The sequence below is a fragment of the Gossypium arboreum genome, chromosome 3 (genome assembly GCF_025698485.1).
Source record: "Gossypium arboreum isolate Shixiya-1 chromosome 3, ASM2569848v2, whole genome shotgun sequence".
NCBI lineage: Eukaryota > Viridiplantae > Streptophyta > Magnoliopsida > Malvales > Malvaceae > Gossypium > Gossypium arboreum.
The window spans coordinates 101,625,335-101,697,423 of record NC_069072.1 but is presented as its reverse complement, the minus strand read 5'-3'; positions in this window follow the sequence as shown (position 1 = coordinate 101,697,423).

Here is a 72,089-nt window from a genome sequence, read left to right as displayed (position 1 = left end):
AAAAATACAAAGAGCATGAAAATCGGGGCTTGGGAGCACTTACTATTGAGCTTGGAAAGCTTGAAACCCCTAGCTATGGAAACCCTTGAAGCTTTGGCTGGACAAGGAAGAGAATGGGCTGATTTTGGTTCATTTTTCCAATTTTATTTCATTAAAATACCAAATCACCAAAATGCCCTTAAGCCCTTTCCTTAAAATTCCATCCATGCAAGCCCATTTTTGTCCAAAAACTTAGAATTTGGGAAAATTTCTCTCCAAGACCTTCTAATTCATAACCCAAATCAATTTCATAAAAATTGCTTCTATAATTCAAGTTTTGCAATTTATTCAATTTAGTCCCAAATTTCCAATTGAACACCCTACTCAAAGAATTTCTTCATGAAACGTTAACACATGCATATACTCATATTCTAGGCCTCATAATAATCATAAAGTAAATATTTTGATGTTAGATTTGTGGTCCCGAAATCACCATTCTGACTAGGCCCTATTTCAGGATGTTACAACGACATTCGGGTTAATAAGATCCCGTATAAGACCATATCTGGGTATGGCATCAGTATTGATATGTGTTATCATGTAAGACCATATCTGGGATACGGCATTGGCAGCTTATTATATGAACAGGGTTTCCTGGGTATCCGTTAATATTCCAAATGGTTCAACGGGCAATTCGAGGATGTGTCAAAAAAATGACGATGTATGATCATGTTGAAAGAGTACAGGTATGTATGCCAAGCTCGTCGTATTGAGATTACGAAATGATAAAACTTTGGTAAGAGGAGAATAAAGAAATTATGATATTGAGAATGAGATGAGTCAAGTTATGTTATCTATGTGTATGGAAATGAAATTCTTATTACTTATCAATTACATGCAAGCTTACTAAGATTTATGCTTACCCCCTGTCTTTTTCATTTTCTTATAGTATCGCCAAGCTAGCTCGAGGATCAAAGTACATCGGAGGCATCTTCACACTATCAATTGGATTATTTGGGTATAGTTAATCTCATCATTCTAAGTATAGCATGTATAGGGACTTGGTCTTTTTGTTATATGTCATATTGGTCTAGCCAAATGTGTTGGCTTATAATGATAGTTGATTCATTTTATGTATGGCCATGAGATATGGCTTATAATGAATATTGGGTTGTAAATCTATTCATCTATGTATGTATGTGCCAATTCCATTATGATATGGCCTATGGTTATTGATGGTTGAATGTTGAGGAATGTCATGTGTATGTGTATAAGATGGTATGAAAATGCAAGCATGCAAGTCTAAGGAATATTGCTTGTTTGTATATATGTTTTTGAACAAATAAGGGTGGCATTTGGCTTGGGAAATAGCTTTAAAGTTGTCCACACGGGTAGTCACATAAGCGTGTGTCTAGGCCATGTGTGACACAAGGTCTATCTCATGGGCGTGTGGTCCAGCCGTGTGTCCTCTGCACCCTAATTAATGCAAAATAGAATGCCCAGTAGTAAACACACGATCAGAGACACGACCGTGTGTCTCGACTGTGTGAGAGACACGACCGTGTGTCTCGACTGTGTGAGAGACACGACCTCGAAACACAGGCATGTGCCCAATCTGTGTGAAGTCTGCGCCTGAATTTGGAATTTAATTTGCCACACGACCTAAGGACACGGGCGTGTGCCCTGGCCGTGTGACCTTATTTGGCTGATGATGTCATAGTCAGAGAGTTACAAGAGCTAAAGACACGGGAGTGTCCCAAGCCAAAAGGTTGTGTGTGTCCACACGGCCTACCCACACGGGCGTGTGACTCTCCAAAACATGAAAATTTTCTAAGTGTTATAAAAGCTCCGAAAATTCCCAGTTTAGTCCTACATCTTTCCCGATGTATGTTTTGGGCCTTGTAGGCTCGTATAAGGGATGTTAAGTATATGTTTGAATGACCTTAATTGGAATGAAATTTTATGGTCTGATTTTTGGGTGTTTGATTGTGTTCAAGTATAAAAATGCCTCGTACCCTATTTCGATGTAAAGTATGGGTAAAGGGTGTTACATTTAATGGTATCAAAGCTATGGCTTAGTCAATTCTCGACTAACGTTGCCTGTGTACGAGTCTACTGTACATGCCATAAATACATTGTGATAGTGTGACGACTCCTGACCTTTTTAAATTGTGTTTTTATATAGTAATGGATCTCAATTGAGCTAAAGTCGACCACGTAGAAAGTAACGCGCCTGCTCCTGCTAAAGGGACAGTGCCGCAAGAGAGTAGACCTCCCAAAATTAGTCAGGGAGGAGGAGAAGGGGCTCGAGAAGTCTTTCTCTATATGATAGATGCCTACTACACGGAGTTCGTTTGGACGAACCTTAACACTCAACCCCCTACACCCCTGCCTATCCCTCAGCCTATTCTTGTAGCACTGCAAGGTATGGATTTTATGAGATCGAATAGACCCCCAGTGGATAAAATTCAAAAGCAAGGAGCCGAATAATTTTGAGCTAACATCGATGATGATCCGGAACAAGCAGAGTTTTGGCTTGAAAACACTATCTAGGTTTTTGAGGAATTATCATGCACACCAAAAGAATGCATGAAATGTGTTGTACCACTGCTTAAAGATTCAACTTACCACTGGTGGAAGACACTTGTCTCGATTATATCGAGGGAGATGGTAACATGGGAATTTTTCTAAGAGGAGTTTCAGAAAAAGTATATCAGTTAGAGATTTATGGATCAGAAAAGAAAAGAGTTTTTTGAGTTAAAGCAAGGTAGAATGACTGTAACTGAATACAAGCATGAGTTTGTGAATCTCAGCTAATACGCTCGGGAATATGTGTCAACTGAAGACATTATGTGTAAGAGGTTTGTTGGTATGCTTGAGCGAAGGAGTTTGTTATACTCGTTGAAAGAGCTTATAAGGCCGATGAACTGGCCAAAGAGAAGAGAAAAGCCGAGTTTGAGGCTAGGGATTCAAAGAAAAGATCTATGGGCAAGTCATTTCAGTCCACATCGAAGAAGTCGAGGGATTTTCATCCTCGTTCCAATACTTCTGTTGAGTTTTTAAATAGAAATAGATGTAAACAGTATTCAGTTACTAAAGCCTAGACCACCTCGATTGCTAGTGTTGGTAATGCTCAACCAAGTAGACCGGAATGTCCCTAATGTGGTAGACATCACTCCAGTGAGTGTCGAGGGAGCGATAGGACCTATTTCAAGAGTGGTTCCCCAGATCACTTTATTAGAGAGTGCCCCGAGATGGCAGAAGAGGAGAGATACCAAAGTGCAAGATCGGGTAACACTACTAGTTGAGGTAGACCACAGAAAAATCTGGGTAGTGGAGTGAGCAGTAAGAATGCCCCTAAAGAGTCTACTGTGAGCCCCGAGAGCAGAGCTCTTGGAAGGACGTACGCCATTCGTGCTTGCGAAGAGGCTTCATCCTCAGATGTGATTATGGGTACATTTTCTATCTATAATGCTACTACTATTGCCTTGATTGATCCGGGATCTACCCATTCCTATATTTGTATGAAATTGGTGTCTAGTATGAGCATGCTTGTTGAATCCACGGAATTTGTGATAAAATTGTCAAACCCGTTAGGCAAATGCGTGTTAGTTGATAATGTATGTAAGAATTGTCCTTTGATGACTAGAGGTCACTGTTTTTCAGCTAACTTTATGCTTTTTCCGTTTGATGAATTTGACGTAATTATTGGTATGGTTTGGTTAACTGCTCATGATGTAGTAGTAAACTGCGGGAGAAAATTTATTGAACTGAAATGTGAAAATGGTGATAGTCTCTGGGTTGAATTAGATAAGTCAAATAGCTTGCCTGTACTGATTTCTTCTATGGGCGCTTAGAAGTGTGTAAGGAAGGGTTATGAAGCTTATTTTGCTTTTGTGTTGAATACAAAAGAGTCAGAGTTAAAGATCGAGTCAGTGCCAGTAGTTTGTGAGTATCCGGACGTGTTTTCGGAGGAGTTTCCTGGATTGCCTCCATCTAGGGAAGTTGAATTTGGTATTGATCTAGTTTTGGGTACGGCACCCATTTCTATTGCTCCGTATAGGATGGATCCAACTGAGTTAAAGGAGTTGAAATCCCAATTGCAAGAATTAACGGATAAAGGTTTCACAAGACCTAGTTTTTCACCATGGAGTGCATCAGTTTTATTTGTGAAGAAAAAAGATGGTTTGATGAGACTATACATTGACCATCGACAACTCAACATGGTGACGATAAAGAATAAGGACACTTTACCGAGGATAGATGATTAATTTGACCAATTGAAGGGAGCCACAATATTTTCCAAGATAGATTTGAGGTCTGGTTATTATCAGTTGAGAGTTAAGGACTCGGACTTGCCAAAAACCGTATTTCAAACGAGGTATGGTCACTATGAATTTTTGGTAATACCTTTTGGCCTAACAAATGCTCTTGCGATTTTCATGGATTTAATGAACCAAATTTTCTGACCTTGTAAGGATAAATTTGTTGTAGTGTTTATTGATGATATCTGAATTTATTCTTGTGGTGAGTCTGAACATGCTGATCACTTAAGAACTATTTTGCAAACTTTGAAAGGTAAGCAGTTGTATGCTATGTTTAACAAAAATGAGTTTTGGCTTAGAGAAGTCAGGTTTTTGGGGCATATTGTATCCATTGATGGGATCCGAGTTGATCCAAGTAAGATTTCGGCTATTTTTGAGTGGAAACCGCCGAGAAATGTATCCGAGGTTAGAAGCTTTTTGGGCTTAGCCGGTTATTACTGAAGGTTTGTTAAAGGATTTTCCATTATTGCCTCTCCAATGATAAAATTGTTGCAAAAAGACATCAAGTTCAAATGGTCAGAAAAGTGCCAACAGTGTTTTGAGAAATTAAAAGCATTGTTGACTAAGGCTCCAATGTTAGTGCAACCCGAGCTGGGAAAAGAATTTGTGGTTTATAGTGATGCATCCTTAAATGGATTGGGTTGTGTGCTTATGCAAGAAGGCAAAGTGATAGCCTATGCTTCGAGGCAATTGAAACCACATGAGAAAAATTATCTAACACATGATCTAGAGCTAGATGCCATTGTATTTCCATTAAAGATTTGGAGACATCACTTGTATGGTGAGACGTATTGGGTATTCACCGATCACAAAAGTCTAAACTACTTGATGACTCAAAAGGATTTGAATCTAAGGCAATAGAGATAACCAGAGTTGATGAAAGATTATGATCTAGTGATTGACTATCACCCGGGCAAGGTGAACGTGATCGCTGATGCCTTGAGTAGGAAATCCTTATTTTCCTTGAGAGCTATGAATATGCAGTTGACTGTGTTTGATGATGGTTTGATACTAGCAGCGTTGAGAGCTAGACCGACGTTTCTCCAAGAAATCTGTGAAGCTCAAAAAGGTGAGAGTGATTTGCAAACCAAGAGAGCCCAATTTGAGTTGGGTATTAAATCTGATTTTCAGATTGGTTCCGATTGTAACACCCCTAACCCGTGTCTGTCTCCGGATTGGAATTACGAGGTATTACCAAACGAAACACAACTTTCGGAAATTCATGAATACACATAGGACTTAATTATTTTACTCACAACATATAAGCGTCTACTAAACCAAACCAAAATTATTATAGTTGCAAGGAAATCAACAAACATACAACCATAAATCATTATTAACTGACCGAATATAAGTAGGAATTAAACAACTCATTACTTATTATTGAAGACCAAATATACGTGCAACCTTATTATAAATATTTACGAAACTTGTATGCTTTTATTCTAAGTTTACTTATTTGCTATTCCATTAATACACACATAAACATCATATAACATATACTTAATAATTAAAGCACAATTAATGAAGTCATTTCCTAAACTTGTATCAAATTTTCTTTTTAATAAAAGCATAAGTTACTATTCATATGGTCAATTTCTAAAGCTTTAGTCAAATGCGAATACACTTAATATTTATGTTTTAACAATTGTTCACTTTCAACTTTATTCAATCATTTTACACACCCAAACATTTCAAAGAACTAAACCAATATATCAAACATAATTTTCTTTTCACATCAATGCATCATAAATAAATATATATACATAATACATAGCAACTATTTGTCTAACACTTTAAAATACCAAAACGATTTTAAACATAGTAATATTACTTTATGCAATGTAACAAAGGTCATATTCAAGACTAATTCAATGATCACATATTCATTAAGTACATAAATCTACATAAAACCAAAATTTATGTCATGTCAAACATATTACAAATATATCTCAACTCATCGTATAATTATTACACCAATACATCCTATACTTATATACATCCTATACTTATATATATATAATTATTAAACCAAATTCACTAAAATACCAAATCATAAATCCACGCTTTAACCAGCTTATCAAACCAATTTCACCTATAATCACTTATAATATATCACTTTGCGGAAATAGTTTTAACCATATCACTATGTACATATCCAACACCTCACATACATATAATATTCGTATCATTCAACTAACATAAGAAATAACCTAGCTCAACTAGCATACAAATTTACCTTATAATCGAAACACATATCTAGCCTTAATAAAACAAACCAAACATAATACACATATAAATATATATATTCTTTAGACGAATCAACCAAACCACATCCAAAATCACCAACCATTGTCAATGCATACAACACATATAAACTTGACTAAAATTTCATATACCTACATAACATATTAGCCATTTCGCATGGCTTAATATATACACAACTTCAAACTTAATCAAATATAATCTAGCCTATACATGCCATAGGTTGAAGTATGAACTTATAAAGTACCGAAAATAGTCGATAGTGTGGTAGATTCCTCTGACGATCCCCGAGCCCGTTACTAGATCCAAAACCTATAAAACAGAGAGTAAACATACACATAGTAAGCTTTCATAGCTTAGTAAGTCATAAGCAAATATATATATAAGAATGCATATTAACATAATAATAATAAGGTCGAATCAACCTATCTTCAATCAAGGGTACATACTCATGCTCGTAACTCATGAATCATCTCACAAATATTCACATTTTATAGTCATAAGGCTAAATATGTTCAATCATATATACATAAAATTCCATTTGCATCATACATAATTTATATCACATTTCAAATAACTATCTTACCTTATTTTCATATAAGCATTTAACAAGCACTTGCCTGAACTTTTTAGCTTGATTACACATTCGATCATAATTTATCATTGCCCGTTGAATCGTTCGGAATTAATAGGATGCTTGGATAATCACACATATCGTACAATGCCAACGTCCCAGACGTGGTCTTACATGTAATCACATATCGATGTCACTGTCCCAGACAAGGTCTTACACGTAATCACATATCGATGCCAACATCCCAGACGTGGTCTTACACATAATTATATATCGATCCCAACGTCCCAGACGTGGTCTTACATATAATTACATATCGATGCCAACGTCCTAGACATGGTCTTACACATAATTACATATCAATGCCAACGTCCTAGACGTGGTCTTACACATAATTACATATCGATATCACATATACATCCATGTATCAACTTTAACTTGACCAAAATACACATATATTCATTAACAAAGTTGTCATTCTCTTCCAAGGTAACAATATCATCATATAGCCGAATATATATATTCATTTATGTATACTCATCATTCACAATTTAATATCACATACATATATCATTTAGCGAATATAGATTTGCAATCAATATACATATAATCAACATTTTAACATGTAAAATTCATATCATCACTTCAAATACCAAAACTTATTCATTACTTAATCATCAAACATAAATAATTTTTAATAGAATATTAGCCAACTCAAAAATATACTATCTCATTTATCATAATTCAAGCCAAAATATCTCTTTAATACAAATAATTTATAAATAAACATTTGGCTAATTAATAAATCTTCAATATAACCTTTGTAATATACATCATCAAATCCTTATAGACCAACCTAACTAATTTATTACATGACCGAATATACCATTATAAAACCAATTATAAGATCATATAACTCACAAATCATAACACAATCACATTTTTTTTCATTACTCAATGCTGATTCATAATTTATTACTAATTATTACAATTATTTATAGATCACGTAGGACAACGAAATTCGGAACGAGACAATTATTCGTCAACTTTGGTTTTCCCCCGATCCAAATCTGATTTCTTTGGTTCTTGATCTAAACATATTCAAATGAAACTTATTCAAACACAAATTCATTCAATTTCATCCGAAAACACATAAATGGGCAAATTACCATTTTGGCTCTAACGTTTCACACTTTTTACAAATTAGTCCCTATTGCACAAAACACAAAATATGCAAAATTTCAATATACCATGCTTAGGCCGAATATTCATCTTCCTTATACAAGTCCACACATTTCATTTATTTCACATTTTAGTCCCTCAGTTTATTATTTTTATAAATTAGCCCTAACTAGTCAAAATCATCAAAAATTCAAATACAAAACATGTTATGTTTCACATATCTTTTATTTTCCAGCATCAAACAACAAAAATCACAAGCTTTCAACAATGGAAAAATGCAAAATCATCATAAAATTCAAAAATTGAGACATGGGCTTGATAGATAACATATCAACGATCTCAAAAACATAAAAATTATTAAAAATTGAGCTAAAACTCACCTTGAATCAAGCTTGCTAATGGCCAAATGTAGCTTTCATTTTCTTTTTCCTTTCTTTTGGTATTTTAGACTTTTTAAGAATAAAAATGAATGCATGCAACTTTATTTTATGTTTTATTATTATAACATTATTAACATCTTACTAAATTACCCATTTAAAATTAATATAAAACCATGATTTTTAATACCAAAACCGTCAATCCATTTTAACTGTGGTCTAATTTCATTATAAATGCATCATATTATAAAGACAAATTCAATTAAGCACTCTCACATTTAACTATCAACTTTTCACTTTACGCGATTAAGCCCTTTTTACTAAATCGGCATCCAAACAGTAAAATTAAAACACGATAAATTAACACATAAATTCACACATAATAAAACAGAAAAGAATTTTTAAATATTTTTCTAACTTGGATTCGTGGTCCCAAAACCACTATTCTAAATAGGGTCTAAATCGGGCTGTTGCAACTCTCCTCCCTTAGGGATTTTCGTCCCCGAAAATCTTACCGGTGAATAGGTTTGGGTAACGTTCTCTCATTGTATCCTCTGACTCCCATGTAGCCTCTTCAATACCGTGTCGATGTCACAGTACTTACACTAACAAAATTTTCTTATTTCAGAATTCCTTAACCTCGCGATCCAGAATACGAATCGGTTCTTCCTCATATGTTAAATCAAACTGAATCTCAATCTTTGTCGGATTAATCACACGTGAGGGATCAGATTGATATCAACGAAGCATCGAAACATGAAATACATTATAAATCTTTTCTAGCTTAGGTGGCAACAACAGTCTGTAAGTGATCAGCCTGATACAAAATCCATTATTACACTATCCCATTTCTGCTCAAAAATCATAATAGATTATAACAAATCGGATGGCACCTGATGTTCAAGTTTATCTTGCTGATAGATCAACCTTTTCAAAACAAAGTCAGAAATATCTTTTTTCATCCCAGACCACCAATAATGCTGTTTCAGTGAAACACCCCAAACCCGGCCTAGACGTTATGGCAGAATCTGCAATGTCACATTGAAGTGTATTTCGAAAAACGTAATTTCGTTAAAAATCCATTCTATACTAAAACCTCTTTGTGATCTTAACTAAATTTTAGGATATCTCGTTCATTGTAAAGACTCAAGTCATTTTAGCAAAATGTTGATCATATTAGATTGTTATTACACTTTAAAACAATGTTTATTATGGAAGCTTGCAAAATATGTTGTATAAACGTGGTGTTTTGGAAAGCGTTTATTTCTTTTGAAAACTCGTGTCCTACTACTAATAGATATAAATCAAAGTAATAAATCCCAATTTAAACTAAAAACTTAAAGAGGCCTTATTATGAAACGAAAATCCAAATTAAATTATTTAAAAATTAAAAGTTAAAAGGGAAGCAAAAGCGGTTGTATTGCCACCTTCGAGTCCCTCACAGCACTGATCCGCCTAAGGATTACCTGTACAGAAAACAGAAGGGTGAGTTTATGAAAACTCAGTGTGTAATCCCTTAACAACAGTCAATCATATAGTAGGAAATTATAGATTGGGCCTAAACCCATTTCAGTAATAGTTTAATCTCAGTTAGGGCCTTTGCCCATTATAGCATCAGAATCAGTGTGGGCCTTAGCCCAATTCAGTAGCAGTTACAGAACAAATATGAAATCAGAAATCCTACCCCACAAGCCTCTACACACCATTTGGGGATAAAATCAACCCATCTATCCCTACACACTAAAAATATCACCAGTGGCGACACTAGACAGAAATTGCAGTAGAGCTGCTAGTATAGTACACTTCCTCCAATCATAATAACCCATCCCCATGCAACATATCATAATATCATACATGTATGGAACATATATAATATGGCATGCTCAATATAGTCATAAATCTCATAAGGGCATAATAGTCATTTATAAATTTTAGGGTCGAGTATATTTTTCGACCTAATAGTAGGTTCACAGTCGTCTCGGGCTACCCGTTTAACGTTATCAGTTAAACAGAGAAAATGGGCCCAAGACCCATAATGCGGGCCTATGTAGGCCCAAACGCCTGTGTGGCCTACTTAGCCCAAACAATGGCCTTGGCCATGTGAACTACACAACCAAGCCCAATAATCTCCACACGTCTGTGTGGTTTACCTGTGTGGGGCCAATGAGCCCGTGGGGCCCACACAGCCTATTTCGGTCCAACGTGGCCCAAAACGGCCTAAGCCCATGAAATCGCTCATGGTGACCTCTACGATCTAACACCCAAGTTTATGCGTTTAGATTACCACACAAGTGAGCGTACGCCTGTGTAGCGATAATAGTCACATCTGCCGGCTTTTTCTGATTTACAATTGGGCAATGTTTACACACCTGTTTGGAAAAATGCATAACTAGGCCACGAGCACTCCAACCTATTTCAACAAAAGCTTCGATTAGTAACCTAACAATCGAGTTGAAGCGAACCTTAATCAAAGCCCTTAATCATAAGATAACCTATCACTTGTCTAGATCGATCGATTGAAGCTTGCCCACTTACTTTGTTGCAAGAGCCTAATCCTTAGACCTTAGGGGGGGTTACCTGCATTTCAACTGGGCCTTATCAACCATCAATCAAATGAACAGTTGCAAAAGATATATATTACTTACCGAAACACAAAGTCAATATTAGAGGTAAGGGACAATCAGTCTACACCTATACAAGAGCCGAATCTACCTAGAATGATCGAAGCAAAGACGAACCCTCGCACCTCTATCAGAAATGGAAGAAGAGAAAGATGTTAAGTGCAAGACTGACATGGAAAAAAGGGAGAAAGAAAAAGAATCATGAACCCATACCAAAAATCAGACTTACAAAAATGCAAAACCGAATAATAGGAAGGACTACAGAGAAGAAAAATAACAATGAAAGGAAAGTCAGCACAATGGGGCAAGAAAAGTAGTAATATTCGACCAAGCCCCAAAAATGAAGAAGGTAGGAAAAAAAGAGTGAGCAGAGAGAAGACGAGAAGAGAAAAGGAAGAGACTTGTAGAGAGGGAAAAATTCAATTACAAAAAGAAAAAAAATCGATTGGGGTTGCAGAAGAAATAAGAATAATAGGCCAAGGTAGCTAGGCACAAAAGAAGGAATTGTTGCTCAAAAGAGTTAAGAGAAAGAGAAGAGGAGTATTCGACTACAGAGAGAAGTGCAATTTCAGAACAGACCACAAACAAGATGATACCCCAAAATGCTATATTTAGCTTTACAGAGAAAAAGAAACAAAAGTCTAACAGGAAACTAGAGTGATTTGCATAGCAAAATTCTTCCCCTCTCAAAGTCGAATTCTTTGTGTGCCAATAGTCCAATTTCAGTACAACATCTCTCTCCCCTCAACTCCCCACGATTCCCTCCTCAAATCTCTCCATAATCTTTCAAACCTATCACTTTTCTATCCACATCCAGAATTTTCTCCTAAAAACCCTCCAACCGACCACACCTCCCCTCAACCACTTAATTCCAAGTCCATTCAAACACCTCAGTTTCGGTCAACATAGGATACTTCCACGGTACTTGCAATAAAGTAAAAATGCTCCTTTGCTTCGAGCAGGACTTGAACCTCAGACCTCTTGGAACACTCCACGCACCACTTGCCCCTAGACCAGCAGCCTTTTCCTGTCATCAAATGCTCACATTTATTTAAAAGACTACTAATTAAAGGCAAGGGTTAATTCAAGTAAGAACAAAAATTTTGTATAAGCCAAAGCTTGAACTCAGGACTTCTCCAATACTTCTTAGGACACTTAACCACTGAAGCAAGCATGCATTTATGTAACACAACATACAAAATAAATACTCAGATTTTGGGGCGTTACATTCAGATCATTATACATTTTCATACTACCCGAGTGAACAGATAATCGACTACTATGAGCTTCATTCAAAATCATCTGAATCAAGTATGAATTTCTTGGAACACATATTCAATTTTTGAATCTCAGACAACTCTCAGTATCAAATTGGAATTCTAAATCAGCATTCAAATTACATTGAGCCTGCTTTGCTAACAAATTATTATCGACTTTTTAGGTCTCTCAAATCTGTTGAATAAATAAAGGTCTTGCTTTTAACTCAAATATTATCAAACCATCATCAGACATAGCCATATGCGCGTTCATTGCATGCAGAGCAAACAAAGATTTTCGGCTTAAAGCATTCACATTAACATTAACCTTTCCCAGATGATAGTCAATCACAAACTCGTCATCTTTTAGCAACTTTAACCATCATCGCTATCTCCAGTTTAGATCTTTCTGAGTCATTAAATATTTCAAACATTTGTGATTAGAATAAACGTGGCATTTCTCACAGAACAGGTGGTGATGCCATATTTTCAATGCAAACACATTAGTTACCAATTCCAGGTCGTGTGTCAAATAGTTCTTTTCGTGCGGTTTTAAATGTCTTGAGGCATAAGCTATAACTTTGCTTCTTACATCAAAACACAGCCCAAACCATTCAAAGATGAATCACTACAGGTAACAATTTCTTTACCTAATTCTGGCTGAACTAGCACTAGAGCTTTGGTCAATAGAGCTTTCAATTCTTTTAATTCGGTCAGTGCATTCTATACGAAACTATTGATATCGGAATCATCCCAGGCACTAACTCAATACCAAACCCTACCTCTCGGATAGGTGGCAAACCCAGTAATTCTACATGTGACACATCCAGATACTCACACACAATTGGTACTAATTCAATTTTCCTTTCATTCCCTTTAGAATCAAGCACATAAGCAAAGTAAGCTTCACAACTCTTTCTCACATATTTCTGAGCTTATATCGAAGATATCATTTCTGGTAAACCATTTAGATCATTAGACTCAATCCAATTAATCTCATCATTTTGGTATCTCAAATCAATAGTCTTTCATTTGCAGTTTACAATAGAATTGTACAAGTCAATCAATCCATACTCAGAATTATATCAAACTCGTCGAATGGTAAAAATATCAAATCAGCCAGAAAACATAAATCTCGAACCATTAACGGACAATTCTTACACCTTTTGTCAACCAAAACACACCGACCCAAGGGGTTTGATATTTTAATCAAAAACTCAGTAGACTCTACAGGAAAAGTTGTACTGGATACTAAAGTCTCACATACATAAGAATAAGTCAAATCAGGATCAATCAATGCAACAACACTAATATCATAGAGAGTGAATATATCAGTGATAACATATGGGGATGAAGCCTCCTCGCGTGCGCGTACAGTATAAACTCTGACAGGTGTACGAGCCTCAGATTGAACTGCTGTGTTTTTAGTTCCTCTCTAACTGCTACTAACATTACCAATATGTCTAGGTGGTCTGCATCGAGCTAACATGTTACTCAGTCTCGCATTCTGTACTGTGTTTTGTTCAGCTAACTCAGGGCATTCACGAATTAACTGATCCATCGATCCACATTTAAAATAGGCTCGATCAAGCAATCTACAACTACTGGTATGTCATTTACCACAATGCCTCCACTTAGGTCAATTTGACTGGACATTACCAACACTAGTAATCAAAATGGCTCGTGAACTCACATGTGGTCTGTCTCGATCACGTCTAGAAAAACCTATAGTATTCTTTGATCAGCTAAAATCATCCCTGAATTTCTTCGATGCTGACTGAAATGTTATACCTGATGATATCTTACGGAAATCTCTGGCTTCAAAATAAGCTTTTCTTTTCTTTTCTTTTCGTAAAACTTGGGAAGTCACAAGAACTTAAGGGGGTGGAGGTTGTTAAGCAACCGAATTCGTCTGAACGAACTCCATGAACCACTCATTCATTAGCTGGAAGAAGGCTTGCTTAGCCTCTCCCTTTATACTACTTGAAATCAGCCTAGAATCACCAAGACTTTGCCGAAAGGAGAGCGGGCGACATTACTTTATATCATCTGTTACGACTCGATCGGGATCCATTTACTATAAAGAAACACATTTTTAATTGTCAGGAATCATCACACTATCGTAGTTTATAATTATGGCATATATAGCTAGACTCACACACGCTACATTAGTCCTAGAACCGACTAAACTGTAGCTCTGATACCAATCAAATTGTAACACCCCTAACCTGTGTCCGTATCTAGATTGGAATTACGAGGTATTACCAAACGAAATACAACTTCTGGACATTCATGAATACCTATACGACTTAATCATTTTATTCACCACATATAAACGTATACTAAACCAAACCAAAATTGTTACAGGTTGTAAGGAAATCAATAAACATACAACCATAAATTCTATTAACTGGCTGGATATAAACATAGGAATTAAATAACTCATTATTGAAGACCAAATATACATGCAACTTATTATAAATTTTTACTAAACCAAGTTTACTTATTTGCTATTCCATTAATACACACAAAACATCATATAACATATACTTAATAATTAAAGCACAATTAACGAAGGCATTTACTAAAATTGTATCAAATTTTCTTTTTTAATAAAAGCATAAGTTACTATTCATATGGTCAATTTCTAAAGCTTTAGTCAAATTCGAATACACTTAATAATTATGTTTTAACAATTGTTCACTTTAACTTTATTCAATCATTTTACACGTCTAAACATTTCAAAGAACTAAACTAATATATCAAACATAATTTGATTTTCGATCAATGCATCATAACAAAATATATATACATAATACATAGCAACTATTTGTCTAACACTTTAAAATACCAAAACCGATTTTAAACATACTAATATTACTTTTTATGCAATGTAACAGAGGTAATATTCAAGACTAATTCAACGATCACAAATTCGCTAAGTACATAAATCTACATATAACCAAAATTTATGTCATGTAAAACATATTACAAATATATCTCAACTAATGTATAATTATTAAACCAATACATCCTACACTTATATATATATAACTACCAAATCATTTTGAATTACTAATATAATTCATGTAAATTTCTTCTATATACCAATACCAAATTCACTAAAATACCAAATCATAAATCCACGACTTTAACCAGCTTATCAAACCAATTTCACCTATAATCACTTATAATATATCACTTTGCCAAAATAATTTTAACCATATCACTATGTACATATCCAACACCTCACATACATATAATATGCGTATCATTCAACTAACATAAGAAATAACCTAACTCAACTAGCATAAAAATTCACCTTATAATCGACACACATACCTAGCCTTAATAAAACAAGCCAAACATAATACATATATAAATATATATTCTTTAGTCGAATCAACAAAACCACATCCAAAATCACCAACCATTGTCAATGCATACGACACATATAAACTTGACTAAAATTTCATATACCTACATAACATATTAGCCATTTTCGCATGGCTTAATATATACACAACTTCAAACTTAATCAAATATAATCTAGCCTATACATGCCATAGGTTGAAGTTTAAACTTATAAAGTACCAAAAATAGTCCATAGTGTGATAGATTTCTCTGATGATCCCCGAGCCCATTCATAGATCCAAAACCTATAAAATAGAGAGTAAACATACACAGACTAAGCTTTCATAGCTTAATAAGTCATAAGCAAATATATATCTAAGAATTCATATTAACATAATAATAATAAGGTCGAATCAACCTATTTTCAATCAAAGGTACATACTCATGCTCGTAACTCATGTATCAAATCAGAAATATTCACATTTTATAGTCATAAAGCTGAATATGTTCAATCATATATACATAAAATTCCATTTGCATCATACGTAATTTATATCACATTTCATATAAATATCTTACCTTATTTTCATATAAGCATTTAACAAGCACTTACCTGAACTTTTTAGCTTCATTACCCATTCGATCAGAACTTATCATTGCTCGTTGAACCATTCAGAATTAATAGGATACTCGGATAATCACACATATCGTACAATGCCAATGTCCCAGACGTGGTCTTACATGTAATCACATATCGATGCCACTATCCCAGACAGGGTCATACACGTAATCACATATTAATGCCAACGTCCCAAACGTAGTCTTACACATAATTATATATCGGTGCCAACGTCTCAGGTGTAGTCTTACACATAATTACATATCGATTCCAACGTCCCAGACGTGGTCTTACACATAATTACATATCGATGCCAACGTCCCAGACATGGTCTTACACGCAATTACATATCGATATCACATATACATCCATGTGTCAACTTTAACTTGACCAAAATACACATATATTCATTAAGAAAGTTATCATTCACTTCCAAGGTCACAATATCATCATATAACCGAATATATATATACATTCATTTATGTATAGTCAAGATTCACACTTTAATATCACATACATATATCATTTAGCGAATATAGATTTGCAATCAATATACATGTATAATTCATATCATCACTTCAAATACCAAAACTTATTCATTGTTTAATCATCAAACATAAATAATTTTTAATAGAATATTAGCCAACTCAAAAATATACTAGCTCATTTATCATAATTCAAGCCAAAATATCTCCTATTTAATACAAATAATTTATAAATAAACATTTTCTAATTAATCAGTCTTCAATATAACATTTGTAATATACATCATCAAATCTTTATAAACCAACCTAACTAATTTATTACATGACCGAATATACCATTATAAAACTGAATTATAAGATCATATAACTCACAAATCATACCACAATCACATTTTTTTTCATTACTCAATGCTGATTCATAATTTATTATTAATTATTACAATTATTTATAGATCACATATATTGAAGTTTAATAACATCAATTTGCTCAGAAGCTTACCTCAGACAACGAAATTGGGAACGAGACAATTATTCGTCAACTTTGGTTTTCCCCCGATCCCACTTCGATTTCTTTGGTTCTTGATCTAAACATATTCAAATTAAACTTATTCAAACACAAATTCATTCAATTTCATCCGAAAACACATAAATGGTCAAATTACCATTTTGCCCCTGACGCTTCACACTTTTTACAAATTAGTCCCTATTGCACAAAACACAAAATATGCAAAATTTCAATATCCTTTGCTTAGGCCGAATATTCATCTTCCTTATACAAGTTCACACATTTCATTTATTTCACATTTTAGTCCCTCAATTTATTTTTTTTACAAATTACCCCTAACTACTCAAAATCATCAAAAATTCAAATACAAAACATGTTAATCTTTCACATATCTTTTATTTTCCTGCATCAAACAACAAAAATCACAAGCTTTCAACAATGACAAAATACAAAATCATCATCAAATTCAAAAATTGAGACATGGGCTTCATAGATAACATAGCAACGATCTCAAAAACGTAAAAATTATAAAAAAATTGAGCTAAAACTCACCTTGAATCAAGCTTGCTAATGACCGAATGTACCTTTCTTTTTCTTTTTCCCTTCTTTTGGTATTTTCAGCTTTTGAATAATAAATATGAATGCATGCAACTTTATTTTATGTTTTTTTATTATAACATTATTAACATTACTAAATTACCCTTTTAAAATTAATATAAAACATGATTTTTAATAACAAAACCGTCCTTCCGTTTTAACTATGGTTTAATTGCACTATAAATGCATCATATTATAAAGACAAATTTAATTAAGCACTCTCACATTTAACTATCAACTTTTCACTTTACACGATTAAGCCCTTTTTACTAAATCGGCGTCCAAACAGTAAAATTAAAACACGAAAAATTACCACATATAAATTTACACATAATAAACACAGAAAATAACTTTTAAATATTTTTCTAACTTGGATTCGTGGTCTTGAAACTACTGTTCTGAATAGGGTCTAAATCGGGTTGTTACACCAATGGTTGTTTTATGTTCCAAGATAGGGTCTGTGTACCTATAGATGACGAGCTTATTGGGAAAATTTTTCACGAGGCACATAGTAGTTGTATATCGATCCATCCCGGTAGTACCAAGATGTATAATGACTTGAAGATATTGTATTGGTCCGGTTATGAAAAGAGACTTCTTAGAGATTGCGTCGAAATGCTTAATTTGTCAGCAAGTGAGAGCCGAGCACTAAGTACGTTTGGGTTTACTTTAGCCTGTGATGGTTCTTGAGTGGAAATGGGACCGAATTACTATGGATTTTGTGATGGGATTTCCGTTGTCACCGAGAAAGAAAGATGTTGTATGGGTCGTAGTTGATCGATTAATAAAATCGGCTCACTTTATTCCTGTACGTACTGACTACTCACTTGATAAGCTAGTTGAGTTGTATGTTTCTAAAATTGTGAGACTTCATGGAGTTCCTTTCCTTGATTATTTCGGATAGGGATCTGAGATTCACATCGCAGTTTTGGAAAAAGCTACAAGAAGCTTTAGGTACAAAGTTGAATTTTAGTACCGATTTCCATGCACAAACCGATGGTCAATCAGAGAGAGTAATACAGATGGTTGAATACATGCTCCGGTGTTGTGTTCTTGAATTTCAAGGTAGTTGGGAAAAGTACTTGCCATTGGTGGAATTTGCCTATAATAACAGTTTTCAGTCGAGCTTGAAAATGGTGCCTTATGAGGCATTGTATGGGCTTAAGTGTCGAACACCATTATATTGGACTGAGCTTAGAGAGAATCAGATTCATGGGCTCGACTTAGTCAAGGAAATCGAAGATAAGGTAAAGTTGATTCGAGATTGCTTGAAAGTGACTTAGGATAGACAGAAATCCTACGCGGATTTGAAATTGAAAGAGATTGAGTTTCAAGTCGGTGATAAGGCATTCTTGAAAGTATCTCTGTGGAAGAAAGGTCTTAGATTTGGCCAGAAAGGAAAGTTGAGTCACGTTTTACTGGACCATACGAGATTACCAAAAGGATAGGGCCAATAGCATATCAGTTGGCTTTTCCCTCTGAATTAGTAAAGATCCACGACGTGTTCCATGTGTCCATGTTGCACAGTTACTGTTCTGACCCTTCAAATGTGATTTCACCTACAGAGGTGGAGATACGACTGTATACGACTTATGGTGAGGAACCGGTTAGAATTTTAGCTTAAGAGGTCAAACAATTAAGATATAAAAATATTGCCCTTTTAAAAGTGTTATAGCGATGACATGGGGTTGAAGAGGCCACATGGGAACCCGAGGAAACAACGAGAGCACAATATGTAAACCTTGTTACCGGTAAGATTTTCGGGGACGAAAATCCCTATAGGGGGAGAGTTGTAACATCCTGATTTCAGGCTTAGTCGGAACAGTGGTTTCGGGACCAAAAATTTGAGAACATAAAATTTATTTTAATATTGTTTTGAATTCTATGGCATGATAGAATGATTGTGTAAAAGTTTTGTTAAGAAATTTTACCGTTTGAATGCTTAATTTGTGAAAAAGGACCAAATCACATAAAATGTGAAAGTTGTGTTCCATTAGCTAAAGGTGTTAAATAGCTATAGAACTTAAAATTTGAGGTCCTTAATGAGTAATTAGGATATTATATATGTGTATGGCTATACATGAAGTGCACTAAATGAAAAGTCAAAAAGTCAAAAATTGAGTATGGGTTGGTATTTGATGACAAAAACAAAAACTAATAAAATGAAAATCAAATGGTCATCTTCTTCTCCATATTTTTCCACCAACATTTTAAGGAGAAAAACCCCATGGAAGCTTGAAAATTTCAGCACAACAAACCCTCCACATGTAAGTCATTTTGGTGATAGTTTTTGATGTTTTTGATATCCTTGAAGCATAATATAGCTATTTCTACCATTATTCTAAGCTAGGTTTTATGTTAAAAAATTTAACCATGTGTGTCATGCATGTATTTTGATGATTAATGGAGGAATATGGAAGTTTGGTGTTAGATGAACATCTTTTTCTAAGTGATTTTCCATAAAAACACGTAAAAGGGCTTGTTTGTAAAACATGTAAAAAATAGGTGTTAAAAATGTGATTTGATGAAAAATGTAGGTTGTTATAATAGGTATTATGAATTGTCTATACTTGGGTAACAAAGAAATTGGCCACATTTCATTTTACGAGTTTAGGGGCAAAATTGTAATTATGTGAAAGTTTAAGGGCAAAACTATAATTTTACCAAAATATGATTTATGGGTTGTTTTGAATAATGTGGTAATTAAACAAGTGAAATTCACTATTATAGATCAAGAAAAATGGAGTCTAAGCCTTGACCAAGAAAGAGCAAGATCTTAGACTAAATCGAATTAGTTGCCCATATTTTGTACCAAGGTAAGTTCGTGTGTAATTGGCGTAGCATCCTATTATGTATTTAACCTTTAATGTTGCATGAATTGTATTTGTCTTTGTGAATATTATTGATATTGTCCGATAAATAATTGAGGTGATAAAAGCCGGTTGAACCTTGGGAATACTAAAGGTACAAATATCACGACATTTGGGTTAAAGAGATCCCGTATAAGACTATATCAGGGCTATGGCATCGGCATCGATATGTGTTATCATGTAAGACCTTATCTGGGAAATGGCGTTGATATGAGATCCCATATAAGACCATGTCTGGGACATGGCATTGGCTTCGAGTGGTGATCCCATGTAAGACCATATCTGGGATATGGCGTTGGCATCTTATTATGTGAATGGGGTTTCCTAGGTATTCGTTAGTATTCCAAATGGTTTAACGGGCAGTCCGAGGATGTGTCATAGAAATGACGAGGTATGATCATATTGAAAGAGTACAGGTATGTACACCAAGCTCGTAGTATTGAGATTATGAAATGATAAAACTTTAGTAAGAGAAGAATAAAGAAATTATGATATTGAGAATGAGATGAGTCAAGTTATGTTATCTATGTGTATGGAAATGAATATTCTTATTACTTATCAATTACATGCAAGCTTACTAAGCTTTATGCTTACCCCCTCTCTTTTCCATTTTCTTATAGTATCATCAAGCTAGCTCGGGGATCAAAGTACGTCGGAGGCACGTTCACACTATCGATTGGATTATTTGGGTATAGTTAATCTCAACATTTTGAGTATGGCATGTATAGGGACTTGGTCTTTTTGTTATATGTCAAATTGGTCTAGCCAAATGTGTTGGCTTATAATGATAGTTGATTCATTTTGTGTATGGCCATGAGATATGGCTCATAATGAATATTGGGTTGTAAATCTATTCATCTATGTATGTATGTGCCAATTCCATTATGGTATGGCCTATGGTTATTAATGATTGAATGTTTCTGAATGTCATGTGTGTGTGTATAAGATGGTATGAAAATGCATGCATGCAAGTCTAAGGAATATTGCTTATTTGTATATGTGTTTGAACAAATAAGGGTGACATTTGGCTTGGGAAATAGCTTTAAAGTTGTCCACACGGGTAGTCACACGGGCGTGTGCCTAGGCCATGTGTGACACACGGTCTACCCCATGGGCATGTGGTCCAGTCGTGTGTCCCCTACACCCTAATTAATGCAAAACAGAATACCTAGTAGTAAACACACGGGCAAAGATGAACGTGGATGTGTGCTCAGGCCGTGTGAAGTCTGCACCTAAATCTGGAATTTAATTTGCCACACGGCCTAAGGACACAGGCATGTGCCCTGACCGTGTGACCTTATTTGGCTGATGACGTCATAGTCAGAGACTTACACAAGCTGAGGACACATGCATGTCCCAAGCCACATGGGCGTGTGTGACCACACGGCCTACCCACACGGGCGTGTGACTCTGCAAAACATGAAAATTTTCTAAGTGTTGTAAAGCTCTGAAAATTCTCGGTTTAGTCTTACATTTTTATCAATGTATGTTTTGGGCCTTGTAGGCCCGTATAAGGGATGTTAAGTATATGTTTCAATGACCTTAATTGGAACAAAATTTTATGGTTCGGCTTTTGGGTGTTTGATTACGTTCAAGTATAGTAATGCCTCGTACCCTATTTCGACGTTGAGTACGAGTTTGGGGTGTTACAATCCTTCTTCTTCACAAACAAAATTGGTGCACCCCACGATGACACACTTGGTAGAATGAATCCTCTATCAAGCAACTCTTGCAACTAACTCTTTAACTATGACACCCCAAACCTGATCGAAACAGACTGACTCAAATCCAAAGTGACATATTAGCCACCAAAATGACTCTCTAGAACAAAACCACCCAAAAACCACCCCAACCTTGTACACCTCACTTCTAACTAATAACTATCTAATCTAATTTTGGAAGCAATTTGTGAACCATTTTAAAATTATTTTTAAGGATTTAAACCTAAGCGTATTTTAGTCATTTTACCACTTAAAAGTCAACGATCTTGATTTTAATTCTAAATGATAACCAACTTCCTTTTAATCAATTTTGGAAAACCCTTAAAATTCATTTTAATTAACCATTTTCCTTAATCCATTTACTAATTAATGCTATATTAGCTAAGTTTTATTACCTTAATCATATATATACAATTTTAATTAATCTAATTACAACTAATAAACAACATCTAATCATAATTTAAACATTCAAAATCATGCTTAATAAAAAACAATTAAATCATACATTGGATTTACCTTAACCACAAAACTATCCACTCCTTGACAAGCTACAATTAAAATGTATTAGTGAAAAATTCATGCTTCAATCACCATGACATCACTTCGCAACATACCATAATCCACACAACATTTAACCATAAAATCAATCACAAAAAAAAAGTATAACATCTCAAAATTAAAATCCAAATAAAAGTCTAAAATTCCCATTATAAGTATATCAAATTATCCCAATTGAGTGCCACAATGCCTTCTAATGTTTCTAAAGAAGAGTCCTTAATCTATACTACCAAACAGCCTTAAACTTGGACTAGCCTTGCCCTTGCTCCTCAACTCTCCAAAGCTGGAAAAAAAACTCTGCACAAAGCTGTGAGGATGTGAGCTAAAAATGCTCAGTGAGTGGCCATAAATTCAATAAGTAAATCACAACAAAAACATACTTAAACCAAGACAAATCATGTATCAAATTTCTAATATATGAATCATAGTTTGTAACACCCCGAACCCGAGACCATCGCCGGTGTCGGACACGAGGGGTTAACAAGCCAAGTTCACATATTTTGCCCCCCAATTTGACATTTCCAGTCAGGCTGGAAAACTGCGTCACCGTCGCCTTAAAAATCATATCTCGAGTTTCAAATCTCGGAAACTGGTTTCGTAAATTTTCCCTGAATTTAGACTCATATATCCATCCATGGATTTATTTCTAGAATTTTTGGTCGGGCCAATTGGTACAGTTTATTAGTTAAAGTCACCCATGTTACAGGGATCGACTGCTCTGACCTTCGTGCGTTATAACTTGAATATCTCTCTGTACAGGACTTTAATACTGGTGCCGTTTGTTTCTAATGAAACTAGACTCAAAATGGAATCTGTACATATAAAGAATGACTCCTAATTCTTTCTGGATAATTTATAGTAAATTTTTAAAGTTGCGACAGGGGACCCAGAAACTGTTCTGGCCCTGTCTCACAATAGCTTTAATATCTCTTAACATGTAACTCCTATGACCATTTTGTTTCTTCCATATGAAAATAGACTCATCAAGGTTCATTTACATAGCTTATTCACTATTTAATACCATTCCTACAAATTTTGGTGATTTTTCACATTCACGTCACTGCAGCTGGCAGCATCTGTTTTAAGGTAGGTCTTACCTATTTTGTAGTCTCCATGAACCAACTAGTCTTGCCATACATAGGTTCATATATGATCATTTTAACCATACCAATGGCTGATCATGTGACCAACATTCCCATCTCCAATCCATAATCACATCATGACACCATATATATATATACAAACCGCAAATAGTCTAAGTTCGTACTTCACTTTTACGAGCCATTTTCGCATGGCCGTACACATATACATCACAGCATATTTAAACCAACAAGGGTAGTCCTATACATGCCATTTCAAAGTTCAACCAAAATTTATACCAAAATAGAGCGTTGATAGTGTGGATGACTTGACTTTAATGATCCCGAATCCGATTGCTATCGAGCGTAATCTATAAAACAGAGAGCCAAAGCAACGGGGTAAGCATTTTTATGCTTAGTAAGTCTCAAGGAATAAAATCAGCTTTAATTTAAGCAATACATTCACATAACCAAATGCATCATTTCATTAATACACATTCTCATAATCATTCTTACTTCACACTTCATCATTATATACTTTCACAAAGTATCAACCATTCCATCATTCTTACCTCGGATGTTGTCGAACGGCTTTTACGGCTATTCGATCACTTTTTCCTTCCCCTTGTCCAATTGTGGCCCTCTAAGCTCTTGAGCTAATTCAAACAAATTCAATTTATTAAAACCTCATTGTGCTAGCTTATGGCCGAATATGACAAGGAGTTTAAATGGTCAAATGGCCACCCTTTAGCTTGAATACACAATGGTCATGCACATTTCATACTACATCAAGCAATTCAATACAATTCATTCGGGCATCAAGGAAAAGCAAAGGCCTTCAATAGGCTACCTAAGGCCGAATATACATGTCCATGTTGAGGCCAATTATGCACTTAATACCACACAAAAACAGCATGCATTTTACTAGTTAATGCTTTGCATGTTGTAGCTCAAAACTTATAATATAGCATCAAGCACTCATATGTGTGCTAGGCCGAATGTGCTTGCAATTTCACAAGCATTCTTCAACATCTTCTTCTTTAAACAAACATATTCATCACTTACTTCATAGCCAAAACATCATGTGCAAACATATATATACATATATGAGCATGGCGAATTTCAAGGTGTCCATAGCCATCTAAAACACAAATTTTAACTAACATGCAAGAAGCATGAACCATGCTCATGAATGCATCATGGCCGAATACATCATAATCATGCCCTTTTATCTTCAATCATGGTTAAACAAAAGAAAACTCAAAGTCTTACTCAAGATGGCTACAAAGAAATTTCAAGAGTAGACAATCCATCATTGCATGCATCATCATCAAGCTTCACACTTAACATGCAATGGCTTTATCACAATACCAACCTTGACCAAATACCACTTCCATGGCATAACAAGGATTTGAACCATGGCTAACATGAACATCAAGTTGGCAACTAAAACATGCATGAATCTCATGACACAACCTCATACATACCTCAATCTTGATGCAAGTTTAGCCAAATATCCTTCTAGATCTCTTCTAAACAAAGGAAATGAAGCAAAATCTCTTCTTCCTCTTAGTATTTTTGGCCAAAAGGAGAGAACAAGGATGAACAAATTTTTTGTTTTCTCTTCTTGGTTGCACGGCAATGGGGAATGCTACTCTCTCACACACATTTTTTTTCATTCTTTTCTTACCCATGCTTATTTGTTTATTATTTCTCCCTAATGCCCAACAAAACATGTTTCATGACATGTTTAGCCCATATCTCTTTGTCATGGCGGCCATCACTTGTAAAGGGAATTTGACATGCAAGTCCATTATTTTGCATGCATGCTTTAATTAGTCATCACACATTTCCCTATCGTACTTTCAAAGTTCACTACTAAGTCTTTTCTTGTGGAATTCACATTTATAACACTAAATCAATCCTCATAAAATGTCATACATGAGCACACACATATTATAGGCATCAAAATAAATTTTTAATTATTTTTATGCCTCGGTTTTGTGGTCCCGAAACCACATTCCGACTAGGGTCAATTTTGGGCTGTCACAACTCTCCCCCACTTAAGAAATTTTCGTCCCCGAAAATCTTACCGGTAAATAGGTTTGGATATCGCTCTTTCATAGAGTTCTCGGTCTCCCAAGTAGCTTCTTCTATCCCGTGCTTGAGCCATAACACTTTCACTAGCGGAACCCGCTTGTTTCGCAACTCTTTCACTTCTCGTGATAGGATACGAATCGGTTCTTCCTCATAACTCATATTAGCTTGAATTTCAATTTCTGATGGACTAATCACGTGCGATGGATCGGATCTATAGCGTCGAAGCATCGAAACATGAAAGACATCGTGAACCTTTTTGAGTTCAGGGGGCAAAATCAAACGATATGCCACTGGACCGACTCGCTCGGATATCTCATATGGCCCAATGAACCTCGGGCTCAGCTTGCCCTTACGGCCGAATCTGAGTATCTTTTTCCAAGGCGATACCTTGAGAAACACTTTATCACCCACCTGATACTCGATATCCTTACGCTTCAGATCCGCGTACGACTTCTGACGATCGGAGGCTATCTTCAGACTTTCACGGATTACTTTCACTTTTCATTCAGCATCTCTAATCAAATCCACCCGAAAATCTTGCTTTCACCAAGCTCACCAAAACAATGGTGTACGGCATTTACGACCGTACAAAGCCTCGTAGGGTGCCATCTTATCTTTGGATTGAAAGTTGTTGTTGTGGCGAATTCAATCAATGGCAAATACCGTTCCCATGAACCACTAAACTCGAGGACGCAATATCTCAACATATCCTCAAGTATCTGAATTATCCGCTCGGATTGACCATCGGTTTGGGGGTGAAAGGCGGTGCTAAATGCAACTTGGTACCCAAAGCTTCTTGCAACTTTTTCCAAAATCGCGAGGTAAATCTCGGATCTCTATCCGACCACGATGGAAATAGGCACCCGTGTAATCTCACAATCGAGAAACGTACAATTGGCTAATTTGTCCATTGAAAATCCGTGACGTGCGGGGACAAAGTGGGCCGACTTAGTCAATCTATCTACCACGACCCAAACCGCATCCTTCTTACTTGCGACAATGGCGGTCCGGATACAAAGTCCATTGTGACTCGATCCCATTTCCACTCGGGTATCGTGATTGGTGAAGTAATCTCAAGGCACCGATGTTCCGCTTTCACTTGTTGACATATTAAACATCTCAAACAAAGTCGGGATGTCTCGCTTCATACCATGCCACCAAAGCGGCGTTTCAAATCATTGTACGTCTTCGACTCCCGGGTGGATTGCCATTCGGCTACAATGGGCTTCATTCAAATTATCGAAATGAGTTCAATTCTTTGGAACACACGACGACTTCGAACCTCAAACAATCGTCATCATCGATTTGAAATTCCGAGTCCTTGTTGAACACACTCACCGTTTGCACCAACTCGTCGTCGACTTTCGAGCTTCTCGAATTTGATGTATCAATAGTGGTTTGGCTTTCAATTCAGCTACTAACACACTATCGGATCGAATGCACAAGTGCACGTTCATCGCTCATAAAGCGAATAATGATTTACGACTCAAGGCATCCGCAACCACATTCGCCTTTCCCGGTGATAGTCAATGACCAGCTCGTAATCCTTTAACAGCTCGAGCCAACATCTTTGTCGCAGATTTAAGTCTCTTTGGGTCATCAAATATTTGAGACTTTTGTGATCCAGTACACATGGCACCTTTCACCAAATAAGTAATGTCGCCAAATCTTTAAAGGCGAACACGATGGCGGCCAATTCGAGATCATGAGTCGGATAATTTTTCTCATGTGGCTTTAATTGCCTCGACGACAGGCCACAACTCGACCTTCTTGCATTAATACACAACCTAACCCAAGTAGGGAGGCGTCGCTATAGATGACAAACTCTTTGCTTGGACTCGGGTTGCACTAGAATTGGGGCTTCATCAAATAAGTTTTCATTGATCGAAACTTTTTTGGCATTTCTCCGTCCATTCGAACTTAACATCCTTTTGGAGTAGCCGTCATCATCGGCGTGGCTATCATTGAGAAACCTTTACAAATCGTCGGTAATAACCGCAAGCCCCAAAAAGCTCGAACCTCGAAATATTTCTGAGGCTTCCAATTAAGTATGGCTGAAATTTTATTCGAATTGACTCAAATACCCGATCTGAGATACCACATGACCCAAGAAGCTAACCTCTCTTAACCGAACTCACACTTGCTGAACTTAGCATATAATTGCTTATCCCGTAAAATTTGTAGCACTAACGCAGGTGTTCAAGATGTTCGGTCTCATTTCTTGAATAGACCAAGATGTCATCAATGAACACGACTACGAATCGATCCAAATATGGTCGAAGATCCGATTCATTAAATCCATAAATACCGCAGGGCATTAGTGAGCCCAAACGGCATCACTAGGAACTCATAGTGACCATATCTCGCTCAAGGCGGTCTTGGGTACGTCCGAATCTCGGATTCGCAATTGATAATAGCCCGATCTCAAATCTATTTTCGAGAACACCGAGGCTCCCTTGAGTTGATCGAACAAGTCATCGATACATGGTAACGGATATTTGTTCTTTATCGTCGCTTTATTAAGTCGACGATAGTCGATCTACAACCGCATGGTTCCATCCTTCTTTTCACAAACAACACTGGTGCACCCAAAGGCGAACAACTCAAGGCGAGCAAAACCTCTATCCACCAATTCTTGCAACCGAGCTTTCAACTCCTTTAATTCCGTTGGTGCCATACGATCACGGAGCTATCGAAATTGGAGTGGTACCGGTACCAATTCGATGCCAAATTCTATTTCCGAGCAGGTGGTAAACCCGCAATTCTTGAGGAAAACATCCGGTATTCACAAACCACGGGCACAGATTCGGGTTTCTTTTTGATTCCTTGTCATCGAGCACGTCGCAAGGTACGCCGCACCCTTTTCTTACATATTTTCGGGCCAACATTGCGATATTACACCGGCAACCCCTTTAAGTCCAGTAGACTCAACTTTGAATTATCTCATTATTCACAAGACCTCAAATCGATAGTCTTGCTTTTGCAATTTACAACCGCATCGTGCATGGTCAACCAATCCAAACCAAGAATAACGTCGAATTCATCGAACGGCAAAAGCATCAAGTCTGCCGGAAAACAAGAACCTCGGAACACTAGGGGACTTTTCTTGCACACTTTGTTGACAAGCACGTAATGACCCAAGGGGTTTGACACCCGAATTACAAACTCAGTAGACTCAATAGGCAAAGTCTTCTTTGGATGCTAAGGTTTCACATATATAAGAATGAGTAGAACCAGGGTCAATCAAAGCAATCACATTAGTATTGAAAAGAGTGAAAGTGCCGGTAATGACATCTGGAGAGGCAGCATCCTCGCGTGCGTGTATGGCATAAGTCCTAGCAGGGCACGAGCCTCGGATCGATGGTAGCATCTCTAGATCCTCTCGACCGCCAATGACATTGCCCATATTTCTAGGTGGCCTACCTCGAGCGTTGGTAGCACCCGGTTTCCACTCGACTTACATTCTGCTCAAGCATCCTGGGCAATCCTTCATAAAGTGGTCGGCCGATCCACACTTATAGCGAGGAGCGATCACGAAACCAACAGCTCCCGAATGCCATTTGGCACAATGTAGACACTCCGCCCTCTCTCGGCGATCATTTCCACCATCGCGATCGAAGTGACTCGTGTGGTCACAGGGGTCGATCGCGTCCTCGTCTAGAAAAGCCCAAACGCCTCTAGACCGGCTCACATCATCTCGAAATCTCTTGATGCTGTTGAAGAGACTTTCCGAGGACCTCTTCGAATTCTCCGGTTCCCACATCAACTTTTTGTTCCTCCTTTCTAAGCTCTTGACTTTACAAGCTCGCTCAACAAGTACTACGAACTCTCGATTTCGAGAATGCCAACGAACATCCTTATATCATCATTCAGCCCATCCTCGGCGTTTAAACATAATGGCTTCAGACGAAATGCATTCTCGCGTCTGGCTAAGCCTCACAAATTTTCGTTCGTAGTCGATGGCCGACATAGAACCTTGCTTAAGATCAAGGAATTCCCTTCGCTTTTGGTCGATGAATCTCGACTAATATACTTTTTTGAACTCGGTTTGAAAGAATTCCCAAGTCACTTGCTCTCTAGGCACCACAAGTCGAGTACTCCACCAATAGTAGGCGGACTCGCGTAGCAAGGAGATGGTACACTTTAAGCACTCATCGGGTGTATGGGATAGCTCATCGAGCACCGGATAGTGTTATCAACCAAAATTCAGCTCGCTTCGGCATCATCATCATCCGTAGCCTTAAATTCAGTGGCCCCATGTTTTGAATCCTATCGATTGGGGCTTACTTGACCTTATTTGGTCAGTCAACGGGAGGTATTGTAGGTGCGGGGTTGCATTTGTCGGGAATGGAGGTTGTGGAACAGCCGTGTTAGTTCGAATGTATTGATTAAACCATTCGTTCATCACACTATAAAAGGCTTGCCTAGCCTCATCATTCGGATTGCTGGCCATAGGTTGAGAGTCCGCCGGCGCTGTCCCTTGCGCGGGAGCAGGCGCCACACTCTCCACATCATCAGCTATTGCTCGGCTGGGATCGGGATCCATTGCTATAAACAAACACAAAGTCAAATTGTCAGAAATCACCACACTATCGATTCATCATTTAATGGCATGTATAGCTAGACCCCAAACACATCACGGTAGTCCTAGAATCGACTAAACCGTGGCTCTGATACCAATAAAATTGTAACACCCGAACCCAAGACCATCGCCGGTGTCGGACACGAGGGGTTAACAAGCCAAGTTCACATATTTTGCCCCCCAATTTGACATTTCCAGTCAGGCTGGAAAACTGCGTCACCGTCGCCTTAAAAATCATATCTCGAGTTTCAAATCTCGGAAACTGGTTTTGTAAATTTTCCCTGAATTTAGACTCATATATCCATCCATGGATTTATTTCTAGAATTTTTGGTCGGGCCAATTGGTACAGTTTATTAGTTAAAGTCACCCATGTTACAGGGATCGACTGCTCTGACCTTCATGCGTTATAACTTGAATATCTCTCTGTACAGGGCTTTAATACTGGTGCCATTTGTTTCTAATGAAACTAGACTCAAAATGGAATCTGTACATATAAAGAATGACTCCTAATTCTTTCTGGATAATTTATAGTAAATTTTTAAAGTTGCGACAGGGGACCCAGAAACTGTTCTGGCCCTGTCTCACAATAGCTTTAATATCTCTTAACATGTAGCTCCTATGACCATTTTGTTTCTTCCATATGAAAATAGACTCATCAAGGTTCATTTACATAGCTTATTCACTATTTAATACCATTCCTACAAATTTTGGTGATTTTTCACATTCACGTCACTGCAGCTGGCAGCATCTGTTTTTAAGGTAGGTCTTACCTATTTTGTAGTCTCCATGAACCAACTAGTCTTGCCATACATAGGTTCATATATGATCATTTTAACCATACCAATGGCTGATCATGTGACCAACATTCCCATCTCCAATCCATAATCACATCATGACACCATATATATATATACAAACCGCAAATAGTCTAAGTTCAGTACTTCACTTTTACGAGCCATTTCCGCATGGCCGTACACATATACATCACAGCATATTTAAACCAACAAGGGTAGTCCTATACATGCCATTTCAAAGTTCAACCAAAATTTATACCAAAATAGAGGCGTTGATAGTGTGAATGACTTTGACTTTAATGATCCCGAATCCGATTGCTATCGAGCGTAATCTATAAAACAGAGAGCCAAAGCAACGGGGTAAGCATTTTTATGCTTAGTAAGTCTCAAGGAATAAAATCAGCTTTAATTTAAGCAATACATTCACATAACCAAATGCATCATTTCATTAATACACATTCTCATAATCATTCTTTGTAACACCCCGAACCCGAGACCATCGCCGGTGTCGGACACGAGGGGTTAACAAGCCAAGTTCACTTGTTTTGGCCATCCATTTGACATTTCCAGTCAGGCTGGAAAACTGCGTCACTGTCGCCTTAAAAATCATATCTCAAGTTTCAAAACTCGGAAACTGGTTTCGTAAATTTTCCCTGAATTTAGACTCATATATCCATCCATTGATTTATTTCTAGAATTTTTGGTCGGGCCAATTGGTACAGTTTATTAGTTAAATTCACCCATGTTACAGGGATCGACTGCTCTGACCTTCGCGCGGTATAACTTGAATATATCTCTGTACAGGTCTTTAATGCTGGTGACATTTGTTTCTACTGAAACTAGACTCAAAATGGAATCTGTACATATAAGGTATGTCTCCTAATTCTTTTTGGATAATTTATAGTGAATTTTTAAAGTTGCGACAGGGAACCCAGAAACCGTTCTGGCCCTGTCTCACAATAGCTTTAATATCTCTTAACATGTAACTCCTATGACCATTTCGTTTCTTCCATATGAAAATAGACTCATCAAGGTTCATTTACATAGCTTATTCACTATTTAATTCCATTCCTACGAATTTTGGTGATTTTTCACATTCACGTCACTGCAGCTGGCAGCATCTGTTTTTAAGGTAGGTCTTACCTATTTGGTAGTCTCCATGAACCAACTAGTCTTGCCATACATAGGTTCATATATGATCATTTTAACCATGCCAATGGCTGATCATATGACCAACATTCCCATTTCAAGCCATAGCCACATCATGACACCAAATATATACATACAAACCACAATTAGTCTAAGTCGATACTTCAATTTTACGAGCCATTTTCGCATGGCCGTACATATATACATCACAACATATTCAACCAACAAGGGTAGTCCTATACATGCCATTTCAAAGTTCAACCAAAATTTATACCAAAATAGAGGCGTGGATAGTGTGGATGACTTCGACTTTATTGATCCCGAATCCGATTGCTATCGAGCGAAATCTATAAAACAGAGAGCCAAAGTAACGGGGTAAGCATTTTTTTATGCTTAGTAAGTCTCAAGGAATATAATCAGCTCTAATTACAGCAATACATTCACATAGCCAAATGCATCATTTCATTAATACACATTCTTACTTCACACTTCATCATTATATACTTTCACAAAGTATCAATCAATTCAATAACTGAAATTCATTAGTCGATTGAGCGAATGTTGCTCAAACATGTCGACTTTCCAATGCACATATAACGTACCTTATCCTTTGGGCTTTTCGAGTGTACTAATTGAATTCATTACAGCAACCAACACTCACCTCCAGCCCAAGATTCTTCGAATATAACCGGATATAATCACGTGCACAAATGCCTTGGTCTTAGCCCGGATAGAATAACTTCATACGAATGCCTTGGTCTTAGCCCGGATATAGCCACTAGCACAATTGCCTTCGGTCTTAACCGGATATAATTTCAGCATAATTGTCTTGGGCTTAGCCCGGATATCATTCAATTTCTCATGTACACATACATCAATAATCATTGGACATACATATTTCATTTTCGTTACTAGGGCTCAAATGCAAATATAATCACAAGCATATTCGCCTTGGGACTTAGCCCGGTAGAATTCAAATGCTCATACATACATAATCAATAATCAATACACATCCATACTTTATTTCACATAATTCAAGTAGGGTCACTTCTTGAGGACTTACCTCGGATGTTGTCGAACGGCTTTTTCGGCTATTCGATCACCTTTTCCTTCCCTTGTCCAATTGTGGCCCTCTTAGCTCTTGAGCTAATTCAAACAAATTCAATTTATTAAAACCTCATTGTGCTTGCTTATGGCGAATATGACAAGGAGTTTAAATGGTCATATGGCCACTCTTTAGCTTGAATACACAATGGTCATGCACATTTTATACTACATCAAGCAATTCAATACAATTTATTTGAGCATCAAGGAAAAGCTAAGGCCTTCAATAGGCTACCCAAGGCCGAATATTCATGTACATGTTGAGGTCAATTTTGCACTTAATACCTCACAAAACAGCATGCATTTTACTAGTTAATGCTTTGCACATTGTGGCCCAAAACTTATAATATAGCATCAAGCACTTATATGTGTGCTAGGCCGAATTGTGCTTGTAATTTCACAAGCATTCTTCCACATCTTCTTCTTTAAACCAATATATTCATCACTTACTTCATAGCCAAAACATCATGTGCAAACATATATATACAATATGAGCACGGCCAATTTCAAGGTGTCCATAGCCATCCAAAAATACAAATTTTAACTAACATGCAAGAAGCATGAACCATGCTCATGAATGCATCATGGCGAATATGACAATCATGCTCCATTCAACTTCAATCATGGTTAAACACAAAAGAAAACTCAAAATCTTACTCAAGAGTAGACAATCCATCATTGCATGCATCATCATCAAGCTTCACACTTAGCATGCAATGGCTTTATCACCATAACAACTTTGGCCAAATACCATTTCCATGGCATAACAAGGATTTGAGCCATGGCTAACATGCACATCAAATTAGCAACCAAACCATGCATGAAACTCCCAACACAACCTCATACATACCTTAATCTTGATGCAAACTTAGCCAAATCTCCTTCTAGATCTCTTCTAAACAAAGGAAATGAAGCAAAAATCCTTCTTCCTCTTAGTATTTTCGCCAAAAAGGAGAGAGCAAGCATGAACAATTTTTTTGTTTTCTCTTCTTGGTTGCACGGCAATGGGGGATGCTACTCTCTCACACATTTTTTTCTTTTCTCACCCATGCTTTGAGTTGTTTATTATTTCTAACATCATCCATTAGTAAAACATGTTGGGAACATGTTCCTTGCCCATAACCTTGTCATGGCCGGCCACCCTCCTTAGGAAGGGATTATTTGACATGCAACTCCACCTTTTTGTTAACATGTACTAACAAGCCTTTTAAAATTAGCCTATCATATTTCACCATGTTTCACTTTGATCCCTATTTAATACTTTCTCATACAAATGGGTAAAATTAGAGAATGAAATTTCCACATATGCATGCACACACATAGTAAGCATAGAATATAACAATTAATTATTTTTATGACTCGGTTTAGTGGTCCCAAACCACATTCCGGCTAGGGTCTATTTTGGGTGTCACAACTCTCCCCACTTAAGAAATTTTCGTCCCTAAAAATCTTACCGTAAATAGGTTTGGATATCGCTCTTTCATAGAATTCTCGGTCTCCCAAGTAGCTTCTTCTATCCCGTGCTTGAGCCATAACACTTTCACTAGCGGAACCCGCTTGTTTCGCAACTCTTTCACTTCTCGTGATAGGATACGAATCGGTTCTTCCTCATAACTCATATTAGCTTGAATTTCAATTTCGATGGACTAATCACGTGCGATGGATCGGATCTATAGCGTCGAAGCATCGAAACGTGAAAGACATCGTGAACCTTTTGAGTTCGGGGCAAAATCAAACGATATGCCATTTGGACCGACTCGCTCGATATCTCATATGGCCCAATGAACCTCGGGCTCAACTTGCCCTTACGGTAGAACTCGAGTATCTTTTTCCAAGGCGATACCTTGAGAAACACTTTATCACCCACGATACTCGATATCCTTACGCTTCAGATCCGCGTCGACTTCGGCGATCGGAGGCTATCTTGACTTTCACGGATTACTTTCACTTTCTGCTCAGCATCCCTAATCAAATCCACCGAAAATCTTGCTTTCACCGAGCTCGGTCCAAAACAATGGTGTACGGCATTTACGACCGTACAAGGCCTCGTAGGGTGCCATCTTAATACTTGATTGAAAGTTGTTGTTGTAAGCGAATTCAATCAACGGCAAATACCGCTCCCATGAACCACTAAACTCGAGGACGCAACATCTTAACATATCCTCAAGTATCTGAATTATCCGCTCGGATTGACCATCGGTTTGGGGGTGAAAGCGGTCTTGAAATGCAACTTGGTACCCAAAGCTTCTTGCAACTTTTTCCAAAATCGCGAGGTAAATCTCGGATCTCTATCCGACACGATGGAAATAGGCACCCGTGTAATCTCACAACCGAGAAATGTACAATTCCGCTAATTTGTCCATTGAAAAATCCGTGCGTCGGGGACAAAGTGGGCCGACTTAGTCAATCGATCTACCACGACCCAAACCGCATCCTTCTTACTTGTCGACAATGGTAGTCCGGATACAAAGTCCATTGTGACTCGATCCCATTTCCACTCGGGTATCGTGATTGGTGAAGTAATCTCAAGGCACTGATGTTCCGCTTTCACTTGTTGACATATTAAACATCTCAAAACAAAGTCCGAGATGTCTCGCTTCATACCATGCCACCAAAACCGACGTTTCAAATCATTGTACATCTTCGTACTCCCGGGTGGATTGCCATTCGGCTACAATGGGCTTCATTCAATTATCGAAATGAGTTCAATTCTTTGGGACACACTGAGCGACTTTTGAACCTCAAACAATCGTCATCGTCGATTTGAAACTCCGAGTCCTTGTTCGAACACACGCAGCCCGCTTTTGCAACCAACTCGTCGTCGACTTTCTCGAGCTTCTCGAATTTGGTGTGTCAATAATGGTTTGGCTTTCAATTCAGCCACTAACACACTGTCGGATCGGACAGACAAGTGCACATTCATCGCTCGTAAAGTGAATAACGATTTACGACTCAAGGCATCCGCAACCACATTCGCCTTTCCCGGTGATAGTCGATGATCAGCTCATAATCCTTTAACACTCGAGCCAACGTCTTTGTCGCAGATTTAAGTCTCTTTGGGTCATCAAATATTTGAGACTTTTGTGATCCGAGTATACATGGCACCTTTCGCCAAATAAGTAATGTCGCCAAATCTTTAAGGCGAATACGATGGCGGCCAATTCGAGATCATGAGTCGGATAATTTTTCTCATGTGGCTTTAATTGCCTCGACGCATAGGCCACAACTCGACCTTCTTGCATTAATACGCAACCTAACCCAAGTAGAGAGGCGTCGCTATAGATGACAAACTCCTTGCCGGACTCGGGTTGCACTAGAATTGGGGCTTCAGTCAAATAAGTTTTCAGTTGATCGAAACTTTTTTGGCATTTCTCCGTCCATTCGAACTTAACATCCTTTTGGAGTAGCTTCGTCATCGGCGTGGCTATCGTTGAGAAGCCTTTTACAAATCGTCGGTAATAACCGGCAAGCCCCAAAAAGCTCCGAACCTCAGTAATATTTCTCGGAGGCTTCCAATTAAGTATGGCTGAAATTTTATTCGGGTCGACTCGAATACCGATCTGATACCACATGACCCAAGAAGCTAACCTCTCTTAACCGTAACTCACACTTGCTGAACTTAGCATATAATTGCTTATCCCGTAAAATTTGCAAGACTAACCGCAGGTGTTCAAAGATGTTCGGTCTCATTTCTTGAATAGACCAAGATGTCATCAATGAACACGACTACGAATCGATCCAAATATGGTCTAAAGATCCGATTCATTAAATCCATAAATACCGCAGGGGCATTAGTGAGCCCAAACGGCATCACTAGGAACTCATAGTGACCATATCTCGTTCTGAAGGCAGTCTTGGGTACGTCCGAATCTCGGATTCACAATTGATAATAGCCCGATCTCAAATCTATTTTCAAGAACACCGAGGCTCCCTTCAGTTGATCGAACAAGTCATCAATACGTGGCAACGGATATTTGTTCTTTATCGTCACTTTATTAAGCTGACGATAGTCGATGCACACGTACCGCATGGTTCCATCCTTCTTCTTCACGAACAATCTTGGCGCACCCAAGGCGAAAAACTTCGGGCGAGCAAAACCTCTATCCACCAATTCTTGCAACCGAGCTTTCAACTCCTTTAATTCCGTTGGTGCCATACGATACGGCTATCGAAATTGGAGTGGTACCGGTACCAATTCGATGCCAAATTCTATTTCCGAACAGTGGTAAACCCGGCAATTCTTGGGGAAAACATCCGGTATTCACAAACCACGCACAGATTCGGGTTTCTTTTACGATTCCTTGTCATCGAGCACGACGCAAGGTACGCTTCGCACCCTTTTCTTACATATTTCGGGCCAACATCGCCGATATTACGGTACCGGCAACCCTTTAAGTCCGTAGACTCAACCCGAATTATTTCATTATTCGCGCACCTCAAATCGATAGTCTTGCTCTTGCAATTTACAACCGCATCGTGCATGGTCAACCAATCCAAACCAAGAATAACGTCGAACTCATCGAACGGCAAAAGCATCAAGTCCGCCGGAAAACAAGAACCTCGGAACACTAGGGGACTTTTCTTGCACACTTTGTTGATAAGCACGTAATGACCCAAGGGTTTGACACCGAATTACAAACTCGAGAGACTCAATGGGCAAAGTCTTACTAGATGCTAAGGTTTCACATATATATGAATGAGTAGAACCGGGGTCAATCAAAGCAATCACATTTGTATTGAAAAGAGTGAAAGTACCGGTAATAACATCCGGAGAGGCAAGATCCTCGGCGCTTGGCGTATGGCATAAGTCCTAGCAGAGCACGAGCCTCGGATCCGATGGTAGCATCTCTAGATCCTCTCGACCGCCATTGACATTGCCCATATTTCTAGGTGGCCTACCTCGAGCGATGGTAGCACCCGGTTTCCACTCGACTCACATTCTGCTCAAGCATCCTCGGGCAATCCTTCATAAAGTGGTCGGCCGATCCACACTTATAGCGAGGCGATCACGAAACCAACAGCTCCCGAATGCCATTTGCCACAATGTGGACACTCCGCCCTCTCTCGTGATCATTTCCACCATCGGCGATCGAAGTGACTCGTGTGTCACAGGGGTCGATCGCGTCCTCGTCTAGAAAAGCCCGAAACGCCTCTAGACCGGCTCGCATCATCTCGAAATCTCTTGATGCTTGTTGAAGAGACTTTCCCGAGGACCTCTTCGAATTCTCCGGTTCCCACATCGACTTTTTGTTTCTCCTTTCTAAGCTCTTCGACTTTACAAGCTCGCTCAACAAGTACTACGAACTCTCGTATCTCGAGGATGCCAACAAACATCCTTATATCATCATTCAGCCCATCCTCGAGCGTTTACACATAATAGCTTCGGACGAAATGCATTCTCGCTGCATCTGGCTAAGCCTCACAAATTTTCGTTCAGTAGTCGATGAATCGACATCGAACCTTGCTTAAGATCAAGGAATTCCTCCACTTTTGGTCGATGAATCTCTGATGATATACTTTTTTGAACTCGGTTTGAAAGAATTCCCAAGTCACTTGCTCTCTAGGCACCACAAGTCGAGTACTCCACCAATAGTAGGCGGACTCGCGTAGCAAGGAGATGGTACACTTTAAGCACTCATCGGGTGTACAGGATAGCTCATCAAGCACCGGATAGTGTTATCTAACCAAAATTCAGCTCGCTTTCGGCATCATCATCATCCGTAGCCTTAAATTCAGTGGCCCCATGTTTTGAATCCTATCGATTGGGGCTTACTTGACCTTATTTGGTCGGTCACGGAGGTATTGTAGGTGCGGGGTTGCATTTGTCGGGAATGGAGGTTGTGGAACAGTAGTGTTGGTTCGAATGTATTGATTAAACCATTCGTTCATCACACTATAAAAGGCTTGCCTAGCCTCGTCATTAGGATTGCTGGCCATAGGTTGAGAGTCCGCCGGCTGTCCCTTGCTTGAGAGCAGCGCCACACTCTCCACATCATCAGCTATCGCTTTCGGTTGGGATCGGGATCCATTGCTATAAACAAACACAAAGTCAAATTGTCGAAATCACCACATTATCGATTTATCATTTAATGGCATGTATAGCTAGACCCCAAACACATCACGGTAGTCCTAGAATCGACTAAACCTGGCTCTGATACCAATAAAATTGTAACACCCCGAACCCGAGACCATCGCCGGTGTCGGACACGAGGGGTTAACAAGCCAAGTTCACTTGTTTTGCCCATCCATTTGACATTTCCAGTCAGGCTGGAAAACTGCGTCACTGTCGCCTTAAAAATCATATCTCAAGTTTCAAAACTCGGAAACTGGTTTCATAAATTTTCCCTGAATTTAGACTCATATATCCATCCATTGATTTATTTCTAGAATTTTTGGTCGGGCCAATTGCTACAGTTTATTAGTTAAATTCACCCATGTTACAGGGATCGACTGCTCTGACCTTCGCGCGGTATAACTTCAATATCTCTCTGTACAGGTCTTTAATGCTGGTGACGTTTGTTTCTAATGAAACTAGACTCAAAATGGAATCTGTACATATAAGGTATGTCTCCTAATTATTTTTGGATAATTTATAGTAAATTTTTAAAGTTGCGACAGGGAACCCAGAAACCGTTCTGGCCCTGTCTCACAATAGCTTTAGTATCTCTTAACATGTAACTCCTATGACCATTTCGTTTCATCCATATGAAAATAGACTCATCAAGGTTCATTTACATAGCTTATTCACTATTTAATTCCATTCCTACGAATTTTGGTGATTTTTCACATTCACGTCACTGCAGCTGGCAGCATCTGTTTTTAAGGTAGGTCTTACCTATTTGGTAGTCTCCATGAACCAACTAGTCTTGCCATACATAGGTTCATATATGATCATTTTAACCATGCCAATGGCTGATCATATGACCAACATTCCCATTTCAAGCCATAGCCACATCATGACACCAAATATATACATACAAACCACAATTAGTCTAAGTCGATACTTCACTTTTACGAGCCATTTTCGCATGGCCGTACATATATACATCACAACATATTCAACCAACAAGGGGTAGTCCTATACATGCCATTTCAAAGTTCTACCAAAATTTATACCAAAATAGAGGCGTGGATAGTGTGGATGACTTCGACTTTATTGATCCCGAATCCGATTGCTATCGAAATGAAATCTATAAAACAGAGAGCCAAAGTAACAGGGTAAGCATTTTTTTATGCTTAGTAAGTCTCAAGGAATATAATCAGCTCTAATTACAGCAATACATTCACATAGCCAAATGCATCATTTCACTAATACACATTCTTACTTCACACTTCATCATTATATACTTTCACAAAGTATCAATCAATTCAATAACTGAAATTCATTAGTCGATTGAGCGAATGTTGCTCAAACATGTCGACTTTCAATGCACTTATAACGTACCTTATCCTTTGGGCTTTTCGAGTGTACTAATTGAATTCATTACAGCAACCAACACTCACCTCCAGCCCAAGATTCTTGAAATATAACCGGATATAATCACGTGCACAAATGCCTTGGTCTTAGCCCGGATAGAATAACTCGCATACGAATGCCTTGGTCTTAGCCCGGATATAGCCACTAGCACAATTGCCTTGGTCTTAACCGGATATAATTTCAAGCATAATTGTCTTGAGGCTTAGCCCGATATCATTCAATTTCTCATGTACACATACATCAATAATCATTGGACATACATATTTCATTTTCGTTACTAAGGCTCAAACGCAAATATAATCACAAGCATATTCGCCTTGGGACTTAGCCCGGTAGAATTCAAATGCTCATACATACATAATCAATAATCAATACACATCCATACTTTATTTCACATAATTCAAGTAGGGTCACTTCTTGAGGACTTACCTCGGATGTTGTCGAACGGCTTTTTCGGCTATTCGATCACCTTTTCCTTCCCTTGTCCAATTGTGGCCCTCTTAGCTCTTGAGCTAATTCAAACAAATTCAATTTATTAAAACCTCATTGTGCTTGCTTATGGCGAATATGACAAGGAGTTTAAATGGTCATATGGCCACTCTTTAGCTTGAATACACAATGGTCATGCACATTTTATACTACATCAAGCAATTCAATACAATTTATTTGAGCATCAAGGAAAAGCTAAGGCCTTCAATAGGCTACCCAAGGCGAATATTCATGTACATGTTGAGGTCAATTTTGCACTTAATACCTCACAAAAACAGCATGCATTTTACTAGTTAATGCTTTGCACATTGTGGCCCAAAACTTATAATATAGCATCAAGCACTTATATGTGTGCTAGGCGAATTGTGCTTGCAATTTTACAAGCATTCTTCCACATCTTCTTCTTTAAACCAATATATTCATCACTTACTTCATAGCCAAAACATCATGTGCAAACATATATATACAATATGAGCATGGCGAATTTCAAGGTGTCCATAGCCATCCAAAAATACAAATTTTAACTAACATGCAAGAAGCATGAACCATGCTCATGAATGCATCATGGCGAATATGACAATCATGCTCCATTCAACTTCAATCATGGTTAAACACAAAAGAAAACTCAAAATCTTACTCAAGAGTAGACAATCCATCATTGCATGCATCATCATCAAGCTTCACACTTAGCATGCAATGGCTTTATCACCATAACAACTTTGGCCAAATACCATTTCCATGGCATAACAAGGATTTGAGCCATGGCTAACATGCACATCAAATTAGCAACCAAACCATGCATGAAACTCCCAACACAACCTCATACATACCTTAATCTTGATGCAAACTTAGCCAAATCTCCTTCTAGATCTCTTCTAAACAAAGGAAATGAAGCAAAATCCCTTCTTCCTCTTAGTATTTTCGTCCAAAAAGGAGAGAGCAAGCATGAACAAATTTTTTGTTTTCTCTTCTTGGTTGCACGGCAATTGGGGGATGCTACTCTCTCACACATTTTTTTTTCTTTTCTCACCCATGCTTAGTTGTTTATTATTTCTAACATCATCCATTAGTAAAACATGTTGGGAACATGTTCCCTTGCCCATAACCTTGTCATGGCCGCCACTCCTCCTTAGGAAGGGGATTATTTGACATGCAACTCCACCTTTTTGTTAACATGTACTAACAAGCCTTTTAAAATTAGCCTATCATATTTCACCATGTTTCACTTTGATCCCTATTTAATACTTTCTCATACAAATGGGTAAAATTAGAGAATGAAATTTCCACATATGCATGCACACACATAGTAAGCATAGAATTTAACAATTAATTATTTTTATGACTCGGTTTAGTGGTCCCGAAACCACATTCCGGCTAGGGTCTATTTTGGGCTGTCACATTCTTACTTCACACTTCATCATTATATACTTTCACAAAGTATCAACCATTCCAATAGCTGAAATTCGTTAGTCGATTGAGCGAATGTTGCTCAAATATGTCGACTTTCCAATGCACATATAAACGTACCTTATTCTTTGGGCTTTTCGAGCGCATTAATTGAATTTATTACAGCAACCAACGCCACCTCCAGCCCAAGCTTCTTGAATACAACCGGATATAACCACGTGCACGAATGCCTTGGTCTTAGCCCTGGATAGAATGACTTCGCACGAATGCCTTGGTCTTAGCCCGGATGTAGCCACTAGCACAATTGCCTTGGTCTTAACCCGGATATAATTTCAAGATAATTGTCTTCTGGCTTAGCCCGGTATCATTCAATTTCTCATGCACACATACATCAATAATCATTGGACATACATATTTCGTTTTCGTTACTAAGGCTCAAACACAATTATAATCACTAGCATAATCGCCTTGGGACTTAGCCCGTATCATTCAATACTCATACACACATAAATCAATAATCAATACATCCATATTTCATTCCACATAATTCAATTAAGGTCACTTCTTGAGGACTTACCTCGAATGTTGTCGAACGGCTTTACGGCTATTCGATCACTTTTTCCTTCCCTTGTCCAATTGTGGCCCTCTAAGCTCTTGAGCTAATTCAAACAAATTCAATTTATTAAAACCTCATTGTGCTAGCTTATGGCGAATATGACAAGGAGTTTAAATGGTCAAATGGCCACCCTTTAGCTTGAATACACAATGGTCATGCACATTTCATACTACATCAAGCAATTCAATACAATTCATTCGGGCATCAAGGAAAAGCTAAGGCCTTCAATAGGCTACCTAAGGCCGAATATACATGTCCATGTTGAGGCCAATTATGCACTTAATACCACACAAAAACAGCATGCATTTTACTAGTTAATGCTTTGCATGTTGTAGCTCAAAACTTATAATATAGCATCAAGCACTCATATGTGTGCTAGGCAGAATGTGCTTGCAATTTCACAAGCATTCTTCAACATCTTCTTCTTTAAACAAACATATTCATCACTTACTTCATAGCCAAAACATCATGTGCAAACATATATATACATATATGAGCATGGCCAATTTCAAGGTGTCCATAGCCATCTAAAACACAAATTTTAACTAACATGCAAGAAGCATGAACCATGCTCATGAATGCATCATGGCCGAATACATCATAATCATGCCCTTTTATCTTCAATCATGGTTAAACAAAAGAAAACTCAAAGTCTTACTCAAGATGGCTACAAAGAAATTTCAAGAGTAGACAATCCATCATTGCATGCATCATCATCAAGCTTCACACTTAACATGCAATGGCTTTATCACAATACCAACCTTGACCAAATACCACTTCCATGGCATAACAAGGATTTGAACCATGGCTAACATGAACATCAAGTTGGCAACTAAAACATGCATGAATCTCATGACACAACCTCATACATACCTCAATCTTGATGCAAGTTTAGCCAAATATCCTTCTAGATCTCTTCTAAACAAAGGAAATGAAGCAAAAATCTCTTCTTCCTCTTAGTATTTTTGGCCAAAATGAGAGAACAAGGATGAACAAATTTTTTGTTTTCTCTTCTTGGTTGCACGCAATGGGGGAATGCTACTCTCTCACACACATTTTTTTTCATTCTTTTCTTACCCATGCTTATTTGTTTATTATTTCTCCCTAATGCCCAACAAAACATGTTTCATGACATGTTTAGCCCATATCTCTTTGTCATGGCCGCCATCAGGTTGTAAAAGGGAATTTGACATGCAAGTCCATTATTTTGCATGCATGCTTTAATTAGTCATCACACATTTCCCTATCGTACTTTCAAAGTTCACTACTAAGTCCTTTCTTGTGGAATTCACCTTTATAACACTAAATCAATCCTCATAAAATGTCATACATGAGCACACACATATTATACGCATTAAAATAAATTTTTAATTATTTTTATGCCTCGGTTTTGTGGTCCCGAAACCACATTCCGACTAGGGTCAATTTTGGGCTGTCACATAGTTTCAATTCTATTTTCATGCTCAATTATGGCATTCAATTGACTAAAATTTCCAACAAAAATGCAACATCATAACATCATAATTCCATAAGTTATTCCACTAGTAAAAATCATATTTATTATGGCATGTGGAAACATAATTTAATTAACAAAAAAACACTTATATTGACAACGACATCTATGGTAAAATATAAATATGTGATCATGCATTAGGTAAATGAATCTCAGATCCCCTAAATATAGAATACAATACTCCGATTGAGTGGGGCGTAACCAGACACTCCCTTATATCACCTTGAAATCACCAATAATTGAATGGAGAAAAAGTCTCAACACTCCATTATCCACTCCAACATAATCAATACTCCTAGAGCCATATGCTCACAAGTAACACATATAGTGGTGAGTACTCACTAATCCTATGGCATGCCATTTATATCCAATGGATCCACCATGTAGTGCTGCCAATAAAACCAATTATAAAGGGCCTAAAATTGATATTTAAGCATTTAATTCATGATATAAAAATTCAATTTAAATCATGTCACTTAGCAATTTTAGTACCAACATAGATAAACATAATATGTTTCTTTGTCCATGGATCTTAAACCAATCATAAAAACATCATTAAGTGCTCTAATATATAGTAATCCATGCTCCAAGTATTATTCAATACAATCCAAATCAATCATACTAAACACACAATTCACAATTTTCATAAATCATTTAATAATCTAAATAATTTGAGATACAATTAAATCATTAGAAACACAATTCAAAACCTCAATTTAGAGTGTAAATAGGCATGTTTACCAATTGTCTTTAAAAACCACCCACCTTCACACTTTGCTTCTCAAGCCAAAATGTATCAAGTAGCTGTGTCTGGACCTCGATTCTGAATAACATTAGCCTCTTCTCGTTGTGGAGCTTAAACAGAGATAAAATACATGTTACAAGCTATCATTAACAACAATAAAATCGAAAAAATCATGAACTACACAGATCTAAAACGCGTCTCCAATATACCTTACTGAAAACTCATGGTATAGCCGAAACACAAATTTCAGCCCCTAAATGACCTTCTTTTCACTAAAAACCATGTATAAATATCTATGAACACAAAACCTAAGCATCAATTTTATCAAACAAACAGTTTCATAATTTTTTAGAAAATAAACTCATGTTCTTAGTTAAAAAACGGATTTGTCAAAATTGATCAATCAAACGAGTTTAATCTTTAGTTTTATGATAATAAAACCTCTTAATAAACATTATTTGAGCTTAGATATCCATTTAAACTTGGATTCCAACTCAAAACCATGAATTCACCGTTGATGAATTTCATGTTCAAGAGAGAAGAGATCAAGATCTGAAAACCATTTTAATCAATTTAAATAAAAAATAATGATCAAAAACAACTTTAAAATGAATTTAGAGTTGAGAAAATACCTTCAATCGATCTAAAATTATCAATATTGAAGATTGGATCAAGATCTATAACGCCCCAATTTTCGGGAATTCTGTGTATGTTGGAAAATTTAAAATTTCTGTGTTCTGTCTGCGTAGGTGTAGGTTTAATTATGTTAGTGGGCCTCTAGAAGGCCCAAGCGTAAGTTAAAACTCGGTAATTTTAGTTAATTCTAGTTCCATAAGAAAAAGGGGTTCTGGTTAACAGGGCTTTTAAGTATTAACTGGGTGAAGTAAAGCTCAAGGAAGCCTGTGGTAAATTGGCATGTGACACCACTTGGGGGGCTTTAGAGGTGGTGTGTGGATGACCAAGGAGAGCTAAGGTTCGAGTCGCAAGGTAAGAAAATTATTGATATTAATTTTTATGTACAAAAAAGGTAAGCAGTGGAACTGAAGTGAAAGTCTATCAGGAGAGGATTTAGGAGTTGATAAGGGAGAGGATTTAGGAGCTGATAAGGGAGAGGATTTAGGAGCTGATTAGGGAGAATAGTGTTGGCCGAATGGTGGACTTTTGAGGAGCAAGGATTGGCCAGCCAAGGGGTGCTTTAGGGGGGCAATTTCGGCTAGGTTAAGTGCCAGTATAAGTTCGGTATTAGGGGTAAGTTATGCCATTTTTCTGACCATCCTTCCTCCTCTTCTCTTCTTTTCTTTTTCTCTCCATCTACTTTCTCCTCTTCTTTTCTCCATAGCTGAATCCTTTCACCACTCTACCCTACACAACTTTCTTACCATTGTTTTAAGCCTATAGTCGATTGCCTCAAAAAGCCGAAATCCCGAAGGCCTGATTTCTTTTGTGCCATTTTCTTCTAGGCAAAACCCTCTTATTTTATCTCATTTTCTTGACCGATTCTCTTGTCCTCTAAACCCCAAGTTTCTATCGACAAAGCCATTACAAAACCTCAACTTTTCTTCACTGTTACAAAAAGTCGAAAACGCATAGCCATAGGGTCATAGCTGAATTTTAAGATCACTAAAGGCTCGACTTTTGTTATCATTTGAGGGGTAGATTTGCATCAGAATCGAGTAGGAGTTAATTGGAATCATTGACTAAAGGAACCGGTGGTAAGTTTTTTTAACTTAATCCTTATTTCGGGTTTTAGAAAAGCTGAAACCCCTAAAGGTTAGGGGGCTGTTGATTTGGGCATGTAGCTCTAAGAGATGTTATAACTATTTTATTTTGATAACAGTGGGATCAAAAGGCTACTGATCGAAGGCTTGGACAAGCGGAACAACTGGATTTAGACATAATCACTAACTTCGGCAAAGGTAGGATTGCTAGTGCCTAAGGTGCTTTTGGCCGAATGTGGTAAGGGGTTATTACGTAGTTCATTTTTGATAAGTTAGATTAACATGTTAGTAATCCAATTGTAGGTAGTACGTGTGTGGATCTCACAAGATATCATCGCAAATGTGTGTAATCGACACCTCTTATAGATTGGATCGACAAAAGCCGAAAAGCCGAAATGCCGAAAAGCCAGATTTTGAGAACATGCGAAAAGTAATGCTCGTGAGATTAATAGTTTGATGTATATGGTAGATTAAAGTGATAAGATCAGAGAGTGCACGATTACATGCATTTCGATGTTTTTGGGCTTAATGGGCCAAAGTCGGGAAAGTGGGCCAACGGGCCCAATTCGGTAAGAAAACGCGTAAGTGTTTCTGGTCTTACGTAAAATGCATGAAAACCTTAAGAATAGTTAAATTACTTGAATACCCCTATGTATGGAAATTTCTAATATACCCCTAGGTGCAAAATTACCATTATACCCCTAGGGTTACTTTTGACTGAAAAGCATGATGATTCAATTCTGTATGATTTATGCCATGATTGTATATCTGTTGCATGGGGACATGGGTTATATTATGGAGGAAGCGTCCTGGTGGCTATGCCACAATTATCTCGATCCGTGGTTCGCCATGATTATACTGCTCGTGACTTTGTCACATTATTCTGCTCGCGACCATCTTTGCATATTTCTGTGGCGTGTAGCGGTTGGGTGGGTTGAGTAGTCTCTCCACATGGTGAAAGGTTGGTATGGGGGTGCATGTGGTTGGATATGGCTTGGGTACTGCATAAACTTGTGATATCTGTTCTGTTCTGTTATGGGCCTATGGGCTTTATTCTGAATTCTGTTCTGGGCTAAGGCCAACTTATTCTATTTCTGTGGTTTGAGCTGATATAGGCTATGGTTGGGTTAATTTACACACTGAGTTTCCCCAAACTCACCCCTTTATTTTTCATCCACGTAGGTAATCCCTAACCATAGTGGGCTTGGAGCTTTGAGGGATTCAGAGTGGCCACACGTTTTGCAAGTTGATTTTCTTCTGGTGAACTGGACATCCTTTTTATTTACGTTTAAGGTTTTGGTTCTTTAATTGTAATAAGGCTGCTTAATTATTTTTATGGTTTTAATATGTTTTATTAAGATAGGTATTAGTTATATGTAACTGTTGAAATTGAATAGCTTTTAAGGCGCGTTTTCAAAAACAGTAATTGATTTCAAAAATACACGATAACAAGTAAAGCTTCCGCAATGAAAATATTTTCCAAAATTAATCACTTTTCCTAAAAAAAGACTTAATCAAATTGGTTTCCTGGAAATATACATGACATTAAGGTGTGGCAATGGCAGTGTGCATATCTAGGATTTGATCCGAAGGGAGCTTGGTACTTAAGTAGTCCGATGGACTCACCTCCTCCTTTCTGGTTTCCTACCTGGTGCTCAGTTTCCATTCACTTTAACCTGCATTGAAATTATCTTTTAAAACACTAAGTAAGTTTTTCTAGAACAACAACCTGAAATGTTTTGAACGCTTCGATGTGGCATGTCGGATCCGGCCATAACGTCTGGGTCAGAGTTGGGGTGTTACATTTAGTGGTATCACAGCCAGGTTGCAAGAACTCAGCTGTGGAATGGGTTTACAAAAACAAAGATTTTGAAAAAAAATAACAACAACAACTCGGTTTTCAGAATGTGGCATTTCGAATCTCCGACCCAAGCCTGTAAGTATTACTCTGAACTTTTCTGAATATTTTCCTGAATTATCTGTCTGTATTGAAACCCTACTAGGATACTCTAGATAGGATGATACTGAAACCATAGGAAAATTTAATAAGAGACTAAAACTGTAGCTAGACTTCGATACTGCGAAAACAAACTTTGAATTACTGTCTGATTCATAAAACATCTGTAACAAACACTGGAATATTGAATTAATGCATAAAAATTTGTAATCAGATAATATGATAGGAGTACAAGAGCTGTTCTTGGAAGAGGCCGTGGACTGGGCCGAGGAAGTGCTCGAGCGAGATCTTCGTCTTCAGGACATATGCCGGTGGCGGATGCACCAGTACCACCGGCAACTGAGGTGGAGTCTTATGACCGCGGTGCCGGGGATGATGTCCTGTCACAGGCAATGCTTTGTGTTTTAGAAAGGGTTGCCGGGGCAAGTATTGGCAACGGAATTCAGGGATCTATTTCTAAACGACTTCGGGCTAACGGAGCAGAGATCTTTAAGGGTGTGTCTGGTGTAGCCCCGAATGCCACAAAACGGATTATGGACGAATTGGACTGCTCTGTGGAGCAGAAGCTGAAGGGAGCCGTATCGTTGTTACGGGACAAGGCTTATCAGTGGTGGCTCACTGTGAGAGAAAGGACCCCAGCTGATAGGGTAACTTGGGAATTGTTTAATATGGCTTTTAAAGAGAAGTACGTTGAGGCGAGTTATGCGGACGCTAGCAGAAAGGAATTCTTGAATCTGGTGCAAGGAGTTAAAACAGTTGCTGAGTACAAGGCCAAGTTTTTGAGGCTGAGCTGGTATGTTGTGGGAATAGTTGCTACGGAATATGAGTGTAATGTGCGCTTCGAGTATGGTCTTAGGGATGACCTTAGGGTGTTGATTGCTCCGCAGAGGGAACGGGACTTTGCGGTCTTGGTGGAGAAGGCAAAGATAGCTGAGGAGGTTAAGCGGGCTAAAAATCAGAATCGGGAGAAAGATCGAAATCGTTTCGGGAGGGATTCAGGGCCCTCAGGTGGTGCTAATAGGAATGTTAAGAGGGCAAGAGTGGAGGAACCATGTGACAGCCTTAAAACGACCCTAGTCGGAATGTGGTTTCGGGACCACAAAACCGAGGCATAAAAATAATTTAATATTTATTTTATTTCCTATAATGTGTGTTAACTCATGTGTGACATTTTTGATGTTTTGATTTAGAGCTATAAATGTGAATTTCACTAGAAAGGACCTTGTAGTAAACTTTGAAAGTATGATGGGGAAATGTGTGATGACTAATTAAAGCAAGCATGCAAAACAATGGACTTGCATGTCAAATTCCCCCCCCCCAATAGCTAGTGGCCGGCCATGACAAGGAATTATGGGCAAAATCATGTCATGAAACATGTTTGGTAAGTGGGTTATGTTGGAATGAATAAAATAAGGAGTATGGAATAAAAAAAAAATGTGTGTGTAAAGACTTCTCTCCCTCCCCATTGCCGTGTAGGTAGGAAAGAAAACAAAAAAATTTTGTTCATCCATTTCACTTTCTTTTTGGCCGAAAATACTAAGGATAAGGAAGGAGTTTTGCTTCATGCTTGGTTTGGAAGAGGATTAGGAAGGGGTTTGGCTATACTTGCATCAAGATTAAGGTATGTTTGAGGTTGTGCCATGAGATTCATGCATGTTTTTAGTTGATAGCTTGATGCTCTTGTTAGCCCATGGTTCAAACCTTTGTTATATCATGGATATGGTATTTGGCCAAGGTGGATTCTGTGTTAATGCCATTGCATGTTAAATATGAAGCTTGCTAATGATATATGTGATGGTGGATTGATGGCTCTTGGACTTTCTTTTTAGTATTTTTGAGTAAGACATTAAGTTCTTTGTTTAATTATGACCAAAATTATGGTGTTGTGATGTATTCGGTCATGGTACATCCAAAAGTGTGATTTATGCTCATTGCATGGAAAGTAAGATTTGTGTTTTGAAATTATGTTCATGTTTAGTTACAATCAACTTGAGATTCAGCTCTAGCATATATATATATATGTATATATGTTTGTACATGATGTATTGGTATGACATATATACTATTTCAAGGTGTATATTTGCTTGTGATGATGTTTCGGTTATGAAGTAAATGAGAGATGTGTATTGAGCTATGATATGTAATGTTAGTTAGAAAAATGTATGCTGTTTTGTGTGGTATTATGTATAATTGGCCTCAACATGGACATGCATATTCGGCCACATGAGGGGAAATTGGTGTGCATGCATTCGGTTAGAGGCAAGCATATTGATGCCTATTCTTGGCTTAGAAAATTCGGCTAAGAGGAATATTAACTAATGTGTTGAGTTCGATTCATGATTCGTACATATGCGACTTTGATGCCTAATGAGTATATATATTGGCTAAGTACCTTGAATTCCTCTTTCGATGCTCAAATGATTAAATTAATTTATTTGTCAAATTAAGCTCAAGAGCAAAGGGGAGCTAAATCCGATAAAGGGAAGGAAAAAGTAGTCGAGTAGCCGTCGAAATCGCTCGACAACATCCAAGGTAAGTACTTGAGTAATAGAGCTTAAATTCTGAATTGATTAGATCATGTTTAAAGCAAATTAAAATCATGCTCTTTGTGTGTGGCTATTGAGCCGAAATTTCAAGTGTGAATAGTACCTTGTGTTTGAGTTTTGCTAATGAAAATGAAATACGAATGTGTCATAATTTATTGATAATTGTGCTCGGTTATTCGAATGATGTCCGGCTAAGTCCCAAGGCTTTGTGCTAAGTGACTATATCCGGACTAGGATCCAAGGCATTCGTGCGAGTTAATAAATCCGGGCTAAGCCCAAGGCATTTGTGCAAGTTACTAAACCGGGTTAAGTCCGAAGGCATTCGTGCGAGTCACTATAACCGGGCTTCGTCCCAAGGCATTTGAGTGAGTCGTTATATCCGGTTAAATTCAAGGTACGTGATTCGAGAATGAGCGATCTTGCTATAAAATTTTCAGTTAATACGCTTGAAAAATTCCAGCAATGAGGTATGTTCGTATGTGCTTGAATTAGTTGATTCCTTGAATAATATTCGCCATCGAGTAATGGGTTTCCGGTATTTGGCTAAGATGATCCCTTATGTATGAACATAGGGGTTGGAATGTGAAATGAGTAGGATATTGAGAATTTGTGCATATGAAATTATCCGTTAGCTTTATGAATGCTATGCTTTTGTTGTATCGAATTTCTTACTCAAACTTACTAAGCATAAATTGCTTATTTCGTTTTCTCTGTTTCTTTGTTTATAGATTTTGGCTCGTCACCATCGACTCGGGATTTTTGGAAGTCGAAGTCTCCCACACTATCAAAGCCCCATTTTGGTACAATTTTGGTTGAACTTTGAAATGGCATGTATAGGACTACCCTTTTGTTGAAGGTCATGTACCTTTCGGTTTTGTGTAAACTTGGATGGCCATGCGAAAATGGCTTATATACGCTTTTAGCCTAGTACCATAATCGCTTGTTTGTTGATCATTATGAGGTATGGAATTGTTTTGAAACGATTAGCCATTGGGATGGTTAATCATGATCACACTTTGTGCTATGTATGCAAAAGGGGCCAATTGAATCATGGAAATCATGAAATAGGTAAAGCCTACCTTAAAGGCAGATGCTGACAGCAGCAGTGATGTGGATGTGAAAAATCACTAAAAATAGTAGGAATGGTATTAAATAGTGAATAAATTATGTAAATTAACTTTGATGAATCTACTTTCATGTGGAAGAAACGAAACGGTCATATGAGTTATATGTTAAGAGATATTAAAATTCTCGTGAAACAGGGCCAGAACGGTTTCTGGATCCCCTATTCCGACTTTGGAAATTCATTGTAAATTAACCAGAGATAATTAGGAGTCATGCCATATATTTATAGATTCCTCTCTGAGTCTAGTTTCTATATAAACAAACGGCATCAGTATTAAATCCCTGTACAAGGAGATATTCAATTTGTAATGCGCGAAGGTCAGTGTAGTCGAACCCTGGGATAGGGGAGACTTTAACTAATAAACTGTACTAATTGGCTCGACCAAAAATTCTAGAAAAAATTATGTAGATGGACATATGAGTCTAGTTTCAGGGAAAAATTACAAAACAAATTTTTGAGCTTTGAAACTCAAGATATGATTTTTAAGGCGAAAGTGACGCAGTGACCAGCTAGTCTGGAAATTTCTAAATGGACTATGAAAATAGTTAAGTCTGTGTGCACCTTGTGTCCGATTCCGGTAACAGGCTCGGGTATGGGGTGTTACAATTTTATTGGTATCAGAGCTACGGTTTAGTCGATTCTAGGACTACCGTAATGCGTTTGGGTCTAGCTATACATGCCATTTTATGTGATTATTTGATAGTGTGGTGATTTCGACGCTTGAATTTGTGTTTATTTATAGTAATGGATCCCGATCCCAACCGAGCGATAGCTGATGATGTGGAGAGTGTGGCGCTGCTCCTTTAAGGGACAGCGCCAATGACTCTCAACCTGTTGCTAGCAATCCGAATGATGAGGCTAGGCAAGCCTTTTATAGCGTGATGACTGATTGGTTCAACCAATACATTCGAACTAATACTACTGTTCCACAACCTACATTCCCAACAAACACACCCCAAGACCTACAATGCCTCCGAATCGACCAAATAAGGTCGAATAAGCCCCAGCTGATGAATCCGAAAACACGGGCTATCAATTCAAAGCTACGGATAACGACGATGCCGAGCAAGCTGAATTTTGGTTGGACAACACTATCCGGTCTTTGGATGAGCTATCTTGTACACCGATGAATGCCTAAAGTGTGCTATCTCCTTGCTACGTGATTTTGCCTACTATTGGTGGAGCACTCGACTTGTTGTGCCCGAGAGCAAGTAACTTGGGAATTTTTCCATACCGAGTTTCGAAAACGATATCATCGAGATTTGTTGATCAAAACGGAAGGAATTTCTTGAGCTTAAGCAAGGTTCTATGTTAGTTACTGATTCGAGCGAAAATTTGTTAGACTTAGTAGATACGCCGGAATGTGTTTCGTCCGAGGTCATGTGTAAACGCTTGAGGATGGGCTGAATGAAGACATAAAATGTTCGTTGGCATTCTTGAAATACGAGAGTTCGTAGTACTTGTCGAGCGAGCTTGTAAAGTCAAGAGCTTAGAAAAGAAAAACAAAAAGTTGATGTGGGAATTGGAGAGTTTCGTAAAAGATCCTCGGGAAAGTCTCTTCAACATGCATCGAAGAAATTTAGGGATGATGTAGGCCGGTCTAGAGGCACTTCGGGCCTTTTTAGACGAGATCGTGATCGACCCACAATGGTACACGAGGCACTTGATCGCCGGTGTTGGGAATGAATGTCGAGACGAATCGAGTGTCGACATTGTGGCAAATGGCATTCTGGAAGCTGTAGGTTCCGTGACCGCTCCTGTTACAAGTGCGGATCGGTCGACCACTTTATTAAAGATTGCCCGAGGTTGCCTGAACAAAATACAAATCAGAGTGGGAAACCGGGTGCTACCACTGCTCGAGGTAGACCATCTGGAAATACGGGCAATGCTAGTGGTGGTCAGAGAGGATCTAGAGATGCTACGACCAGATCCGAGGCTCGCGCTCTGCTAGGGCTTATGCCATACGCCGCGCGTGAGGATGCTTCCTCGCCGGATGTTATTACCGGTACTTTCACTCTCTTTGATACTAATGTGATTGCTTTAATTGACCCTGGTTCTACTCACTCTTATATATGCGAAACCTTAGCATCCGGTAATACTTTACCTATTGAGTCTACTGAGTTCGTAATTCGGGTGTCAAATCCCTTGGGTCGTTACGTCGTTGGTTGACAAAGTGTGTAAGAAATGTCCCTAGTAATTCGAGATTCTGCTTTTCCCATGGACTTGATGCTTTTTCCGCTCAATGAATTTGATGTTATTCTTGGGTTGGATTGGTTGACCGTGCATTATGCGGTTGTGAATTGCAAAAGCAAGACTATTGATTTGAGGTGCGCAAATAACGAGATGATCCGAGTTGAATCTACGGACTTAAAGGGGTTGCCAGCTGTAATATCATCAATGTTGGCCCAGAAATATGTAAGAAAGGGGTGCGAAGCATACCTTGCGTATGTACTTGATGATAAGGAGTTAGAAGTAAAACCCGAATCTGTGCTGGTGGTTTGTGATTACCCGGATGTTTTTCCCGAAGAATTATCGGGTTTGCCACCTGTTCGGGAGATAGAGTTTGGTATTGAGCTTGTACCTGGGACCACACTAATTTCGATAGCTCCGTATCGTATGGCACCAACGGAATTAAAGGAGTTGAAAGCTCAGTTGCAAGAGTTGGTGGATAGAGGTTTTGCGCGCCCGAGTTTTTACCTTGGGGTGCACCAGTGTTGTTTGTGAAAAAGAAGGACGGAACTATGAGGTTGTGCATCGACTATCGCCACCTTAATAAAATGACAATAAAGAACAAATATCCGTTATCACAGACGATGATTTGTTCGATCAACTGAAGGGAGCCTCGGTGTTCTCAAAAATAGATTTGAGATCGGGCTATTATCGATTCCATGAATCCGAGATCGGATATACCCAAAACCGCCTTCGAACGAGATATGGTCACTACGAGTTCTTAGTGATGCCGCTTTGGGCTCACTAATGCCCTCGCGGTATTTATGGATTTGATGAATCGGATCTTGAGACCGTATTTGGATCGGTTCAGTAGTTGTGTTCATTGACGACATCTTGGTCTATTCAAGTGATGAGACCGAACATGCGAGCACCCGAGAGTAGTGTTGCAAGTTTTACGGGACAAGCGGTTATCGCTAAGTTCAAAGAAGTGCGAGTTCGGTTAGAGAGGTTAGCTTCTTGGGTCATGTGGTATCTGCATCGGTATTCGAGTCGACCGAGTAAAATTTCAGCCATACTTAACCGGAAGCTTCCGAGGAATATTACTTGAGGTTTAGAGCTTTTGGGGCTTGCTTACTTACCGACGGTTTGTAAAAGGATTCCCAATGATAGCCACACCCATGACGGCCGCTTCGAAAGATGTCAAGTTTGAATGGACGGAAAAGTGTCGAAAAAGTTTCGATCAATTGAAAACTCATTTGACTAAGCTCCAGCTTTAGTGCAAATTAATCGGCAAAGAGTTTGTCATCTATAGTGACGCCTCCCTACTTGGGTTAGGTTGCGATTGATGCAAGAGGGTCGAGTTGTGGCCTCACGCGTTGAGACAATTAAAGCCACATGAGAAAAATTATCCGACCCATGATCTCGAACTGGCTGCCATCGTATTCGCCTTAAAGATATGGCGACATTACTTATTTGGTGAGAAGTGCCACATGTGCTCGGATCACAAAAGTCTCAAATATTTGATGACTCAAAGAGACTTAAATCTGCGACAAAGACGTTGGCTCGAGTTGTTAAAAGATTATGAGCTCGTCATTGATTATCACCCGGGAAAGGCTAATGTGGTTGAGGACGCCTTAAGCCGGAAATCGTTGTTTGATTTACGAGCAATGAATGTACACCTGTCTATTCTACCCGACAATGTGTTAGTAGCCGAATTAAAGGCCAAACCATTGTTAACTCATCAAATTCGTGAGGCTCGAAAAGTTGACGATGAGTTGCTTGCAAAACGGGCCGAGTGTGTTCCGAACAAGGAATCGGAGTTTCAAATTGATGATGACGATTGTTTGAGGTTCAGAAGTCGTCTGTGTGTTCCAAAGAATTCAGAACTCATTTCGATAATTCTGAACGAAGCCCATTGTAGCCGAATGGCAATTCACCCGGGGAGTACGAAGATGTACAATGATTTGAAACGTCGATTTTGGTGGCATGGTATGAAACGAGACATCTCCGACTTTGTTTCGAGATGTTTAATATGTCAACAAGTGAAAGCGGAACATCAAGTGCCTTCAGGATTACTTCAGCCGATCACGATACCCGAATGGAAGTGGGATCGAGTCACAATGGACTTTGTGTCCGGACTGCCATTGTCAGCAAGTAAGAAGGATGCGATTTGGGTTGTTGTTGATAGACTGACTAAGTCGGCTCACTTTATCCACAATGCATACGGATTTTCATTGGATAAACTAGCTGAATTGTACGTTTCTCGTTGTGAGATTACACGGGGTACCGATTTCTGTTGTGTCGGATAGAGATCCGAGGTTCACCTCGCGATTTTGGAAGAAATTGCAAGAAGCTTTGGGTACCAAGTTGCATTTCAGCACCGCCTTTCACCCTCAAACCGATGGTCAATCCGAGCGGATAATTCAGATACTTGAGGATATGTTGAGATGTTGCATTCTCGAGTTCGGTGGTTCATGGGAACGGTATTTACCTTTGATTGAATTCGCCACAACAATAGTTTTCAATCAAGTATTAAGATGGCGCTTTACGAGGCTTTGTACGGGCGTAAATGCCGTACACCATTGTTTTGGACAGAGCTCGGTGAAAACAAAATTTTCGAGTGGATTTGATTAAAGATGCTGAACAAAAGGTAAAGGTAATCCGTGAAAGTCCTGGCCCACAGATCGTCGTAAATCGTGCGGATTTGAAACGAAAGGACATTGAGTATCGTGGGAGATAAAGTGTTTCTTAAAGTTTCGCCTTGGAAAAGATACTCGATTCTACCGTAAGGGCAAGTTGAGCCAGATTCATTGGGCCGTCTGAAATCTCCGAACGAGTTGGCCCAGTTGCATATCCTTTGATTTTGCCCCCTGAACTCGAAAAGATTCACAACGTCTTCCACGTTTCAATGCTTCGATGCTATAGATCTGATCCATCGCACGTAATTAGTCCATCAGAGGTTGAAATTCAAGCCGATATGAGTTATGAAGAAGAACGGATTCGTATCCTAGCTCGTGAAGTAAAAGAGTTGTGAAACAAAAGGGTTCCGCTAGTGAAAGTGTTATGGCTCAAACACGGAATAGAAGAAGCTACTTGGGAACTCGAGAACTCTATGAAAGAGCGATACCCAAATCTATTTACCGGTAAGATTTTCGGGGACGAAAATTTCTTAAGTGGGGGAGTGTTGTGACAGCCTTAAAACGACCCTAGTCGGAATGTGGTTTCGGGACCACAAAATCGAGGCATAAAAATAATTTAATATTTATTTTATTTCCTATAATGTGTGTTAACTCATGTGTGACATTTTTGATGTTTTGATTTAGAGCTATAAATGTGAATTTCACTAGAAAGGACCTAGTAGTAAACTTTGGAAGTATGATGGGGAAATGTGTGATGACTAATTAAAACATGCATGCAAAACAATGGACTTGCATGTCAAATTTCCCCCCCCCCAATAGCTAGTGGCCGGCCATGACAAGGAATTATGGGCAAAATCATGTCATGAAACATGTTTGGTAAGTGGGTTATGTTGGAATGAATAAAAAAAGGAGTATGGAATAAAAAAAAATGTGTGTGTGAAGGCTTCTATCCCTCCCTATTGCCGTGTAGCTAGGAAAGAAAACAAAAAAATTTTGTTCATCCATTTCACTCTCTTTTTGGCCGAAAATACTAAGGGTAAGGAAGGAGTATTGCTTCATGCTTGGTTTGGAAGAGGATTAGGAAGGGGTTTGGCTTTACTTGCATCAAGATTAAGGTATGTTTGAGGTTGTGCCATGAGATTCATGCATGTTTTTAGTTGATAGCTTGATGCTCTTGTTAGCCCATGGTTCAAACCTTTGTTATATCATGGGGATGGTATTTGGCCAAGGTGGATTTTGTGTTAATGCCATTGCATGTTATATATGAAGCTTGCTAATGATATATGTGATGGTGGATTGATGGCTCTTGGACTTTCTTTTTAGTATTTTTGAGTAAGACATTAAGTTCTTTGTTTAATTATGACCAAAATTATGGTGTTGTGATGTATTCGGTCATCGTACATCCAAAAGTGTGATTTATGCTCATTGCATAGAAAGTAAGATTTGTGTTTTGAAATTATGTTCATGTTTAGTTACAATCAACTTGAGATTCGGCTCTAGCATATATATATGTATATATGTTTGTACATGATGTATTGGTATGACATATATACTATTTCAAGGTGTATATTTGCTTGTGATGATGTTTCGGTTATGAAGTAAATGAGAGATGTGTATTGAGCTACGATATGTAATGCGTTAGTTAGTAAAATGTATGCTGTTTTGTGTGGTATTAAGTGTATAATTGGCCTCAACATGGACATGCATATTCGGCCACATGAGGGGAAATTGGTGTGCATGCATTCGGTTAGAGGCAAGCATATTGATGCCTATTCTTGGCATAGAAAATTCGGCTAAGAGGAATATTAACTAATGTGTTGAGTTCGATTCATGATTCGTACATATGCGACTTTGATGCCTAATGAGTATATTTATTGGCTAAGTACCTTGAATTCCTCTTTCGATGCTCAAATGATTAATTCAATTTATTTGTCAAATTAAGCTCAAGAGCAAAGGGGAGCTAAATCCGATAAAGGGAAGGAAAAAGTAGTCGAGTAGCTGTCGAAATCGTTCGACAACATCCAAGGTAAGTACTTGAGTAAGAGAGCTTAAATTCTGAATTGATTAGATCATGTTTAAAGCAAATTAAAATCATGCTCTTTGTGTGTGGCTATTGAGCCGAAATTTCAAGTGTGAATAGTGCCTTGTGTTTGAGTTTTGCTAATGAAAATGAAATACGAATGTGTCATAATTTATTGATAATTGTGCTCGGTTATTGAATGATGTCCGGGCTAAGTCCCAAGGCTTTGTGCTAAGTGACTATATCCGGACTAGGATCAAGGCATTCGTGCGAGTTAATAAATCCGGGCTAAGCCCAAGGCATTTAATGCAAGTTACTAAACCCGGGTTAAGTCCGAAGGCATTCGTGCGAAGTCACTATAACCGGGCTTCATCCGAAGGCATTTGAGCGAGTCGTTATATCCGGTTAAATTTCAAGGTACGTGATTCGAGAATGAGCGATCTTGCTATAAAATTTTCAGTTAATACACTTGAAAAATTCCAGCAATGAGGTATGTTCGTATGTGCTTGAATTAGTTGATTCCCTTCGAATAATATTCGCTCAGTCGAGTAATGGGTTTCCGGTATTTGGCTAAGATGATCCCTTATGTATGAACATAGGGGTTGGAATGTGAAATGAGTAGGATATTGAGAATTTGTGCATATGAAATTATCCGTTAGCTTTATGAATGCTATGCTTTTGTTGTGCTGGAATTTCTTGCTCAAACTTACTAAGCATAAATTGCTTATTTCGTTTTCTCTGTTTCTTTGTTTATAGATTTTGGCTCGTCAACTATCGGACTCGGGATTTTGGAAGTCAAGTCTCCCACACTATCAAAGCCCCATTTTGGTACAATTTTGGTTGAACTTTGAAATGGCATGTATAGGACTACCCTTTTGTTGAAGGTCATGTACCTTTCGGTTTTGTGTAAACTTGGATGGCCATGCGAAAATGGCTTATATCGTTTTAGCCTAGTACCATAATCGTTTTTGTTGATCATTATGAGGTATGGAATTGTTTTGAAACGATTAGCCATTGGGATGGTTAATCATGATCACACTTTGTGCTATGTATGCAAAAGGGGCCAATTGAATCATGGAAATCATGAAATAGGTAAAGCCTACCTTAAATGCAGATGCTGACAGCAGCAGTGATGTGGATGTGAAAAATCACTAAAAATAGTAGGAATGTTATTAAATAGTGAATAAATTATGTAAATGAGCTTTGATGAATCTACTTTCATGTGGAAGAAACGAAACGGTCATATAAGTTATATGTTAAGAGATATTAAAGTTCTCGTGAAACAGGGCCAGAACGGTTTCTGGATCCCATGTTCCGACTTTGGAAATTCATTTTAAATTAACCAGAGATAATTAGGAGTCATGCCATATATGTATAGATTCCTATCTGAGTCTAGTTTCTATAGAAACAAACCGTATCAGTATTAAATCCCTGTACGAGGAGATATTCAATTCATAACACGCGAAGGTCAGTGTAGTCGAACCCTGGGATAGGGGAGATTTTAACTAATAAACTGTACTAATTGACTTGACCAAAAATTATAGAAAAAAATTTGTAGATGGACATATGAGTCTATTTTCAGGGAAAAATTACAAAACAAATTTTCGAGCTTTGAAACTCAAGATATGATTTTTAAGGCGACAGTGACGCAGTGACCAGCTAGTCTGGAAATTTCTAAATGGATTTGTGAAAATAGTTAAGTCATGTGCATTTTGTGTCCGATTCCGATAACGGACTCTGCACGGGTGTTACAATTTTATTGGTATCATAGCTACGGTTTAGTCGATTCTAGGACTACCGTAATGCGTTTGGGTCTAGCTATACATGCCATTTTTTGTGATTATTTGATAGTGTGGTGATTTCTGACGTTTGAATTTGTGTTTATTTATAGTAATGGATCCCGATCCCAACCGAGCGATAGCTGATGATGTGGAGAGTGTGGCGCCTGCTCCCGCACAAGGGACAGCGCTAGCGGACTCTCAACCTGTTGCTAGCAATCCGAATGATGAGGCTAGGCAAGCCTTTTATAGCGTGATGAATGATTGGTTCAACCAATACATTCGAACTAATACAACTGCTCCACAACCTCCATTCCCAAAAACACAGCCCCAAGACCTACAATGCCTCCGAATCGACCAAATAAGGTTGAATAAGCCCCAGTTGATGTAATCAAAACACGGGCTATCAATTCAAAGCTACGGATAACGATGATGCCGAGCAAGCTGAATTTTGGTTGGACAACACTATCCGGTACTCGATGAGCTATCATGTACACCGATGAATGCCTAAAGTGTGCTATCTCCTTGCTACGTGCTTACGCCTACTATTGGTGGAGCACTCGACTTCACAGCCCCGAGAGCAAGTAACTTGGGAATTTTTCCAAACCGAGTTTCGGAAAAAGTATATCACCGAGATTTGTTGATCAAAAATGGAAGGAATTTCTTGAGCTTAAGCAAGGTTCTATGTCGATTCATCGATTCTGAGCGAAAATTTGTTAGACTTAGTAGATACGCTCGGGAATGTGTTTCGTCCGAGGTCATGTATGTGTACGCCGAGGATAGGCTGAATGAAGACATAAAATGTTCGTTGGCATTCTTGAAATACGAGAGTTCGTAGTACTTGTCGAGCGAGCTTGTAAAGTCAAGAGCTTAGAAAAGAAAAACAAAAGTTGATGTGAGAATTGGAGAGTTTCATAAAGATCCTCGGAAAGTCTCTTCAACATGCATCAAGAAATTTAGAGATGATATGGGCGGTCTAGAGGCACTCCGGCCCTTTAGACGAGATCGTGATCGACCCACGTGGGTACACGAGGCACTTGCCGCCAGTGTTGGGAATGAACGTCGAGACGTAACGGAGTGTCGAGATTGTGGCAAATGGCATTCGAAGCTGTAGGTTCCGTGGATCGCCTCTGTTACAAGTGCGGATCGGTCGACCACTTTATTAAAGATTGCCCGAGGTTGCTGAACAAAATACAAATCGAGTGGGAAACCGGTGCTACCACCGCCGAGGTAGACCATCCGGAAATACGGGCAATGCTAGTGGTGGTCGAGAGGATCTAGAGATGCTACGACCAGATCCGAGGCTCGCGCTCTGCTAGGGCTTATGCCATACGCCACGTGAGGATGCTTCCTCGCCGGATGTTATTACCAGTACTTTCACTCTCTTTGATACTAATGTGATTGCTTTAATTGACCTGGTTCTACTCACTCTTATATATGCGAAACCTTAGCATCCAAAGAAGACTTTACCTATTGAGTCTCTTGAGTTCGTAATTCGGTATCAAATCCCTTGGGTCGTTACGTCTTTGGTCGACAAAGTGTGTAAGAAATGTCCCTAGTAATTCGAGATTCTGTTTCCGGCGGACTTGATGCTTTTGCCGCTCGATGAATTTGATGTTATTCTTGGGTTGGATTGGTTGACCGTGCATGATGCGGTTGTGAATTGCAAAAGCAAGACTATTGATTTGAAGTGCGCAAATAACGAGATGATCCGAGTTGAATCTACGGACTTAAAGGGTTGCCACCGTAATATCATCAATGTTGGCCCGAAATATGTAAGAAAGGGTGCGAAGCATACCTTGCGTATGTACTTGATGATAAGGAGTTAGAAATAAAACCGAATCAGGCTTTGTGGTTTGTGATTACCCGGATGTTTTCCCCAAGAATTACCGGGTTTGCCACCTGTTCGGGAGATAGAGTTTGGTATTGAGCTTGTACATGGGACCACACCGATTTCGATAGCTCCGTATCGTATGGCACCAACGGAATTAAAGGAGTTAAAAGCTCAGTTGCAAGAGTTGGTGGATAGAGGTTTTGCTCGCCCGAGTTTTTCACCTTGGGGTGCACCAGTGTTGTTTGTGAAAAAGAAGGACGGAACTATGAGGTTGTGCATCGACTATCGCCACTTAATAAAATGACAATAAAGAACAAATATCTCATTATCACAGACGATGATTTGTTCGATCAACTGAAGGAGCCTCGGTGTTCTCAAAAATAGATTTGAGATCGGGCTATTATCGCTTGCAAATCCGAGATCGGATATACCCAAAACCGCCTTGAGCGAGATATGGTCACTACGAGTTCTTAGTGATGCCGTTTGGGCTCACTAATGCCCTGCAGAAGATTTATGGATTTGATGAATTGGATCTTGAGATCGTATTTGGATCGGTTCAGTAGTTGTGTTCATTGACGACATCTTGGTCTATTCAAGAGATGAGACCGAACATGCGAGCACCGAGAGTAGTGTTGCAAGTTTTACGGGACAAGCGCTTATACTCTAAGTTCACAAGTGCGAGTTCGGTTAAAGAGGTTAGCTTCTTGGGTCATGTGGTATCTCGACGGTATTCGAGTCGACCGAGTAAAATTTCAGCCATACTTAACTGGAAGCTTCCGAGGAATATTACTGAGGTTTAGAGCTTTTTGGGGCTTGCCGGTTACTACCGACGGTTTGTAAAAGGATTCCCAATGATAGCCACACCCATGACGGCCGCTTCGTAAAGATGTCAAGTTTGAATGGACGGAAAAGTGTCAGAAAAGTTTCGATCAATTGAAAACTCATTTGACGGAAGCTCCAGTTTTAGTGCAGCCCGAATCTGGCAAAGAGTTTGTCATCTATAGTGACGCCTCCCTACTTGGGTTAGGTTGCGTATTGATGTAAGAGGGTCGAGTTGTGGCCTACGCGTTGAGACAATTAAAGCCACATGAGAAAAATTATCCGACCCATGATCTCGAACTGGCTGCCATCGTATTCGCCTTAAAGATATGGCGACATTACTTATTTGGTGAGAAGTGCCACATGTGCTCGGATCACAAAAGTCTCAAATATTTGATGACTCAAAGAGACTTAAATCTGCGACAAAGACGTTGGCTCGAGTTGTTAAAAGATTATGAGCTCGTCATTGATTATCACCTGGGAAAGGCTAATGTGGTTGCGGACGCCTTAAGCCGGAAATCGCTGTTTGCTTTACGAGCAATGAATGTACACCTGTCTATTCTACCCAACAATGTGTTAGTAGCCGAATTAAAGGCCAAACCATTGTTAACTCATCAAATTCGTGAGGCTCAGAAAGTTGACGATGAGTTGCTTGCAAAACGGGCTGAGTGTGTTCCGAACAAGGAATCGGAGTTTCAAATTGATGATGACGATTGTTTGAGGTTCAGAAGTCGTCTGTGTGTTCCAAAGAATTCAGAACTCATTTCGATAATTCTAAACGAAGCCCATTGTAGCCGAATGGCAATTCACCCGGGGAGTACGAAGATGTACAACGATTTGAAACGTCGGTTTTGGTGGCATGGTATGAAACGAGACATCTCCGACTTTGTTTGAGATGTTTAATATGTCAACAAGTGAAAGCGGAACATCAAGTGCCTTCGAGATTACTTCACCAATCACGATACCGAATGGAAATGGGATCGAGTCACAATGGACTTTGTGTCCGGACCGCCATTGTCGACAAGTAAGAAGGATGCGATTTGGGTTTTGTTGATAGACCGACTAAGTCGGCTCACTTTATCCTGTCGCGTCGGATTTTTCATTGGATAAACTAGCTGAATTGTACGTTTCTCATTGTGAGATTACACGGGTACCGATTTACATTGTGTCGGATAGAGATCCGAGGTTCACCTCGCGATTTTGGAAGAAATTGCAAGAAGCTTTGGGTACCAAGTTGCATTTCAAAGACCGCCTTTCACCCTCAAACCGATGGTCAATCCGAGCGGATAATTCAGATACTTGAGGATATGTTCGGATGTTGCATTCTCGAGTTCGGTGGTTCATGGGAACGGTATTTACCTTTGATTGAATTCGCTACAACAATAGTTTTCAATCAAGTATTAAGATGGCGCCTTACGAGGCTTTGTGCGGCGTAAATGTCGACACCATTGTTTTCGACCGAGCTCGGTGAAAACAAAATTTTCGGAGTGGATTTGATGAAAGATGCTAAACAGAAGGTAAAGGTAATCCGTGAAAGTCTGAAGGCGGCCACAGATCGTCAGAAATCGTACGCGGATTTGAAACGAAAGGACATTGAGTATCGTGGGAGATAAAGTGTTTCTTAAAGTTTTGCCTTGGAAAAGATACTCAGATTCTACCGTAAGGGCAAGTTGAGCCCGAGATTTATTGGGCCGTACGAAATCTCTGAACGAGTTGGCCTAGTTGCGTATCGTTTGATTTTGCCCCCTGAACTCGAAAAGATTCACAACGTCTTCCACGTTTCAATGCTTCGACGCTATAGATCTGATTCGTCGCACGTAATTAGTCCATCAGAGGTTGAAATTCAAGCCGATATGAGTTATGAAGAAGAACGGATTCGTATCCTAGCTCGTGAAGTAAAAGAGTTGCGAAACAAAAGGGTTCCGCTAGTGAAAGTGTTATGGCTCAAACACGGAATAGAAGAAGCTACTTGGGAACCCGAGAACTCTATGAAAGAGCGATACCCAAATCTATTTACCGGTAAGATTTTCGGGGACGAAAATTTCTTAAGTGGGGGAGTGTTGTGACAGCCTTAAAACGACCCTAGTCGGAATGTGGTTTCGGGACCACAAAACCGAGGCATAAAAATAATTTAATATTTATTTTATTTCCTATAATGTGTGTTAACTCATGTGTGACATTTTTGATGTTTTGATTTAGAGCTATAAATGTGAATTTCACTAGAAAGGACCTAGTAGTAAACTTTGAAAGTATGATGGGGAAATGTGTGATGACTAATTAAAGCATGCATGCAAAACAATGGACTTGCATGTCAAATTTCCCCCAATAGCTAGTGGCCGCCATGACAAGGAATTATGGGCAAAATCATGTCATGAAACATGTTTGGTAAGTGGGTTATGTTGGAATGAATAAAATAAGGAGTATGGAATAAAAAAAAATGTGTGTGTGAAGGCTTCTCTCCCTCCCCATTGCCGTGTAGGTAGGAAAGAAAACAAAAAAATTTTGTTCATCCATTTCACTCTCTTTTTGGCCGAAAATACTAAGGATAAGGAAGGAGTTTTGCTTCATGCTTGGTTTGGAAGAGGATTAGGAAGGGGTTTGGCTATACTTGCATCAAGATTAAGGTATGTTTGAGGTTGTGCCATGAGATTCATGCATGTTTTTAGTTGATAGCTTGATGCTCTTGTTAGCCCATGGTTCAAACCTTTGTTATATCATGGGGATGGTATTTGGCCAAGGTGGATTTTGTGTTAATGCCATTGCATGTTAAATATGAAGCTTGCTAATGATATATGTTGTGACAGCCCAAAATTGACCCTAGTCGGAAGGTGGTCTCGGGACCACAAAACCGAGGCATAAAAATAATTAAAAATTTATTTTGATGCCTATAATATGTGTGTGCTCATGTATGACATTTTATGATGATTGATTTAGTGTTATAAGGGTGAATTCCACAAGAAAGGACATAGTAATGAACTTTGAAAGTATGATAGGAAATGTGTGATGACTAATTAAAGCATGCATGCAAAATAATGGACTTGCATGTCAAATTCCCCCTTTATAGGTGGTGGCCGCCATGACAAGGGAGGATGGGCTAAACATGTCATGAAACATGTTTTGTTGGTGCATTAGGGTGAAATAATAAACAAAGGTGTATGGGTGATAAAAAATGAAAAAAAATGTGTGTGAGTGTGGTAATCCCCCCATTGCCGTGAGTTGTAGAGAAGGAAAGAAAAAATTTTGTTCATCCTTTCTTTGAGCCAAAACTAAGGAAGAAGGAGGATTTTTGCTTCATGCTTGGTTTGGAAGAGATCTAGAAGGAGATTTGGCTAAGTTTGCATCAAGATTAAGGTATGTATGAGGTTGTGTTAGGAGTTTCATGCATGTTTTGGTTGCTAACTTGATGTGCATGTTAGCCATGGCTCAAATCTTTGTTAAGCCATGGAAATGGTATTTGGCCAAAGTTGTTATGGTGATAAAGCCATTGCATGCTAAGTGTGAAGCTTGATGATGATGCATGCAATGATGGATTGTCTACTCTTGAGTAAGATTTTGAGCTTTCTTTTTGTTTTATCATGATTGAAGTTGAAAAGGAGCATGATTTTCATATTCGGCCATGATGCAATCATGAGCATGGTTCATGCTTCTTGCATGTTAGTTAAAATTTGTGTTTTGGATGGCTATGGACACCTTGAAATTCGGCCATGCTCATATATGTATATATATGTTTGCACATGATGTTTTGGTTATGAAGGAAGTGATGAATAAGTTTGTTTAAAGAAGAAGATGTTGAAGAATAATTGTGAAATTGTAAGCACATTCGGCCTAGCACACATATGAGTGCTTGATGCTATATTGTAAGTTTTGAGCTACAATATGCAAAGCATTAACTAGTAAAATGCATGCTGTTTTTGTGTGGTATTAAGTGCATAATTGGCCTCAACATGGACAAGTATATTCGGCCTTGGGTAGCCTATTGAAGGCCTTAGCTTTTCCTTGATGCTCGAATAAATTGTATTGAATTGCTTGATGTAGTATAAAATGTGCATGACCATTGTGTATTCAAGCTAAAGGGTGGCCATATGACCATTTAAATTCCTTGTCATATTCGGCCATAAGCTAGCACAATGAGGTTTTGATAAATTGAATTTTTTTGAATTAGCTCAAGAGCTAAGAGGGCCACAATTGGACAAGGGGAAGGAAAAAGTAATCGAATAGCCGTAAAAGCCGTTCGACAACATCCGAGGTAAGTTCTCAAGAAGTGACCTTACTTGAATTATGTGGAATGAAATATGGATGTATTGATTATTGATTTATGTGTGTATGAGTATTCGAATGATACCCGGGCTAAGTCCCGAAGGCGATTATGCTAGTGATTATAATTGTGTTTGAGCCTTAGTAACGAAAATGAAATATGTATGTCCAATGATTATTGATGTATGTGTGCATGAGAAATTGAATGATACCGGGCTAAGCCCCAAGACAATTATGTTGAAATTATATCCGGGTTAAGACCAAGGCAATTGTGCTAGTGGCTACATCCGGCTAAGACCAAGGCATTTGTGCGAAGTCATTCTATCCGGGCTAAGACCAAGGCATTTGTGCAAATCGTGATATCCGGGTTAAGTCCGTGAGGCCTTGGTGCGGGTTACCATAACCGGCTATGTCCCAAGGCGATTGATCGAGTAGCGACATCCGGTTAAACTCGAAGGTATGTGATTTGAAAATTATAAGCTTGCTGGAAAATTTCAGCTAATGCACTTGTGAAATTTCCCAATGACAAGGTAAGTGCGGTGTGTGCTTTGCGCGCTAGGAATAAGAGCGTGTGAATATCCGCTCCTATGATGGAACGAGTTATCAGCCTTAATGAAGCCGTTATTTGTGTATGAACATAAGAGTTGGGATGGTGAAGTAAGTATGATTATGTGAATGTGCATTAATGAAATGATGCATTTAACTATGTGAATGTATTGCTGTAATTAGAGTTGATTATATTCCTTGAGACTTACTAAGCATAAAAATGCTTACTCATTGCTTTGGCTCTCGCTTTTCTAGATTTCGCTCGATAGCAATCGGATTCGGGATCGTTGAAGTCAAGTCATCCACACTATCAAGCCCCCATTTTGGTATAAATTCTTGGTTGAACTTGAAATGGCATGTATAGGACTACCCTTGTTGGTTTAAATATGTTATGATGTATATGTGTACGGCCATGCGAAAATGGCTCGTAATAGTGAAGTATCAACTTAAACTATTTGCGGTTTGTATAAATATATATGGTGTCATGATGTGACTATGAATTGGAAATGGGAATGTTGGTCACATGATCAGCCATTGGCATGGTTAAAATGATCATATGTGGACCTATGTAAGGCAAGACTAGTTGGTTCATGGAGACTACAAAATAGGTAAGACCTACCTTAAAACAGATGCTGCCAGCTGCAGTAACGTGAATGTGAAAAATCACCAAAATTTTTAGGAATGGTATTAAATAGTGAATCAGCTATGTAAATGAACATTGATGAGTCTATTTTCATATGGAAGAAACGAAATGGTCATAGGAGTTACATGTTAAGAGATATTAAAGCTATTGTGAGACAGGGCCAGAACGGTTTCTGGGTTCCCTGTCGCAACTTTAAAAATTTACTATAAATTATCCAGAAAGAATTAGGAGACATACCTTATATGTACAGATTCCATTTTGAGTCTAGTTTCATTAGAAACAAACGTCACCAGCATTAAAGCCCTGTACAGAGAGATATTCAAGTTATACCGCGCGAAGGTCAGAGCAGTCGATCCCTGTAACATGGGTGACTTTAACTAATAAACTGTACCAATTGGCCAGACCAAAAATTCTAGAAATAAATCCATGGATGGATATATGAGTCTAAATTCATGGAAAATTTACGAAACCAGTTTCCGAGTTTTGAAACTCGAGATATGATTTTTAAGGCTACAGTGACGCAGTTTTTCCAGCCTGACTGGAAATGTCCAATGGATGGGCAAAACAAGTGAACTTGGCTTGCTAACCCCTCGTGTCCGACACCGGCGATGGTCTCGGGTTCGGGGTGTTACATATGTGATGGTGGATTGATGGCTCTTGGACTTTCTTTTTAGTATTTTTGAGTAAGACATTAAGTTCTTTGTTTAATTATGACCAAAATTATGGTGTTGTGATGTATTCGGTCATGGTACATCCAAAAGTGTGATTTATGCTCATTGCATGGAAAGTAAGATTTGTGTTTTGAAATTATGTTCATGTTTAGTTACAATCAACTTGAGATTCGGCTCTAGCATATATATATGTATATATGTTTGTACATGATGTATTGGTATGACATATATACTATTTCAAGGTGTATATTTGCTTGTGATGATGTTTCGGTTATGAAGTAAATGAGAGATGTGTATTGAGCTACGATATGTAATGCGTTAGTTAGTAAAATGTATGCTATTTTTGTGTGGTATTAAGTGTATAATTGGCCTCAACATGGACATGCATATTCGGCCACATGAGGGGAAATTGGTGTGCATGCATTCGGTTAGAGGCAAGCATATTGATGCCTATTCTTGGCTTAGAAAATTCGGCTAAGAGGAATATTAACTAATGTGTTGAGTTCGATTCATGATTCGTACATATGCGACTTTGATGCCTAATGAGTATATTTATTGGCTAAGTACCTTGAATTCCTCTTTCGATGCTCAAAGGATTAAATCAATTTATTTGTCAAATTAAACTCAAGAGCAAAGGGGAGCTAAATCCGATAAAGGGAAGGAAAAAGTAGTCGAGTAGCCGTCGAAATCGTTCGACAACATCCAAGGTAAGTACTTGAGTAATAGAGCTTAAATTCTGAATTGATTAGATCATGTTTAAAGCAAATTAAAATCATGCTCTTTGTGTGTGGCTATTGAGCCGAAATTTCAAGTGTGAATAGTGCCTTGTGTTTGAGTTTTGCTAATGAAAATGAAATACGAATGTGTCATAATTTATTGATAATTGTGCTCGGTTATTGAATGATGTCCGGCTAAGTCCCGAAGGCTTTGTGCTAAGTGACTATATCCGGACTAGGATCCAAGGCATTCGTGCGAGTTAATAAATCGGGCTAAGCCGAAGGCATTTGTGCAAGTTACTAAACCGG